This window comes from Gallinula chloropus (assembly GCF_964237585.1).
Source record: "Gallinula chloropus genome assembly, chromosome: 2".
In the NCBI taxonomy this organism is placed as follows: Eukaryota; Metazoa; Chordata; class Aves; order Gruiformes; family Rallidae; genus Gallinula; species Gallinula chloropus.
Window position 1 is genome coordinate 2,259,425 of NC_140086.1, and position 68,994 is coordinate 2,328,418.

A 68,994-nucleotide genomic window follows, 5' to 3' on the forward strand; every position below is an offset into this window, starting at 1 on the left:
AGAGAAAACCAAAGAAGGAGTCAAAAGAGAAGGGGAAGGAGTCAAAAGAGAAGGGGAAGAAGACTAAAGAGAAGAGTGAAGGAGAAGAGACATCAGGAAAAACCCAGAAAAGGAAATCAAAGGAAGGAGGAGAAGAAAAGAAAAACAAAAAGGCTAAAAAGGAGGAGAAAGAAGAAGGAAAGAAAGAAGAGGCAGGAAACAAGTGGAAATGGTAAGTGTCTGATGTGCCTCTGGCCTGTAGGCAGGCCTCACCATGATGCTGTTGGGATTTTAGGCTTATTTTCTTTGGATAAAACTGGAAATTCTTGATACTGCTGACTGTTTTACTGCTCTGCTGTGTTTTCTTAAACCTTGAGCTCAGCAGACCTTGAGGAGGAAGGGGATGAGAGAAGCACAGAATCGTAGGGGTTGGAAGGGATCTCCAGAGATCATTGGGTCCAACCTGCCAAAGGAGGTTCCTTAGCACATATAACACACATAGGCATCCAGATGGGTCTTGAATATCTCCAGAGATGGAGATATTCTCTGTGATATAGGTCCCAATGGCTTGGAAGCTTTTCTATTACAGGGGGTTATTTGGATCATCTCATTCCACCAGCCATGAGCATCTCCCTTCCCTGGGCAGCCTGTCCCAGGGCTCCCTCACCATCACTGGGAAGAAGTTATTCCACATATTGGTGTGGAACTTCCTATGCTCCAACTTGAGCCCATCACCCCTTGTCCTGTCCCCACAGACACTGAGAAGAGGCTGCCCATGTCCCCCTGTGTCCCACCCTTCAGCTATTGATCCCCAGTGATCAGATCCCCTCTCAGGCTTCTTCTCTCCAGGCTGAACAGCCCCAGCTCACTCAGCCTTTCCTCCCAGGGGAGATGCTCCAGGCCCTTCAGCATCTCCATGTCCCTCCTCTGGACTCTCTCCAGCAGATCCCTGGCTTTTCTATCCCAGGGAGCCCAGAACTGGACACAACCCTCCAGGTGGGGCCTGACCAGGGCAGAGCAGAGGGGGAGGATCCTTCCTGTGACCTGCTGCCCACACTCCTCCTGATGCCCCCCAGGATCCCATTGGCTTTACTGGTGTCCAGCCCAGGAAGGGCTCATGGCTGGTGGAAGGAGATAATCCAAATAATCCCCTGTAATAGCAAAGCTTCCAAGCCATTGGGAGCATCACGGAGTTGTAGAGGATGTAAAGGGGCTGCAATTCCCTCCCCCCATCACCTTTGTGGGAGTTGTTTGGTGATCCAGGCAAACTTTGGGAAAAGGTGTGTGAGCCAGGCTGATGGATGCTGTATTTTTGGTGAGGGGGAAGAGGCAGGGAGCAGTGGCTTTAGCCACTTGGTGTCACTCTCCTCCAGAGCACCCCAGTATCTGGGAGCAGAGAAACAGGAGGGGAATCAGCTTGTTCAAAGGGCAGAGAGTGGCAGGACAAGGGGGATGGAGTGAAGCTGGAGGAGGGAAGGGTGAGATGAGATATTAGGGGGAAGTTCTTTGCAGAGAGAGTGGTGAGGGGCTGGAACAGGCTGCCTAGAGAGGGGGTGGATGCCCCATCCCTGGAGGTGTTCAGGGCCAGGTTGGATGGGGCCCTGGGCAACCTTGTGTAGCTCCAGGCCTGGAGGTTGGTGTCCCTGCCTGTGGCAGGGGGGTTGGAACTGTGTGATCCTTGGGGTCCCTTCCAAACCAGACCATTCCATGATCTGGGGCAGGGAAGGAGCACTTAGGGGGCTGGATGCTTTGGAGCCTGTTGCAAACCCTGGCTGTGGGGAGCTGCTTGGTGTTATTCCAGATGATGCCTGTGGGTGCCTGGACCTTTGGGACAGCTCTTGTGGGGCACAGGGTGGTGTGAAAAGTGGGACTCAGAAGCTTTTATGTCTTGTTTGGGAAGGGGGGGGTCTCGTTTGGAGGAGGAGGAGGAAGAGGAAGGGGGGGGGCTCGTTTGGAGGAGGAGGAGGAAGAGGAAGGGGGGGTCTCGTTTGGAGGAGGAGGAGGAAGAGGAAGGGGGGGTCTCGTTTGGAGGAGGAGGAGGAAGAGGAAGGGGGGGGGTCTCGTTTGGAGGAGGAGGAGGAAGAGGAAGGGGGGGGTCTCGTTTGGAGGAGGAGGAGGAAGAGGAAGGGGGGGGTCTCGTTTGGAGGAGGAGGAGGAAGGAGGGGGGGTCTCCTCTGGAGGAGGAGGAGGAGGAAGGGGGGGGTCTCGTCTGGAGGAGGAGGAGGAGGAAGGGGGGGTCTCGTCTGGAGGAGGAGGAGGAGGAAGGGGGGGGTCTCGTCTGGAGGAGGAGGAGGAGGAAGGGGGGGGTCTCGTCTGGAGGAGGAGGAGGAGGAAGGGGGGGGTCTCGTCTGGAGGAGGAGGAGGAAGGGGGGGGTCTCGTCTGGAGGAGGAGGAGGAAGGGGGGGTCTCGTCTGGAGGAAGAGGAAGAGGAAGGGGGGGTCTCGTCTGGAGGAGGAGGAAGAGGAAGGGGGGGTCTCGTCTGGAGGAGGAGGAAGAGGAAGGGGGGGTCTCGTCTGGAGGAGGAGGAAGAGGAAGGGGGGGTCTCGTCTGGAGGAGGAGGAAGAGGAAGGGGGGGTCTCGTCTGGAGGAGGAGGAAGAGGAAGGGGGGGTCTCGTCTGGAGGAGGAGGAAGAGGAAGGGGGGTCTCGTTTGGAGGAGGAGGAAGAGGAAGGGGGGGTCTCGTTTGGAGGAGGAGGAAGAGGAAGGGGGGGTCTCGTTTGGAGGAGGAGGAAGAGGAAGGGGGGGTCTCGTTTGGAGGAGGAGGAAGAGGAAGGGGGGGTCTCGTTTGGAGGAGGAGGAGGAAGGAGGGGGGGGTCTCGTTTGGAGGAGGAGGAGGAAGGAGGGGGGGGTCTCGTTTGGAGGAGGAGGAGGAGGAGGAAGGAGGGGGGGGTCCCGTTTGGAGGAGGAAGAGGAGAAGGAGGAAGAGGAAGGGGGGTCCCGTTTGGAGGAGGAGGAGAAGGAGGAAGAGGAAGGGGGGTCCGGTTTGGATGCCTGGACTCCATTTCCCATAAGGCCGCGCTGCCGCGCTCCGCGCCCCAACCCCCAGCGGCTCGTCATGGCCGCGCCTCGTCATGGCCGCGCCTCAGGCAGCCGCCCCAGCGCGCCCTGCGAGCTCCTCGCAGCCTGCGGGGACGAAGATGCGTGGGCAACCCTGCCTATCCTCCAGCCCGGCTCTCTCCGCGGGTGGCTGGTGCCATGTACCGGCCTCTTGCCCCTTCCTTCCTGGGCCGTGGGGTCCGCCAGCCTCGGCTCAATCCCCTTCCCCTCTGCCCAGGCTCAGGGGGCTGCAGCAGGTGAGTGGCAGGCGATGAGCTGCTGAGGTGGGAGATGACTGAGCCCTTGCAGCCTCCCTTCTTCACTGCCTGCTCTCTTCAGGTGCTTTCAGCAGGGTTTTACGTCGTGGGATGAGTTTCCTTGATTTATTCCACCCCATTTCCTCTCAGGAGGAGGAGGAAGGGCAGAAGTGCCTCCATTGTGCTGCTCAGCAACAAACACACCCATTGCTTGATTTAATTTTGCCCTGGGGGTTATGTTTTCCCTCCCCCAGACTGAAATCTTGCTGTATTTCCCCAGCAGCCCTTGTTTTCCCCAGTGCTGAGCCAAGGGTGCAGATCCCTTCCCTTATCCCACATGCTGCCAGCAGCAAACTTGACCTGCCAGGCTTCTTGTGCCCCTGAATCAGATGATCTTCTTGATTCCTCTGCCCTTCAGGGTGGGTACATTCATTGTTTCTTTTTATTTTCATGATTTGTTTTGTTTTAAAGTGTTGGGGGAGGTCTTTTAATCATCTTTTCTCCTTGCAGGGAGGAGAGGTGCTTTAAGACTTCATTGGCATTAAGGTCATGGATCCAAGTTGTATGGGCTGGTGGTCTCCTTAGGTGCAAGTGTGGTGTGAGCTTCTCCTCTGGAATAAGCTTATTAGCCTGTTTTTTTTGGTGTGTGTTTGTGCTTTTTAATTAATAAGGTCTGGGAGGAGAAAGGGTTTAGCCTTTGAAGCCTCCTTGGTGTGGGCTGAGCAATGGTTGTGACTCGGTGGGGTCTCTGCTGGTCCCTGTGGGTTTGGCTGACCCATCGTCAGTGGAAATAAAGTAAAAGGAAGAGGAGAGTCTGGCACCTGGGAAGGAATAACTGCTGGAATCAGGACAGGCTGGGGGTGACCTGCTGGAGAGGAGCTCTGTGGAGAAGGACCTGGGGGTGCTGGTGGGTGACAGGGTGGCCATGAGCCAGCAGTGTGCCCTGGGGGCTGAGAGAGACAATGGGATCCTGGGGGGCATCAAAGGAGTGTGGGCAGCAGGTCACAGGAGGGGATCCTCCCCCTCTGCTCTGCCCTGCTCAGGCCCCACCTGGAGTGTTGTGTCCAGTCCTGGGCTCCCTGGGGTAGAAAAGCCAGGGATCTCCTGGAGAGAGTCCAGAGGAGGGACATGGAGATGCTGAAGGGCCTGGAGCATCTCCCCTGTGAGGAAAGGCTGAGGGAGCTGGGGCTGTTCAGCCTGGAGAGAAGAAGCCTGAGAGGGGATCTGATCAATGGGTATCAATAGCTGAAGGGTGGGACCCAGGGGGCCATGGGCAGCCTCTGCTCAGTGTCTGTGGGGACAGGACAAGGGGTGATGGGCTCAAGTTGGAGCACAGGGAGTTCCCCCCCAATCTGGGGAAGAACTTTTTCCCAGTGAGGGTGAGGGAGCCCTGGGACAGGCTGCCCAGGGGGCTGTGGAGTCTCCTTCTCTGGAGATATTCAAGACCCATCTGGATGCCTCTCTGTGCAATATGAGCTAGGGACCCTGCTTTGGCAGGGGGGTTGGACCTGATGATCTCTGGAGGTCCCTTCCAACCCCTATGATCATGATTCTATGTTCATCCTTTTGCCCTCTCACTGCACTGAGCATGTCCCCTTCCTTTCCCTGGGTTGCACTGCAGTTTTCCTTATCTGAAAGCACAGGGAAACTGAGGCAGCAGCTGAGAGAAGTGGTTCCACCCAGAACCTTGCTGTTCACAGAGCCCCTTCCTCATGTTGCAGCAGGAGAAGGTTGCAGACCAGAGGGTTTGGATGCTCTCATGAGTTTCTCTGCATCTATACCAGGTGGGAAGAGGAGAAGAAAGAAGATGGGGTGAAGTGGACACAACTGGAGCATCGAGGACCCTACTTTGCCCCCCTCTATGAACCCCTGCCTGATGATGTGCAGTTCTATTATGATGGTATGTCCATTTTGGGAGGGGATCCATGGCTGGCTGAAGAGCTGGTATCTTCTTTTGTATGGTGGTGGTGGGGGGAAGCATTGAAGGCTACAAATTATTCATAGCTTAAATATCCATTGGGTAAAGCTTGAACCACTGGTTAAAGCTGGAGGGTTCAGTACTGGTGGGAGTTATGGGGCTATTAAGGAGTTAACAAGCTCCTGGCAGTGTGCTTCATGCATCCCTTCCATGCAGACCACCCTGGGACAGGGTAAGTGGTCCCATGTGGCTGCCTGTAGCTGGTTTTAGGATGCTGTAGTGCACCCATGTGTGCATTTGGGATTTACATCTCTGCTCACAGTTTCTCCTGGCTGCAAGATATGCAGTGGTGGGGCTGGACCCTGAGCTTCCTGAGGGAAAGCAGTGCTTCTTCCCTGAAGTCCTTGTGTGTCTCTTGTGAAGATGGGCTAGGAGGAAAAAGAAAAGCAACCCTTTTTTCTCCCCCCCTCATTAAGGTGTTTTTTTGGGTTTGAGCTTTAAGTCAGTTTGTTCATGGTTTCCCTGCAAGCTGTGGGGAAAAAATGTGACTTGGATTTCTGAGAGCTGCCCCTTGCCTGTCCCATGGCCTCAGTGACTGACACATCATTTATCCTCCAAGACATTGCAGGGTTTGGCTGGGCTGCTCTGAGCTCCTGGTCATGGATCCCACTGCTATCCCAAGGGCTACCCTGCATTGCCTCACAGCAGCTCAGTGCATCAGTGAGGGGCTGAGATTGACAGGACAGATCCAGGTCTCTGCTGTCCTCCTTGGTTTCCTATCATGGTTGCTGAGCTGTCTGTTTTCAGCTTCATCCCTGGCCTGTTTTCTGACAGATCAGGTGAAGGGAGGCAAAAAGAACCTTGGGACTTGAGGAAGAGATGCTGGAGATGGGAGGAGGCTGCAGTCCTGTGGGATCTTGGTCTTCCTCAGCCTCCTCACCAGAGCTTCATACTCTGTGGGGTTTTTTTTACATGAGGGGGGGGGGGAAAAAGACCAATTTGTGGAAATAAGGGGTCTGTCACCAGAGGGCACTGCTGGGACATCGATGGGGCTCTCAGACTTGTGTGTGTCTCCATGAAGAGCCCTGTTTGTAGCCCTGGGTTTGAGCCTTCTCTGTGGCAATCTTGTGTGCATTTGGGCTGATGGCTTTTGCCTGGGATCTTGGGTGATGTGGGCTCACTGGCTCAAAGGTGTCATCACTCCTAGATGATGTTTGTGGCCAGTCAGTTGTCCTGAGTAGGGACAGACTATGCCTGAGCTGGCATATGCAGCTTGTGGGGCTGTTAAGATGCTGTGGATTCACCATCTCCTGCAGTTCAGGTGGAGATCAGGAACCCCAAGAACCAGGGTGTCTGTCACAGTTAAGATTGAACCACATCCCCTGGAGCTCTGCAGGGTTCTTTTCCAGAAGCTTGCCTAGAAAGGCTATTTTCAAATACTGCTTCCTTAGGAAGAATCAAGTTGGCTTCACTCTACTTGAGTGCTCTAGACCAAGAGCTTAGGAGGGGGTCACAGAATCACAAGGTTGGAAAAGACCTTTAAAGGTCATCAAGTCCAACCATTCCCATCCTAAGCTAAACCATATCCCTGAGCACCTCATCTACCCCTTTTTTGAACACATCCAGAGAAGGTGACTCAACCCCCTCCCTGGGCAGCCTGTGCCAGACCCTGACAACTCTCAGTAAAACATTTTTTTTCTAATATCCAATCTAAACCTGTCCTGGGGCAGCTTGAGCCCATTGCCCCTTGTCCCATCTCCTGTCCCTTGGCTGAAAAGACCACCACCCACCTCTATACAACCTCCCTTCAGGTAGTTGTAGGTGGGGAGCAGGTCTATCCTCAGCCTCCTCTTCTCCAGGCTCAACACCCCCAGCTCCCTCAGCTGCTCCTCACAGGATTTGCCCTCCAGCCCCTTCCCCAGCCTGGTTGCCCTTCTCTGCACTCGCTCCAGGACCTCAATGTCCTTCTGATGCTGAGGAGCCCACAACTGGACCCAGCACTCCAGCTGCAGCCTCCCCAGTGCCCAGTCCAGGGGCACAATCCCCTCCCCAGCCCTACTGGCCACACTGGGTCTGACACAAGCCAGGATGCCCTTGGCCTTCCTGGCCCCCTGGGCACACTGCTGGCTCATGCTCAGCCTGCAGTCACCCAACACCCCCAGGTCCTTCTCTGCCTGACAGCTCTCCAGCCAGTCTCCCCCAGCCTGGAGCGCTGCAGGGGGTTGTTCTGTCCCATGGGCAGCACTCTGCACTTGGCCTTGGTAAACCTCATCCCGTTGGGCTCAGCCCATTGGTCCAGCCTGTCCAGACCTCTCTGAAGAGCCTCCCTACCCTCAGGCAGACCAACACTTCCTCCCAGCTTAGTGTCATCTCCAAACTTCCTGAGGGAGCATTCAACCCTTTCATCCAGATCAGTGATAAAGATGTGTGGATGGTGCTAAAGTCCTGCCAGTGCCTGTTTCCACCACTCACTCCTCTTTTGGTCCTGTGGGCATAGAGACTGACCAAACAGCTCCCTGGGACTCTGGGGTTGGCCTGTCTACTTAAGTGATGCTGAACTTCCTCTCCTTTCCTAGGCAAACCCCTAAAGCTGAGCCTGGCCACAGAGGAGATCGCCACCTTCTATGCCAAGATGCTTGATCATGAGTATACGACCAAGGAGATCTTCCAGACCAATTTCTTCCATGACTGGAGGAAGGTACCTTCCCTGTGAGGGCTTCTTTGCTCTCTGTACTCTGCATTATACTCTCAAACCTGTCATCTCTAGGCTGCAGTGTGGGATGGAGGGTGTGAGCCTTTTTTTTTGTGACTTAGCTCTTTCTGAGAGTCAATTTTCTGACTTGTTTCCTTGCTTGTTGTGGGTTTTGGCTGGGACTTGCTGTCTGTAGCATCCTTAAGGGTTTCATGTTGGCATGAACCACAGAGAGAGCAGTGAGGGGCTGGAACAGGCTGCCCAGAGAGGTGGTGGATGCCCCATCCCTGGAGGTGTTCAAGGCCAGGTTGGATGGGGCCCTGGGTAACCTTGTGTAGATCCAGGCTGAAGGTTGGTGTCCCTGACTGTGGCAGGGGGTTGGAGCTGTGTGATCCTTGGGGTCCCTTCCAACCCAGGCCAGTCTATGATTCTGTGTTACCTAAGAAAGTAGGTACTGGGTCTTGCAAACAGCTTCTTAATTGGTTTGGGACATGTGTTCCTCTGAAGGATTCATCTCATGGTCCCACAGCACCACAGCTCAGTCACCAAATAAAAGTGAGATGCCTACTAGGGCAAGTTTACATGCCCCCAAATACCTTTAGGTGCTGCTTCTGCAGACCCTGAAAGCTTCTTGCAGTCATGCTTGGGGACCACTTGTTCCTGCAGCAGAAGTTAGAGGCTGTTCCACCCCAGAACTGGCTCTGTCTTTCTTCTCTCTGGTTGCAGGCTGAGGTGTCCGGAGGCAGCTTGGCCTCCTGACATGGCAGCTTTGTCAGCCCTTGAGTGGATGTAGCCAGGGTGGCTGCTTCCTTCTGTCTTTTCTGAAAACCTGGCATGTGGGTCTCTACTCTCCTTTCTGTGGAGGAGATGCATGGGCAATTTGAGTTTGTTTTGTCTCCTGGCTTTACCCAGTCCCTCTCCTCTCTTGCTCAGGAGATGACCTCAAAGGAGCAGAAGATAATCAAAGACTTGGACAAGTGTGACTTCAGGGAGATCCACAAGTATTTTGTGGACAAAAGTGAGGCAAGGAAAGCACTCTCCAAAGAGGAGAAGCAGGTGAAGACTGTTTCCTATGACATCTGGGGCTAGCTGATCTGTTTTGAGACCAGCTGGAGGAATTTCAGCTCCTGCTTGTCTCCTTTCCTGCTGTTATGCCCTGACCTGGGACCTTTGTAGCCTTTGGACCAGCTCCATCTCTCTGACCATGATTCAGGGTCCTCTTCTGTCTGGAGGAAGGTGGATATTGCTAAGGGGTTGGTGGCACACAAGTTTTGCTCCATCAGCATCTCCTGTTGGGATGTCATCACCATGGTGGTGGAGATGAGTCTTCCTCCACCCCTTTGAGCTCTGCCTTTCTCCAGGGAAAGGAGGGGGGTGTTAGACCAGCATGAGTCTTGGGTTTCATCTTGTGGGATGGTGCTTGTTTCAGAAACTGAAGGAGGAGGCTGATAAGATCCAGGAGGAATATGGGTACTGCATCCTTGATGGGCACAGGGAGAAGATTGGCAACTTCAAAACTGAGCCACCAGGGCTGTTCCGTGGACGTGGTGACCACCCCAAAATGGGCATGCTGAAGAAGAGGATCATGCCAGAAGATATTGTCATCAATTGCAGCAAGTGAGTTGCCATGGGAAGAGCTGAGCTGCTTTTGGGACTGGGATAAACAAGACCTTTCTGCTCTGAGTTGCTGTGGGGTTGTGTTACTCCTACAATCACTGCTTTGTAAACCCTTGGGCTGGAACTCACTGGAGCCTTTCTATCATCTCCAGATGTCTGCTTTGCAGTCAGGTCTGACTTCTAGTTTCTTTGTGGATGTACAGTGGCCAGGAAGCTGGTCAGCAGCTTCCATCTCTCACTGGTGCCCACCTGATAACTGGGAACAGTGTCCAAGGGGGTCCATTTGAAGAAGGAACTGCACTTCTCCTGTACTCCTCTCCCAAGCCAGCCATTCCTCCTCATTTTATGGATCACTTGTCTTGACTGGAAGTACCAAGATACTCACTTGGAGTGAGGAAAAGCAGTGATTGGGTTAGGAGTGTTGGCCTTCTAAGTTGCATGAGTTGTACTGACCTTGAACCACCCATACAAGACCTTGTGGCCTTGATTCAGAACACTTCCCTACCAGCCCAGCAAGTTCTCCAGTTGTTCCCAGTATCCAAATGATAAAGACACAATCAAGTTGTGGAGGAACTTGGGGTGGGCTGTATGTTTTCTGTAAGTCATCCAAGGATGTGTTGACCATCTTTTGTCTCACTGAAGAAGCAGTTGAGCTGACAACCAGTTTCTTCATGGTCTGAGGCCAGTAACCCTACTCTACCCACAGGGACTCCAAAATCCCTCAGCCCCCAGAAGGGCACAAGTGGAAGGAGGTGCGCTTTGACAACACAGTCACCTGGCTGGCTTCATGGACAGAAAACATCCAGAACACTTTGAAGTACATCATGCTGAACCCCAGCTCCAAGCTGAAGGTTGGGGTGATGCAGCTGGGGGGGGAGGGGGAAGCAGAGATGTGTCACATCAATTAAAATGGGGAAAATAAATCAAATCAGTGTGGTTTTGGTTAGTGAGGGGGGGGGGGGAAAGGAGAGAGATGATTGTGAAGCTGCTGGCAGAGCTTTCTCTGTGCTGCTCATGTGTGCCTGTGGAAGGCTGTTGAAAGCCAGGCAGGAGCTGAGAGGAGCCTACAGGGACCAGAGTCTATGGGGTTGAATTAATTCATGCCAGTAAATGAAGGCAGGGGGAGGTGGGATCACCATCTCTTAGTGCCATGGGAGAGAGGGACCAAACAGAGGGAAGGGGAAAAAATGATGTAAAGCTATTTTTAGTCCTCAAAACAAATCATGATGCTCTGCAAGTTGAGCATAACTGAGCAAGTGCATTGTGTCTATCTTGATAGGCTGCCCAGAGAAGTAGTGGATGCCCCATCCCTGGAGGTATTCAAGGCCAGGTTGGCTGGGGCCCTGGGCAACCTTGTGTAGCTCCAGGCCTGGAGGTTGGTGTCCCTGCCTGTGGCAGGGGGGTTGGAACTCTGTGATCCTTGGGGTCCCTTCCAACCCAGACCATTCTATGATTCTATGATTGATAGTGTCCAAGCAGCAGTGGCCATGGCTATGCAGTGCTTGACCACTTGGCTCCCTCACTTGCTGTGTGCTGGCTGCTAGCTGGTGGAGGACACCACGAGCAGCTCTGATTTGGCCAGGATCCCAGGTCCATCACAGCCAGCAGAGGCACAGAAACCCTTGATGAGCTGTTTCTTACTCTAATTTGTCCACTTGATGGAATTCTTTTAATCAAGAAAATGGGTTTTGGGTGGTATTTAGATGCTGGAGGTGTACCCAGAAGAGGGTTTTGACTGGTGGAAGTGTCTCAGCCTGTCTTTCTTTCTCTCTAGGGGGAGAAGGACTGGCAGAAGTATGAGGTAGCTCGACGCCTCAAGGATGTTGTCCACAAAATCCGTGCCCAGTACAGAGCTGACTGGAAGTCCAAGGAGATGAAGAAGAGACAGAGAGCAGTGGCTCTCTACTTCATTGATAAGGTATCTGCAGCCTCACCCAGGTCCCTCAGCCACGTGGAGGTTGGGGTTTAGCTTCCCTGATCCACCCCACCCTGTAGTTTTTTTGGTGCTGTTTTCTGGACTGTCCTTGCCAGGGTTGTTCAGCACAAAGAAGCTGGCAGTGCTTGAGAAGGATGATGACTCCTCCTATCTGCTGATGCTTGTGTGAGGGTATAGTTGTGTGGCAGTGGCTGTATTGTCCTTCCTGGGTTTCATCTACATGTATGATCATTAAAGGACCTGGAGCATCTCCCCTGTGAGGATAGGATGAAAGAACTGGGGCTGTTCAACCTGGAGAAAAGAAGCCTGAGAGGGGATCTGATCAATGGTTATCAATAGCTGAAGGTGGGACACAGGGGGACATAGGCAGCCTCTTCTCAGTGTCTGTGGGGACAGGACAAGGGGTGATGGGCTCAAGTTGGAGCACAGGGAGTTCCACACCAATCTGGGGAAGAACCTTTTCCCAGTGAGGGTGACGGAGCCCTGGGACAGGCTGCCCAGGGGGTGTGGAGTCTCCTTCTCTGGAGATATTCCAGCCCCATCTGGATGTCTCCCTGTGTAACCTGTCCTAGGGACCCTGCTTTGGCAGGGGGGTTGGACCTGATGATCTCTGGAGGTCCTTTCCAACCCCTGTGATTCTGTATCCCACTGTAGAGCTGGATGACTTTATCCTGGGGAGTGCATTTAGGATTTCTTAGAGCAGGGAAACAATCTCCTGCTGGATTCAGTTACTGTTTGGCTTCCATCAGTGTTCCAACAGCTATTTCATTGAAGCACTGTCCTTAAGCAAGCTTGCTTTTTCTTCGCTGTTTTTTTTTAATCCTTGGTGTCCACATCCACTTTAAGTTTGTAAAGGGAACTTTGGTGGGTTGATGTGGATGATTTGCTCTCTCCTTTTAGCTGGCCCTGCGAGCTGGCAATGAGAAGGAAGAAGGGGAGACTGCAGACACAGTTGGCTGCTGCTCCCTGCGTGTGGAGCACATCAAGCTGCACCCTGAGTTGGATGGGCAGGAGTATGTGGTGGAGTTTGACTTCCTGGGGAAAGACTCAATCCGTTATTACAACAAAGTCTCAGTGGAGAAGCTGGTGAGTGGAGCAGAAATGGAGACAGTGGTCAGAACAGCAGTCAGGTGCCACGTTACCTGGGTGGCTTGGTTCTCTCTGTGGTCATCACTCCCAAATCTGCATCTGAAAGCCATAACAAAGGTGGTTCCTGTGCTTTAACACTGTGGTGACAGCATGTGCATGATGTGCAGTGGTGCTGGGTGACAAGAGGACACATACTGACCCTGTCCTAGAGAAGGGGAGAAACTTAGGATGGGGCTTTCAAGGTTGTTTTAGCCTGTGAACCAGGAAAGAAGTCCTGGCTCTTGCTGGAGCACCATCAGTTGACCATTGGGCATGAGGACTTGCACTGTCTGAACTTATTATACTTGTGTCTTGATTTGCCCATGGGACAGAGAACTTTTAATGGTGTTTGCTACCTACAACAACCTGCCAGGAGGGTGCAGAGAGGTGGGCGATGGTCTCTTCACCCAGGGGACAGGAGGTGGGACAAGGGGCAATGGGCTCAAGCTGCCCCAGGGCAGGGTCAGCTCAGCTGGGAGGGAAAAGTTCTTCCCTGGCAGAGTTGTGGGGCTGTGGAACAGGGGCCTGGAGCAGGGTCAGGGCCTGGCATAGGCTGCCCAGGGAGGGGGCTGAGTCCCCACCCCTGGGTGTGTTTAACAGAGAGGTAGATGAGGTGCTCAGGGATCTGGTTCAGCACAGGACAGGAATGGTTGGACTTGATATCAAAGGTCTTTTCCAACCTTGTGATTCTGTGAAATGGAAACACCAGTGTTAGCAAAGATGGGGGGAACAGCCTGTGGCCTCAGTGTCTTTGAGGGTCCCAATACTAGCCCTTGGAATTCAGAAGGTTGATGGTATGGTAGTACATGTGCTACACAAGTCTGAACACAGTGCAGCTGGATGGTTGGTGGAGAGGAGAGAGAAACTTGGGATTTACTTTCTCCCTGTCACTGTCTGGGGTCATCCTTTAGGTATTCAAGAACCTGCAGCTGTTCATGAAGAACAAGGACCCAGGTGATGACCTCTTTGACCGGCTCAATGTGAGTTGTCACCTCCATGTTCCAAATGGTACTGATGGCCCAGAGGGAGTAGAAGCAAACATGTGACACCCTTGTCCATTCTACAAGCTCCCAGGCTGTGGTGCTACATCATGTCATCCCTTACCCTACTTGTCACTCACCTCCCTCCAAGAGACACCCCTGGAGCTGTTTGAATGCTCTGGGATGCTGTGATTGGGTTGGGTTTTCCCATCTTGTTTCTGTGCTCATAGCATCTCTGCTTCCCTGAATACAGGCTTGGCATTGGCTGCCTGCCACCCACAAGTAACCCATGTCTCTGCTAAGGAGGTGGCTTTTTGCACCTTCCCTCTAACTCATGTGCTTGAGGTTTGGGGTTGTTATTTTTAGCCTGGGAACCACTGCTAATACATATGTTGTATTAGCTGTTTGCTTTCACACCTTGGTCAGCAGAAGGGTGTGAAGCTGCTGGAGTACAGGGGTGCTAGAGAGATGTGCTACAGCCTTTGCTCCTGAGCTACTGCCCTGCAAAATCCTCCTCTTTGCCTAGAGAGGAAGTAGATGCCCCATCCCTGGAGGTGTTCAAGGCCAGGTTGGATGGGGCCCTGGGCAACCTTGTGTAGCTCTAGGCCTGGAGGTTGGTGTCCCTGCCTGTGGCAGGGGGGTTGGAGCTCTGTGATCCTTGGGGTCCCTTCAACCCAGACCAGTCTGTGATTCTATGATGATTCTATGATTCTTCAGCATGGGGTAGGGGGTGCTGTCACCCATGTTCCTCTTCTCCTATGAAGCCATTTTCACATCCCTCCCCTGAAGAGGCTGTTCCTCTCTGGTTATATAGGTTTTATGTGACAGACTTTGGTACAAACAAGGCTTCCTCCAAAACACAAAGAACTCTTCTTAGCATCTTCTGTTTCAAGTCCAACTGCAGCTTCATGTGGTCTGTAGAACAGGTATCAGATGTTGATGTATTGGGTGTGAGATGAGTCCTCTTGGACGTCAATGGGCAGAAATTGTTGTCTTAGAGATCAAATTCTTTCTGGGTTTAGGTGGAATTTGTGCCAGCTTTTGGTGGATGAGAGTCAGACCCAACAAAGTCAGTCTGCAAGCTATAGGAGACTCAATTGGGTTACTGAAGCAGAAGATAGTTTCCTGAGAAGCAAGTGCTTTATTGTCCTGGTGTCTGCTTGTTCTTTTTTTCCTTCCCCCCCAACTCCTCCTTTGTCCTGTCTGCCTTCCTCCAGACATCCATCTTGAATAGACACCTCCAGAGTCTGATGGATGGTTTGAGTGCTAAAGTGTTCAGGACCTACAATGCCTCCATCACCCTGCAGGAGCAGCTCAAGGCACTCACTAACTGTGAGTTACTAACGGTGTCTGAGGTATCACTGGCTGTGCTGTGAGAGGGCAGTGGGCTCAGCAATGGGCCTTGGTGCCCCTAGGACTGCATGCTCCTCTTTGGAAGGTCATGCACCATGTTCTAGGGTGGTTTGTAACTTAGAGGGGTGTGCAGCAGCCTGGGAACCAGGATGGGTTGGATGGCAACCTGGTCTGGTGGAGGGTGTCCCTGCCCATGTCAATGAGATTGGAACTAGATGATCTTTAAGGTCCTTTCCAAATCATTCTGTGATTTTTGGGCACCCTGGGATAAAAAAGCCAGGGATCTCCTGGAAAGAGTCCAAAGGAGGCTATGGAGATGATTAAGGGCCTGGAGCATCTCCCCTATGAGGAAAAGTTGAGTGAGCTGGGGCTGTTCAGCCTGGAGAAAAGAAGACTAAGGGGGGATTTTATTAATGTTTATAAAGATCTTAAGTATGGGATGCAGGGGGAACTGGCCAGCCCCTTTTCAGTGGGCTGTGGGGACAGGACAAGGGGTGACGGCTGCAAGCTGGAGCATAGGACGTTCTGCACCAATATGTGGAAGAACTTTATCCCAGGGAGGGTGAGGGAGCCCTGGGACAGGCTGCCCAGGGGGTGTGGAGTCTCCTTCTCTGGAGATATTCCAGCCCCATCTGGATGTCTCCCTGTGTGACCTGTCCTAGGGACCCTGCTTTGGCAGGGGGGTTGGACCTGATGATCTCTGGAGGTCCCTTCCAACCCCTCTGATTCTATGATTATTTTTTCTTAATGATTATTTTATCTGCCATGAATAAATGAGTGGTTTAGCATAGGATGGGAATGGTTGGACTTGATGATCTTCCAAGGTCTCTTCCAACCTTGTGATTCTGTGAGGGGTGAGACACAGTATCAGAATCAGTGATGACTGAGTATCCTTCACCAATTTCAACAACTAATACTGGTCTCCCCAAAAGGTTGGGAAAGGCAAACAAATTGCTGTGGTGGTAGAGAGGAGACTTAGTGATGCTTCAGTTTCTTTCTAGCTGAAGACAACGTTGCGGGGAAGCTGCTTTCCTACAACCGAGCTAACAGAGCTGTGGCCATCCTGTGCAATCACCAGAGGTCTACACCAAAAACCTTTGAGAAGTCCATGCAAATCCTCCAGAGTAAGGTGAGAAAGAGGAAACTGATGGTTCCCAGACCTCATTTCACCTCTCTTTTTGGAGTTAGGGTGAGTGTGGGGAGGAGGATGCCTGATGAGATCATGTTGCTCAAGCCTGGTAGGGAATGAACCAGGATGGATGCAGAAACATCAGAAAACCAGAGGTTAGGAAGGGTGGAGTAAGCTGAAATGTGCCTTGTGTGCTTCATCCAGCATTTTGGTGGTTATTCTTTATCATTTGGTGTCTTCAAATTAAGCTGGATGCCTCTTGTGATGGCACAGCTAGGACAGCTGGCTTGAGACCAAGGAAACCGTGTCCTGTCTGGCTGTTTGCAGCTGCATTTTGCTGGATCTCCTAAACTACTTACACCTTAAACTACTACTCCTAATTGTCTTCTGCTTTTGTTTACACTCTGCTGGTGAGTTTGGGGTGTTGCAGAGGTCAAGTCATGGTCAAGTCAGTCTTGGGCAGTTATGTAAGAGGACAGATAAGAGCTACAAATGTTTCCTGCACTGGTGCTGTTGAGCATCTTCTGCAAGATTCTAAGAAATGCCTGAGCTCTAGCAGATGCTGTGAGGCCAAGTTGCTGGTGCTGGAGTAGGGCTGGTGAGAAATTGAGAAGCAGAGTGGAAAAGGAAAGGGGAAGAGTGGGGCAGATGAAACCTCCAGTGAAGACAGTGGTATGGGCTGACTTGGTATTTATCTTCATAGATTGATGCCAAGAAGCAACAGGTGGAAGAAGCCCAGCAAGAGCTGAAAAAAGCTGAGGATGAGTTTGAAGACACAAAAGATGCCAAAGCAGAAGCGTGAGTTACTGTCTTGCAGAGGGATCTCAGTGCAGAGGGCCTGTGGATGGGGATGGTGTGGTCCAACACCCTGTGTGCAGCTCATCAGAACTGAAATGCCCACGTTGGGTACCAGGTGCCTTCTTCCCCGTGGCAGATAGGTCTTGTGAAAGGTTTCTTGCAACAGTAGGATCCCAAAAAGCTCCTTCAGGGGGGTTTCTTTGTGAGGAGGGCACATCTCTCTGCATGCTCAGATTTCAACCCAGGTTGCTGGCTTGGAGTTATCCATGGAGTATGCTATGGTGCAAAGGATGTCTGGCTTGGGGTTGAACCTGGGGGTGCACAGACCAGCCCTGATGGATGGTTGTCTCATGGGATGTTTGAGTAGTGGATTGAGGCCTGTCTGATCTCTGCAGCAGTCATTGCATGAGCCCAGAAGCAACTTGTTGCCCAGAGGCAGAAATCTGTAGGAGAGAAATGAGGCTTGTATTGTTTTACTATGGGATTTCTTGTTTTCTGCCCATGCCTTGTGTTGCTGAGATGCAGAGGAGGAGATTTAAAAACATAAAGCTACTTTTACTGTGGTTGAGGGCTTGGTTTTTTGGGTTTTTAGTTCAGAGAATGAATCACGCAAGTTGGAAGTTGTTTAAGAAGCCTTTGTGGGGTGCTGGCTTTTTGTTTGTCCCACTTCAGGGCAAGTAAGAATTCTAAGTGTCCTAAAAGGCCAATGTACTTAGGAAATGGGTTAGTCCTGAATGGCAGAGTGGAAGATGCCATTCTGGAGTATTTCTAAGCTCAAGCATTACAGGGCTTAAAGTGAGTGTAGAGGCTGCTCTGAGCTGAAGCCTGTTGGCTTCACAAAATCACATGGTTGGAAAAGACGTTTGAGATCATCAAGTCCAACCCTACTGGTCCTCTACTAAACCAGATCCCTAAGCACCTCCTCGCCCTGTCTTTTAAACACATCCAGGGCTGGTGACTCAACCATCTCCCTGGGCAGCCTGTTCCACAGCCCCACAACTCTGCCAGGGAAGAACTTTTCCCTCCCAGCTGAGCTGACCCTGCCCTGGGGCAGCTTCATGCCATTGCCCCTTGTCCCATCTCCTGTCCCCTGGCTGAAGAGACCATCGCCCACCTCTCTGCACCCTCCTGGCAGGGCAGGGGAGGTGGGGAGAAGGTCTCCCCTCAGCCTCCTCTTCTCCAGGCTCAACACCCCCAGCTCCCTCAGCTGTTCCTCACAGGATTTGCCCTCCAGCCCCTTCCCCAGCCTGGTTGCCCTTCTCTGCACTCGCTCCAGGACCTCAATGTCCTTCTGATGCTGAGGAGCCACTGGACCCAGCACTCCAGCTGCAGCCTCCCCAGTGCCCAGTCCAGGGGCACAATCCCCTCCCCACACCTACTGGCCACACTGGGTCTGACACAAGCCAGGATGCCCTTGGCCTTCCTGGCCCCCTGGGCACACTGCTGGCTCATGCTCAGCCTGCAGTCACCCAACACCCCCAGGTCCTTCTCTCCTGACAGCTCTCCAGCCAGTCTCCCCCAGCCTGGAGCGCTGCAGGGGGTTGTTCTGTCCCATGTGCAGCACTCTGCACTTGGCCTTGTTAAACCTCATCCCATTGGGCTCAGCTCATAAATCCAGCCTGTCCAGATCCCTCTGAAGAGCCTCCCTACACTCAAGCAGATCAACACTTCCAGCTTAATGTTATCTGCAAACTTCCTGAGGGAACCTTTGATCCCTTCATCCAGATCACAGATGAAGACATTGTACAGGACTGGACTCAGGACTGAGCCCTGGGGAGCGCCACTTGTGACCAGCCTGCAGCTGGATTTAGCACCATTTACCACAACACTTGGGGCCTGGCCATCCATGCCAGGCTTCCCACTGTTCTCCCAGGCAGCAATAGACCAGAACTGCTCTATTTTGTATCTGCTTCTTTCCCCCATTAACATGCTGTCTGGGTTGTTCTTCCTCTCTTCTCAGCAATGTGGAGAAGAAAAAGAAGCTGTTGAAGCGACTGGAGGAACAACTGGCCAAATTGAATGTCCAGGCCACAGATAAGGAGGAGAACAAGCAGATAGCTCTGGGAACATCCAAACTGAATTACTTGGACCCTAGGATTAGTATAGCTTGGTAAGTGTTGGGCATGCTATGGGGTAAATATGCCTGTAGAGAGATGCAGCTCACCTAGTCCTGCCTGGGGAGGGGGATAAACACATGCCTGAGCTTTTGGAGGAAAGGAATCCACTTTGTTTCTGCCCAGAGAAACCTGCCCATCCCCTGAGGGGCAGTGAAATCCAAAGCTAATCACAGAATCACAAGTTTGGATAAGACCTTTAAGATCCTCAAGTCCAACCATTTCCATCCTAAGCTAAACCAGATCCCAGAGCACCTCATCTCCCCTCTGTTAAACACACCCAGGGGTGGGGACTCAACCCCCTCCCTGGGTAGCCTGTGCCAGGCCCTGACCCTGCTCCAGGCCCCTGTGCCACAGCCCCACAACTCTGCCAGGGAAGAACTTTTCCCTCCCAGCTGAGCTGACCCTGCCCTGGGGCAGCTTGAGCCCATTGCCCCTTGTCCCATCTCCTGGCCCCTGGCTGAAGAGACCATCGCCCACCTCTCTGCACCCTCCTGGCAGGGCAGGGGAGGTGGGGAGAAGGTCTCCCCTCAGCCTCCTCTTCTCCAGGCTCAATACCCCCAGCTCCCTCAGCTGCTCCTCACAGGATTTGCCCTCCAGCCCCTTCCCCAGCCTGGTTGCCCTTCTCTGGACTCACTCCAGGACCTCAATGTCTTTCTTATGGTGAGGAGGGTTCCCTTGTTGCAAAGCAATAGCCTGTGGTATGTTACTTCGGGGTTTACGGTAAGGAAGGGGACGCTTTGTATGTCTTTATTGGCACTGGCACAATGTTAAGAAATTAAGGAGCTTGGGGCTAAGGAGATTTAATGGGTTAGAGATGTGGGGATGCCTAGCACATCCCCACTGCAATCTTGTGGTCCCTACAGGTGCAAGAAGTTTGGTGTGCCCATTGAGAAGATCTACAACAAGACCCAGAGGGAGAAGTTTGCCTGGGCGATTGATATGACTGATGAGGACTTTGAATTCTGACAACACACCTTTTTGTGTCCTGTCATGCTTGTTTGGTGCTGTTGGGAAGCTTTTTTACATGCCACTGCAGTTGTTGCAGGGCTGGGGCTGTGGGGTTGTCTAAAGAACAAGTTTGGTTATGGGTATTTTGTGCCTTTTTTTGTACCCAAAAGAAAACACTGGGTTTCTAGTTGAAACAGGTATTATGAACTTGTGATGCTGACCCCAAATGTAGTGACTTTGAACTCTGAATTCCTCTTCAGAGCTGCTGAATGCTTTGGATCTTTCCTTTCTTCCTCTGGAGTCTGGGAAGAAGATTGGATGGTAGCCTTAATTGTGCTGGTAAACAAGATGGGATTAGATCTAGTCTTGAGGTTGTGGAACTGTGTCTTCTTTCAGACTCTCCATTAGGAGACTCTCCATTAGGTGACAGCAGCATCAAAACAGGCAGCTGGAGAATGAAAACTGGTCTTGGGTTAGGGATGCACTGGGAGGAAGGGGAGGGGGAAGGGTTTTATATGTTGAGGTATCTTGTGCCCTTTCACCTCCAGGAGAGGAGAAAACTGCAGTTGCACTAAAATAACAGAAATGAAATCACAGCATCACAGGGGTTGGAAGGGACCTCCAGAGATCATCGGGTCCAACCACCCTGCCAAAGCATCTCCCCAGCTCATATTGCACAGGGAGGCAACCAGATGGGGCTGGAATATCTCCAGAGAAGGAGACTCCACACCGCCCTGGGCAGCCTGTCCCAGGGCTCCCTCACTGGGAAGAAGTTCTTCCCCAGATTGGTGTGGAACTCCCTGTGCTCCAACTTGAGCCCATCGCCCCTTGTCCTGTCCCCACAGACACTGAGCAGAGGCTGCCCATGTCCCCCTGTGTCCCACCCTTCAGATCTTTACACCCATTGATCAGATCCCCTCTCAGGCTTCTTCTCTCCAGGCTGAACAGCCCCAGGTCCCTCAGCCTTTCCTCACAGGGGAGATGCTCCAGGCCCTTCAGCATCTCCATGTCCCTCCTCTGGACTCTCTCCAGGAGATCCCTGGCTTTTCTATCCCAGGGAGCCCAGAACTGGACACAACACTCCAGGTGGGGCCTGGAGTAAAGTGTATATCAAATCACCTCCATGTGTTTAAAAAGTGGTCTGGGAGATGACATCTCATCTAGGGCCATACTTGCTTTCCTTTCTTTCCTTCAGTTGGCTCAGCTCACTGTAGCAGTGACTAAACTGTCCAGCCACAGATTTACAATGGGAAAGGATGATGCTGGGCTAGAGCAGGATCTGGTGGGGAGTGGTACTAATCTTGCTGGAGCTCTGTCTATGGTGGGATTCCAGCTTTTGCCACTGGGTTGCATCCACCTTGGTCTCCTCCTGCTACTTGGACCAGGCAGGGACTGATAACATAAACTACTTGTGCTTGATGCCTAACTGGGCTGTTCTTCAGAAGGGGAGGAAAAAAGTGCTATCAGCATGTACCTGGCAACAGTTAGCCTCCATGCCAGGGAATCTTAGGTGTAAGCAAGCTCTTGCACTGGCAGCAAAGCTTTCTGGCATTTCAGGGCTGATGTTCAGGTCACTGTAGTCCAAAGCTCTTGGTGCTTCCTATGTGTTCATTTCCAGCCACTTGTTCTTGTGTTTATTGGGGTTTTGGTTGGAAGTCAGGTACTTCAAACACATTTCATTAAAGCTGAAAGGGATTTTTTTCCTTCTTTTTTTGTTTTAAGTATCAGTGATGAGGGTTTCTTTACAACTCAACCACCCTGTGAGCTGATGGGCAGAGCTCTGAGCCAGAGCTCAGTCTCTATAATGGGGTCTGTATGTGCCCAGTTGTCTGCAGGGGATTAGGCTTGAGAATCCTTTTGCCTTCAAGCAGAGAGCCTGCCTTTAAGTTTCAAAACCCCATTTTTTGCTTGTTCCCTAAGTGTCTCTGTGTAAAACTGAACCACCAAAACTGAAGTGCCGCACGTTAGCAGAGCTGGGATAAACATGTGCCTGTGGCAGGGGGGTTGGAGCTCTCTGATCCTTGGGGTCTCTTCCAACCCAGACCAGTCTGTGATTCTGAGAGGGAGAAAAAATACTGGGGTGAAGCCAATGCTGGTTTATTTTGTATCTGCATTCCTCCTTGACTGAGATGTGCCAACTTATGAAACTCTTCACTGGTTGGTCTCTCCAAGCCCCAGGAGCTCATGTTGGTTTTAATGAAGCAACTGCCTCCTAAAACAGGCATCTAAATCAATCTGAACAGGGGTGAGACTTTTCTGTCAAAGGTATCCCCATTGTCAGCTGCACAAGCAGCAGACAGGAGCTGCCAAGCAAGTCTTGACACCTCTGTTCACAGAATCACAGACTGGTCTGGGTTGGAAGGGACCCCAAGGATCAGAGAGCTTCAACCCCACTGCCACAGGCAGGGACACCAACCTCCAGGCCTGGAGCTACACAAGGTTGCCCAGGGCCCCAGCCAATCTGGCCTTGAACACCTCCAGGGATGGGGCATCCACCACCTCTCTGGGCAGCCTGTTCCAGCCCCTCACCACTCTCTCTGTAAAAAAACTTCCCCCTAATATCTCATCTAATCCTTCCCTCCTCCAGCTTCACTCCATCCCCCTTGTCCTGCCAGTCTCTGCCCTTTGAACAAGCTGATTCCCCTCCTGTTCCTCTGCTCCCTTCAGGGACTGGAAGTGAGGTCCCCCTGTAGCCATTTCTTCTTAAGTGTATGGGAGGCATGAGGCAAAAGCAAGATGAAGAGTTGGTGTCTCACCAGGTATGAAAACCCATCCTGGGGTGAATAACACCACCTGTTAAAACTGTCTGAGCTTAAAGGAGAGGCCAAGTCTGGGTAGTGCTCTCCTGGCCCTCACCCACAAGCGAGATACAGGTTGGAGAAGCTGAGCTACTTCTCTTTGACAATGTGGTGCTACAAAGCAGCAGCCTGGCCAATCTGACAGGGATTTTTCACTGCTCAGGACCCTGTGGAGCAGGATTGGAGGTGCTCAGGGATCTGGTTCAGCACAGGACAGGAACAGTTGGGCTTGATGATCTTAAAGGTCTTTTCCAACCTTGTGACTCTGTGATCATAGCCTCTCATAGACCCCTATGACAGTAGGATCTTCCAGCCCAACAGTTTGGGGTACTTTGGTGACTCCAAACAATACTGACATGCTCAGATGAATCCTCCCTGCTCTGGCCCTTCCAGGGATGTTTTCAACTTGCTTCTCCAATGAACTGCCATCTCTGTAGGCACTTAAAAGTCTGTGATTTGATGTCTAAACACATGTATTAGCCTAAAGTTAAGGAACTAGGTATATTTAATTCCCAGTATTTGACTAGTGAAATTCAAAACCAAAAGCTTAGCACTTTTTCTTTTCAATTGCTTCCTTTTTGTTTTTAAGAAGGAAAAAAAAAATGCAAAGAGGGAAGATCTGGTTTCAGGCAAAACCAGAAGTGGCACCTTCCCCTGTAACTTGTTGGGTTACTAATGTGCTCTTCATAAAAGCCTGTCCTCTGAACCCTCTCCAACAGTTCCCCATCCTTCTTGCATTGGGGGCACAAACTCTGGACACAGGACTCCAGCTGGGGCCTCACAAGGGCAAGGCCAATGGGATCCTGGGCTCCATCTGCAGAGGGGTGGCAGCAGGGACAGGGAGGGGATTGTCCCTCTCTATTCTGCCCTCAGGAGGCCCCAGCTGGAGTCCTGTGTCCAGAGCTGGGGCCCCAATACAAGAAAGATGTGGGACTGTTGGAGAGGGGTCAGAGGAGCCACAAAGATGGTGAGAGGGCTGGAGCAGCTCCCCTATGGAGAGAGGCCGAGGGAACTGGGCTGGTTCAGCCTGGAGAAGAGAAGGCTGTGGGGGGACCTCATTGCAGCCTTCCAGTCCCTGAAGGGAGCTTATAGGCAGGAGGGGAATCAACTTTTTAAAAGAGCAGATAATGGCAGGACAAGGGGGAATGGACTAAAGCTAAAGGAGGGAAGGTTTAGATGAGATATTAGGGGGAAGTTTTTTACAGAAAGAGTGGTGAGGGGCTGGAACAGGCTGCCCAGAGAGGTGGTGGATGCCCCATTCCTGGAGGTGTTCAAGGCCAGGTTGGCTGGGGCCCTGGGCAGCCTTGTGTAGCTCCAGGCCTGGAGGTTGGTGTCCCTGCCTGTGGCAGGGGGATTGGAACTCTGTGATCCTTGGGGTCTCTTCCAACCCAGACCATTCTATGATTCTATGATTGTTTTGCATTTATTGGGAGGCAAATCTACCAGTTACAAAGCTTGGCAGCTCGTGCTGGGCTTAAGGCTGCTCTGAGTTACATCAGGATGCTTTTAAAAAAGCCCCAAAACCTTCTGGGCACTGCAGGTTTTCACTATCTCCTTGTCTGCAGGCTGGGGATGTCCTGCACTGTGTGATGGCGTAAGGACAACAGTGACACTGTGGCTGTTTGGTAAGAGATATCTCTGGGTGGTAGGAGGGAGTGAGAAGTTCCTCTTGTCTTGTTTTAAGCATCTGCTACCCGTGCCCAGCCTCTTGCCAGAAATTCTGACACTGGGGGAGGTCTCTGGAGGGTTCAAGTCCACCTTCTCACTCAACCTTGATTGGGTTGCCTTCTCCAGCCTGATTTCAGTATTTCAGGGAGGGAAATTCTTCCCCTGTATCTCAGGTCCCTGTTTTTAATCACTTCCTCAGAAAACTCTTATTTTCCTTATTTATATCTGCTTGGAAAGTCCCTTCCTGCACCTTGTAACCAGCTGCTTGTCCTCTTGCTGTGTCCCTCCAAGCCTCTACTATAGCCCCAAAAATAGCTGAAGCCAACAACTCCTCCCTCTTAGCCTGCTCCCCCCCAGTCCTGCTCTGTGTAGGGTTATTCAGCCCCACATCTGGGCCTTTTATGAACTTCAGGAGACTCTCAGAACTTCATCTTCAACTCAACACCAGCCTGCTGAGCCTCAGAGGGATGTGGTAGGAGCTTGTGGCTGAAGGAGGTGAAGGACCATCTCAAGCTGTAGCTTGAGGGTGTGTATGAGCAATAATCTCTGTACCTGAAAAGGAAGCTCCTTGAGTAGCTGGAGCCTCTGCTGGCTCTTCATCCATGCCTGTTCCATCTCCTGGAGTGATGGAAATGTTGGCACCTTCTGCAGACACTAAAACCCTTGGATCAAGCCAAGCTCATCAGGAAACCTTCCCACGTCCTGCTTTCTCCTGAGGATGAGCTGAGCTCTTGATAAGCAGCCAACAGATTATTGATCCTCCTTGATGGAAAAAGAGTCCATCAACCTCCTCATTCCCAGAGTCACTTTCCATCCTGGTTGGGGCTAGCAGTACCGTTCTCCTGCCCATCAGGGCTGCACTGGGAGGAGAAGAGGTACTGGAGGGTGATCAGAGGAAGGGCAGCCATCAAAGCAGCTTAGCTGGCCTTTCATCTGCTTAATGAGAGGGCCTTTGCTTGCCCCTAGGTGGTTTAGAGAGATGGGCTGTTGGCTGATCTTAATTGGTACAGAGAGAGGAAGTGGGTGAGAGGAACTCCTCAGCAAGGAGGATTTGCTGTTGAACTGCTACTTCTACTCTGTATCTGCTCCCTGGTGAGTGATCAGATTAAGGGGAAAACAAACCAGTTGTAGGCTGGTTGACATGTGAGAGGTGGGAAATCCCCCTGGGGGGATGATGTGGAGAAGAGAAATTCTAAGGCTTTCCAGAGGGTTTTTCCTCCCCTCCTTTCTTCCCTGGAGACCTGAGGTTGCAAAAATGAAAGGGAAAAATAAATATATATGGGAAAAATAGAACAGAAACTTTAAGAGCAAAAGCTTTTCTCAGTGTGAGAGGAACAGGTTCCAAAAACACTTCAGTTTTGAGTCAGTGCTTCGGACCCTCTGTCCCTGAACACAAGGAATGGAGGCAGGTTTAGCAGGAGAGAAGATCACAGCAGTGGTTTGGCATGAATAAAATGTGTGCTTAAGGAGCTCCCTGGGTTTACACAGCTGTACTGTGTCCATCAACAGTCAGCCACATGCAGGCTGCTGTACAACAAGCTCAAATTGGACAGAGGTTAGTCCTTGTCATGTGTTTGTAAGTGCAGTGCTGCTGCTGCCAAGGAGAGTGTCTGCAAAGGGAAGCAAACAATTAACCTCTGAGAAACTGGATTCACAGAATCACAAGGTTGGAAAAGACCTTTGAAGATCATCCAGTCCAACCATTCCCATCCTAAGCTGAACCAGATGCCTGAGCACCTCATCTACCCTTTTTTTGAACACATCCAGGGAAGGTGACTCAACCCCCTCCCTGGGCAGCCTGTGCCAGGCCCTGACAACTCTTTCAGTAAAACATTTTTTTCCAATGTCCAATATAACCCTGCCCTGGCACAGCTTCATGCCATTGCCCCTTGTCCCATCTCCTGTCCCCTGGCTGAAGAGACCATCGCCCACCTCTCTGCACCCTCCTGGCAGGGCAGGGGAGGTGGGGACAAGGTCTCCCCTCAGCCTCCTCTTCTCCAGGCTCAACACCCCCAGCTCCCTCAGCTGCTCCTCACAGCATTTGCCCTCCAGCCCCTTCCCCAGCCTGGTTGCCCTTCTCTGCACTCGCTCCAGGACCTCAATGTCCTTCTGATGCTGAGGAGCCCAGAACTGGACCCAGCACTCCAGCTGCAGCCTCCCCAGTGCCCAGTCCAGGGGCACAATCCCCTCCCCACACCTACTGGCCACACTGGGTCTGACACAAGCCAGGATGCCCTTGGCCTTCCTGGCCCCCTGGGCACACTGCTGGCTCATGCTCAGCCTGCAGCCACCCAACACCCCCAGGTCCTTCTCTGTCTGACAGCTCTCCAGCCAGTCTCCCCCAGCCTGGAGCGCTGCAGGGGGTTGTTCTGTCCCATGTGCAGCACTCTGCACTTGGCCTTGTTAAACCTCATCCCATTGGGCTCAGCCCATCAGTCCAGCCTGTCCAGATCCCTCTGAAGAGCCTCCCTCCCTACCCTCAGGCAGACCAACACTTCCTCCCAGCTTAGTGTCATCTCCAAACTTCCTGAGGGAGCATTCAATCCCTTCATCCAGGTCATTGATAAAGATGTTGATTCCTATGATTAAAATGAAGGGCACTTTGATGTGGAGCAGAGGAAGGACTCCCAAGGCAAGGAGAAAACTCCAGGATAGTAGATTTGTGCCCTGTGAAGCAGAACTCCTGCCACTTGCTCCACGCAGCTGGGGAAGGGGGATGACTGTCCATCATGGGTGTTGCATAGGGAATGAGTGGATGACACAGGCTGATTCTTCCTAGTGATATTTTTGGCCAGCTGAGCATGTGCATTATTCAAAAGGAAATAAAGAACTGGGAAGAACTCAGCTTGGGAAGCTTGTTCTGATCTCTGAGAATGGCTTCTTGAGACTTTAATCCTGAGCCTCTGCGAGATGGTGCATCAGGAATTCCAATAAATTACTTAATAGTCTTAATCCCAGTCTGGATTAAACTGCAATTAGGAGTGATTGTCTTGGCTCAGAAAATTCCAGCCTTTGAGTAACAGCTTTCACAGCTACAGGAGAGCTCATAAATTCATTCTTCTGCTACTGAGCCTGAGAAGGGCAGGATGTGAAGTCTCTGCAAAAGGAGGTAGCTTCCACTGGTTCCATTGTTGTGTTGGAGGGATGGTGAGGCAGACAGCTGATGCATTAAAAAAAACCCAGAAGTAAAAATGCTGTGTTTCTAGTTTGGTAGATTGCATACAAACTGCTCCTCTTGCAAACAGAGATTATTTATCCACCAAGATTATCAGGCAAGGAATGAGCTAATCCCTTCTCAGAGGTCACCTATACATGTTTGGGTTTTGTATTTTGTTGTATTTTGGTTTCTTTTTTCACCTGCTCTGTGTTAATCTCTTCCTTCTATCTCTTAAACTGTAGCTGAACTCTTCAACTCCTGCAGGCTCAGCTTGCTTAAAGTGGAGGAGAATGGGGTGGCAATTATTGTAACCACTTTTAATTAGGGTTCCTATTTCATTTTTGGCAGTGTCTTGGGCAGAAACAGTTCCTTTTTGGTGGTGCTGAACCCCTTTTTAGATGGACATGGGATGGAAGGGTTAAATCTCCCCCATCCTTTCTCCTGTGTATTCCTGGACCCAGCACTGTCCCCACTTCTGCACGTAGGAAGGTTCCCTACAAGAACATGGACAGGTTGACCTTGAGTACCTGCAGAAGCAAATTCTGCTGGCTGGGGTTGGAAGGGACCTCCAGAGATCATCAGGGTCCCTAGGACAGGTCACAGAGGTCGGTATCCAGATGGGTCTTGAATATCTCTAGAGAAGGAGACTCCACACCCCCTGGGCAGCCTGTACCAGGGCTCCCTCACCCTCACTGGGAAGAAGTTCTTCCCCATATTGGTGTGGAACTTCCTGTGCTCCAACTTGAGCCCATCACCCCTTGTCCTGTCCCCACAGATCACTGAGAAGAGGCTGCCCATGTCCCCCTGTGTCCCACTCTTCAGCTATTGACACCCAGTGATCAGATCCCCTCTCAGGCTTCTTCTCTCCAGGCTGAACAGCCCCAGCTCCCTCAGCCTTTCCTCCCAGGGGAGATGCTCCAGGCCCTTCAGCATCTCCATGTCCCTCCTCTGGACTCTCTCCAGGAGATCCCTGGCTTTTCTATCCCAGGGAGCCCAGAACTGGACACAACACTCCAGGTGGGGCCTGACCAGGGCAGAGCAGAGGGGGAGGATCCCCTCCTTTGATCTGCTGGCCACACTCCTCTTAATGCCCCACAGGATCCCACTGGCTTTCTTAGCCACCATGGCATATATAGATGGCGGTAACAAGCTGTGTAGAGTGAGATATTTATGACTCTGACCTGGCCTTGGACATCTCCAGGGATGGGGCATCCACCCCCTCTCTGGGCAGCCTGTTCCAGCCCCTCACCACTCTCTCTGTAAAAAACTTCCCTCTAATGTCTCATCTAACCCTTCCCTCCTTCAGCTTTAATCCGTTCCCCTTCATCTTGCCATTGTCAATGCTCTATGCTTGGGCTTGACCCTGAAGGAAGATGGAGGGGAGGCATCTCCTGGGTTCACTGCAGCATTTGTCCTGGTCCTCAGAGTGGTTCCTTCATGGTGGCCTCAACATGCACATTCCCTTTTCTCTAGGACCAATGCACAGTATGCAAGTCCAAGAGTCCCCATCCCTCCTCCTGGGCTCCCTCCTAGGCTCCCTCCTAGTCTCCCTCTTAGGCTTCCTCTTAGGCTTCCTCTTAGGCTTCCTCTTAAGCTTCCTCCTAGGCTGGTCCCCACTTCCTGTCCACTCTATCAAAGAGGAACAGCTGCTTTCAGCAGCAACTGCTTTCCCCTTGCCTTAACTCTCAGGGTATTGTGTAACATGTGCTCAGGCAAACGCGACGCACACCAGCTTGGGCAGCAGATGTGAGCTCTGGGTTCCTCTGAGGCTCTGCAAGGAGGTGTCAGCTCCCAGGTCTGGGCTGCTCACACTGTGTGGAGCGTGGGTTGAGCTCTGGGTCAGCTCAGGACCAGCTTTTGCATCTCCACAGGCTTGAGAGCTGCTTTCCTGGAAGACTCTGCGGGTGGAGAAGAGGAAAGAGAGATGAGGGCTCTCCTGATGGTGTGTCTGGCTGCTGTCCTCTGCGTGGGAGTTGGTGAGTTGTTCAGGATCATTAGGCTGGAAAAGAAAGGGCTGGCATTATTTTTTTGGTATTGTTGGGGAGAAACTCCATCAGTAACTTCTAAGTCCAGTGGTCTTGAAGAAGTCAGCAGATCAGCTGATTAGCTTTTCTTCTCCTTTGTGCTATTGTAGCTGCCAAAGGACTTATGCTGCAGGTGTCCTCCAGCCTTGGGCTACCCACAGAGCAAGACAAAATCTGTTGCTTTTCACTATTCTTATGTCACACTGCCAAAACCAATCTTTTGGGGGCTTTTCTTCTGCAAGCCACATCATTTTTTGACATCTACAGCTGATGTTAGACTTCTTGGATGGGGGTGTGTTTAAGCTTAGAGCTAAAAATTGAGTGTCACCTTTGCTGCACCTCTGGTTCTGTAACCATTTGCTCAATGCTGTCATGGTGTAGTTGAATATCAGTGTCTGCAGAAAGCCTCTGCTGGCCACTGACCTGGAAAGAGGGGTTTTCCACAGTGATTTTGGGTTGTGGGACAGCAGAAGGGGTGTAACTGGCTCAGAGAAATCCTCTATGGCTTATACTATGTTCTGTGGCCTGCACTGGGATGGGAATAGGTCCAGCTGAGAAGGGGTTTCTGGGGTTTAACCTCATGCAAATCATTTATGTTCCTCTCCTGTAGTCAACACACTGAAGTGCTACACCTGCTCTAACAGGACTAGGAATGAGCAGTGCCTGACATCTGCCACTTGTGCCAAAAACGACACAGCCTGCCTGACTACAGTTGAGAGGAGAGGTGCTGGTGAGTCCCACTGCTCTGAAGTGCTATCAAGTTGCCTGGGTTGTCACCTCCTGTCGCTCTTGTGTGTTCCAACCCTGCTTTCAGTGGGTCTGTGTCCTGTCCCCCTTTCTGGGGTCTTTGGGAAAATGTTGATAGTGCTGGGTTCCAGCCCAGTTGTTTCTTTGCTTGAATAGCAAAGGCAGAGGGTAGTTAATCATAGAGTCACTAGGCTGGAAAAGACCTTTGAGATCGAGTCCCAACCTTACCTGTCCTCTAGTGGTGTTCCCCAGGGCTCAGTGTTGGGTCCAGTTCTGTTTAATATCTTCACTGACGACCTCAATGAGGGAACAGCATCCACCCTCAGCAAGTACCCGATGGTCCAAAGCTGGGAGGAGTGGGTGACACACAGGACACTGAGCTGCCATCCAGAGAGACCTGGCCAGGCTGGAGAGCTGGGCAGGGAGAAACCAGATGAGGTTCAACAAAAGCAAGTGGAGAGTCTGGCACCTGGGAAGGAATAACTGCTGGGATCAGGACAGGCTGGGGGTGACCTGCTGGAGAGGAGCTCTGTGGAGAAGGAGCTGGGGGTCCTGGTGGGTGACAGGGTGGCCATGAGCCAGCAGTGTGCCCTGGGGGCTGAGAGAGACAATGGGATCCTGGGGGGCATCAGGAGGAGTGTGGCCAGCAGGTCACAGGAGGGGATCCTCCCCCTCTGCTCTGCCCTGGTCAGGCCCCACCTGGAGTGTTGTGTCCAGGTCTGGGCTCCCTGGGATAGAAAAGCCAGGGATCTCCTGGAGAGAGTCCAGAGGAGGGACATGGAGATGCTGAAGGGCCTGGAGCATCTCCCCTGTGAGGAAAGGCTGAGTGATTGGGGGCTGTTCAGCCTGGAGAAAAGAAGACTGAGGGGGGATCTAATTAATGTTTATAAATATCTTAAGTATGGGATGCAGGGGGAAATGGGCAGCCCCTTTTCAGTGGGCTGTGGAGACAGGACAAGGGGCAATGTAGAGTATAGGAAGAGTATAGGATGTTCTGCACCAACATGTGGAAGAACTTTTTCCCAGTGAGGGTGAGGGAGCCCTGGGACAGGCTGCCCAGAGGGGTGTGGAGTCTCCATCTGTGGAGATACTCCAGCCCCATCTGGACACCTATCTGTGCACTATGAGCTGGGGAGCTGCTTTGGCAGGCGGGTTGGACCCGATGATCTCTGGAGGTCCCTTCCAACCCCTGTGATTGTGTGACTCTGTTCCAGTGCCTGTTATGCACACCATAACCCATGTAGACTTGTGTGGTCTCATGCTGCTTGCACAGAAAACTAAGGATTTGCCCTTGGAAGATTCATGGATGGGTTTTCTTGGCCTTTTTTTCTGCAGGCAGTCAGCAGTCGGTGCTGATCAACAAGAGATGCGTTACAGCGTGTGGGACGTTCCAACACGTCTTTGAATGCTGCAATCAGGACAACTGCAATGCCAATGAGGCTTCTGGAATGAGACCTTCTCTAGCACTGCTTGGAACTGCCCTTGTGATTGGTGCTACCAGGACCCTTCTCTTGGACTGAGCTGTGATGATGTTCCTGTTCAATAACCCATGCCAGCTTCTTTAACCCATCCTGGTCTCCCCAGCACCTGCAGTCATTTTGCCCATCTGTCCCCACAGCATCTTCTGAACATCTGATGTTCAGGCACAGCAAGGCCAGTCTGAAGCTAGATTGGGCTTGATGGAGAAGAGATCTCTTCAGTTTGGTTTGGTGGGGGTTTTCTTTTTCAATAGCTTCTCATGCAACAGGGCTCTACCATTAAAAAACCAATAAATTTTCAAGGTGTTTGTTACTTATTCTTCTCTTCTGTTGAGTGCTGACTCACAGTCAGGCTGGGGTTTTGCAAGCAGTGTGGTCAGGTACGTTGTTCATGCAATTACAGCCTGCTAAAGAAATGGAGGTGAGTGGGAGGAGGCTACATCCTGATCAGCACAGCCCCAGATTAGAGTGTGTGTCTCTTACTGTTTCAGCCAAGCAGAAATGTCTTCAGGCTTATAGAAAGGAATTTGCATCACCAGTGGTGGTGTTATAGTGTGCTGTCACCACTCTGGTCCTGACAAGCTCTGGGACAGTATGGGGAAGTTATTTTAGCAAGTGAAATGCCAAGTGTCAGTTCTTGGCCCTGGGATCAGTTGGTGCCCACCTATATAACTGAGCTCTCATCCTCCAAAATAAGGTGGCTGACTCCAAAATAGCAAAGGAAAAGGAGATCTGGAATTGTCAGGGCTGGTCACAGAATCACAGAATCACCAGGCTGGAAAAGACCTTTGAAGTCCAACCATTCCCATCCTAAGCTAAACCATCTCCCTGAGCACCTCATCTACCCTTTTTTTGAACACATCCAGGGAAGGTGACTCAGCCCCTCCCTGGGCAGCCTGTTCCAGGCCCTGACAACTCTTGCAGTAAAACATTTTTTTCTAATATCCAATCTAAACCTGCCCTGGGGCAGCTTGAGCCCATTGCCCCTTGTCCCATCTCCTGGCCCCTGGCTGAAGAGACCATCGCCCACCTCTCTGCACCCTCCTGGCAGGGCAGGGGAGGTGGGGAGAAGGTCTCCCCTCAGCCTCCTCTTCTCCAGGCTCAACACCCCCCGCTCCCTCAGCTGCTCCTCAGAGGATTTGCCCTCCAGCCCCTTCCCCAGCCTGGTTGCCCTTCTCTGCACTCGCTCCAGGACCTCAATGTCCTTCTGATGCTGAGGAGCCCAGAACTGGACCCAGCACTCCAGCTGCAGCCTCCCCAGTGCCCAGTCCAGGGGCACAATCCCCTCCCCAGCCCTACTGGCCACACTGGGTCTGACACAAGCCAGGATGCCCTTGGCCTTCCTGGCCCCCTGGGCACACTGCTGGCTCATGCTCAGCCTGCAGTCACCCAACACCCCCAGGTCCTTCTCTGCCTGACAGCTCTCCAGCCAGTCTCCCCCAGCCTGGAGCGCTGCAGGGGGTTGTTCTGTCCCATGTGCAGCACTCTGCACTTGGCCTTGTTAAACCTCATCCCCTTGGGCTCAGCCCATGGGTCCAGCCTGTCCAGATCTCTGTCATCTACCTTGACTTCAGCAAGGTCCTAGTTTGTCAGGCCATAACTGTTCTAAGGTGCACGCTGACAATTAAACAGTGTGGACAACTGTGGGACAGCCCTTGAAACCATTGCCTCTATTATTGGTATAGGCATAGCTGACTCTATGCCAGCTCTTTTGCAGTGTGGTTCTAGCCCCAGGGCAGCTGGAAGGGTGGTGACCTCCTCTGGGGCTTTTTGACTCCTGGATATGACTCCCAAATACCCCTATTAATGCTCCCCAAGTACAGGTTTGGCCCTTATATAACTTAATTCAGATCCAGCTGGGGTTTGGGCAACACAGGAGCCCCAGAAACACCATAAAATCAGATAATACTGGTAACCAGAGACTTGAGCTGCCCCTGGGGCACTGTTTCCCTGCCCTGCTTGAGAGGAAGCCAAAGGGTAGGTTCTCAGAAGGATTTCAACACCCTTGTGTAACTTGCCCTCAAGCTGCTCATGCTGTGTTCTTGAATCCAAATATCCCTGCCACGTGGTGGGACTTCCATGGCCAGTACCTGGCTACCTTTACAGCACGTGGGAATGGGGAGTGCATTGGAGGTTGGGTAGGAGCAGGTTTAAGCCCTCCTGTGATTTGGCATGCAAAAGGGTTTAAGCCCATGTTAGTTTGCAGTAAATGCATGGGTGGGATTAGCTTTGAGCTGCCTTTGGCTTCCCTGGGAGTTACTGAAACATCCGTGGAGGTCTGAGGTGGGAACGGGTCTGTGTGAGGGGGGTGGTGATGATGGCCTTGATGTCCTGATTTAAGAGGTGTTACAACTAGCAAGGAGACAGGGAACGAGCCTTGCAGGACCAAACACAAGTAAATCCAAAGGGAGAAGGAGAATGGTGGAGGTAAAGAGGCAGAAGAGAAAAAAATCACTGTGACTGGACCCAAGGAGGGTCACTCAGGAGGTTCTCAACACACACAGAGCTGCCTTTTCTTCCTAAGCACGTGGCACTGTGTTTCCTTTCATCCTCCTCCCCTGCACTCCCACCCAAAATGAAGGATGGGGAACAAGACAGGGATAGATTCTGCCTTTGCTTCAATGGGTTTTGTTTAGGGCTGAAAAGTCCCTGCTGGCACAATCATACCTGGTGCTGAGAACCTCTTCTGTCCTGGAGCCCCTGGTGTACTCACAGGTGGGTGGGAGATGGCAATGGGTACAGACTGGGATGATGCTGGAAATATTTGGGAATCTTCTGAGCTGTGACCTAAGAATGGACAAGTCACATGTCATGCTCTGACCTCAAGGAAGCTGAGTAGCTAAAATCTTCAGGGCAAATAAAAGGAATAGATCCCACAAGACCAAGCCACAATGGTTTTGACCCTTTGCTGTGGTTCCTTGTGTGGACACTTGTCCTAAAGCCCAGTATGAGGCTCCCAGGAGATGAGCAGCTCCCTGGCTGCCTTGTGTTCATGGACTTCTGGTTTCTGTTCTGCATCCAGGAAGACTCACAACATTGCAGAAGGCAGCCAAACAAAGCTCTGTTTACTACCTGTCTCCAACACACTTGTGTCATGCAGTGTGGCCCAGCCAAGAGTAAAAACCAGGGACCAAAGCTGTCTTCCTGAAGGATGTGATTCACATGCCTGCCAAGTGTCTGACTTCCAAGGCTGAAGCTAAGCTAGGGAAATAAACAGTTCCTAGGAACACCCCTGGTCTGGAACAGCAGCACCCACAACATATTAATTAATCATTTTAATTGTTAGCACATACCCTGGCAAGGTTCTAACGTGGCCCAACCACTATTGCCCCTTGTAATGTCTGGAAAAGACCAGAGGAGACAGAATCACAAGGTTGGAAGAGACCTTTAAGATCAGGGAGTCCAACTGTTCCTGTCCTGTGCTGAACCAGATCCCTGAGCACCTCATCTCCCCTCTGTTAAACACACCCAGGGGTGGGGACTCAACCCCCTCCCTGGGCAGCCTGTGCCAGGCCCTGACCCTGCTCCAGGCCCCTGTTCCACAGCCCCACAGCTCTTCCAGAGAAGAACTTTTCCCTCCCAGCTGAGCTGACCCTGCCCTGGGGCAGCTTGAGCCCATTGCCCCTTGTCCCATCTCCTGTCCCCTGGCTGAAGAGACCATCGCCCACCTCTCTGCACCCTCCTGGCAGGGCAGGGCAGGTGGGGAGAAGGTCTCCCCTCAGCCTCCTCTTCTCCAGGCTCAACACCCCCAGCTCCCTCAGCTGCTCCTCACAGGATTTGCCCTCCAGCCCCTTCCCCAGCCTGGTTGCCCTTCTCTGCACTCACTCCAGGACCTCCATGTCCTTCTGATGCTGAGGAGCCCAGAACTGGACCCAGCACTCCAGCTGCAGCCTCCCCAGTGCCCAGTCCAGGGGCACAATCCCCTCCCCAGCCCTACTGGCCACACTGGGTCTGACACAAGCCAGGATGTCCTTGGCCTTCCTGGCCCCCTGGGCACACTGCTGGCTCATGCTCAGCCTGCAGTCACCCAACACCCCCAGGTCCTTCTCTGCCTGACAGCTCTCCAGCCAGTCTCCCCCAGCCTGGAGCGCTGCAGGGGGTTGTTGAGGACAGCACAAAGGACTGTTCACAAGAAGTCCCGTTGATGTCCAGATCTTGGCCTCTGTCCTGTCCTGGGCACATCTACTGCTGTGTTCTCATCTCTGCTCTGCAATGCTGGACACTGGGGCACCTTTTCTTGCAGCTCTCTGCCCTGACCCAGCCAAATACACCTCCCGTGGCAGTCACACAGCTTCCATGTGCTGGCCACCTAGGGTGACACCACCATCCTCAGTCTCTCATGTGCCTCTGAGGAAATGCCAGCCATGGCAGTCCCACACCTCACACCTATGCATCAGACATACCTGAGGCCAGGATGATAACTTCCCAACTATCTGCCTCAATGGGCCCCTGCAAACCCTCAAAGTGCCAAGCGGCCCATTGTGCACCCTTGTCCATCATCACCCTTGTCTGTCAAACCCCTCCTGGAGTGGACCAGTGGTGGACCACTTCCTATGTCCATGCAGATATCTTTTTTGCTGTCAGTGAGGAGCAGATTTCAGTACTTGAAGCAAATGACTCCTCTCCAGCTCTGTGTGAGGATGCCATTGGTCCTTGGAAGTGAGGGAATAAACTGAGCCAGACATATTTCTTTTTTTAAAAAAAATTAAAATATCATGAATTCACCTTGGTTTTGGTGCTGAAAAGTAGCACAACTCATTTTTTTTTGCCCTTCTTCCTCAAAAGAACAGTCAAATCTGGTTAAAACCAACTGCTTTGTCAGTGCAGAGCTTTACCAAGGTGCTCCAGCTACTACAGGACACTGAGCCTTGGCTTCCCAGGCTGATTTCCAGACACCACCACCTCCCACTCCTTCCAAAGAGTCATCATCCATGCAGGAGGACACCGTGCACTCAATCACACCGAGCAACCCTTCTTCTCTGGAAGCCCTTCAGTTGCTGCCTTGTGCTACCTGGGAGGACTGACACACCTCCTCTGGCATCCAGGGTGGCATGCAGTCCCTGAGTCGGGCAGAACTTCATCTCTTTGGCAAGCGATGTGGTTTATCCTCTCCACACCCAGAAGGTGGATGATGTCCACTGGGGAGGAATGGTTAGAGCTCCTGGAGCTATCAGGGTTGACTTCACCATCCTGTTGATCCTGCTTTGCGTCAGCTCTATTGGCAGATCCAGAGGTTTAATGCTGGTGTCAGGAACCTCAAAGGTATCTCCAAATCAATAAAAAAACCCCACTCGCCCTTATAATCTCTCCCCTCCCTTTTTTTTTTCTTGAAAAGGAAGAAATTATGGGTTTTGATGACCCTTTGAACTTCCTCTGGCCATGGCCTCACTGCGATGAGCAATGTTTAGTCCCATCAGATGCTTGATGTGTCCCTGAAGAGCATGACCCAGGGTGTCAGGCTTTGTGGACACTTGCTCATCTGACTGATCTCTTGCCCAGAAACCAATCTTGGCCTCCAGTCATTTTAGCCTTCCCCTCATCCATCCAATCTCTTTCTCCCACATGTTTCCTGAGCCTCTGCTTCTTCTCCTTCTGCATCTCAGAACAGAACAGAACCACAAGGTTGGAAGAGACCTTTGAAGATCATTGAGTCCAACCATTCCCATCCTATGCTAAACCATCTCCCTAAGTCCATCATCAACCCTTTTTTTTCCATCTACCCTTTTCTCCATCTTCTAAACCCCAGAATGTGTCATTCTCTTTTCTGGACACTGAGTCTTGCAGGGTGAATAAGAAAGGACCAAGCAGGTGATTGATCTCCCAAGCAGCTTTATTCAAAGGGGTTGCTCCTCCTTCATCCTCTCTGCTCTTTGGTGGCCGACCTTGTGGTGACTCACAGACATGTCTGCTGATATCCAGCACCAAACTTCCTGATAACTCTTTCCTTTGAAGCAAAAGTGGGACAGGCAGTCAAATAGAGGCCCCAGAAGGGCTGAAATTATCAGCTTCAGCTCCACCCAAATTGCAAACATGCAGAGAAATTGTAAAGGCTAAGGACATTATTATATCTGACTGGTACCTAGCAGGACTTTGGATTGGATTTCCCCTTTGTTCAGATGTGGCAAAGCTGGAAATCAACCTCTAGTGTCCCCCTTCCTGCATCTGGAACCCCAGAGGCATTGTTCTCTGGTTGCAGGTGCTCTCAAAACAATGAGGCAGAGCAGTTAGGACTTTGTAGATAAGCAGTGGCTTTTAGAGGCAAACAGGGAATTATAAGATATTTCCTGTTTATAGTGACAAGCATGAATATAAATCTAGATCTACCCCTGACTGGAGATACAGGGAGTTCTCCAGGTCTAACCCTGGAGACTCAGTTGGTAATAATCCACCCAGATGAAGCCATCTGCTCTGAGCACATGCCTTCACTGCCTTCATCTGCCCACAGATGTGATGATCAGCTTGGCCCTGCACGGTACAAAAACCCCCACTCAGACATCAGCAGCACTGCTAGCCTGACCATAGCTAAATTAAAGTATTCAAAGCAATAAATGGAATGAATTGTCTTAGTGCTTTCACTCCTCTCTGGACCCATCAGACCAGCCTGAAGGCAATGCCGAGGTAAGAAAACAACCCACATGCATTCCTAGCCCATCAAATAATGCCTGATCCCTGCCCACTCTTTCAAAATTGCCATCCTCATCATCACTCAGTCCAAAGGCAGGGAAGATATATATCCTGTCCACAGGTGTGGGTGCTTTTTCCTGGGCTGTGGAGAACGACTGAGAGAAGATGAAAGCCTCCCTCCTTGCTGTGGTGGTTTTGATCCTATGCCTAGATCAAGGTGAGGTGTTATGGGGTCTCTGCTAGACAAAGAATGGTTGTGTGCTTTAAAGTCAGGGAAGCATCACAGCCTGGGAAGGAAGTCACAGGAGAGGGTGCCTTAGCTCTTGCAGGGGTTCAGTTGAAGGACACGGTGGGTTTCTTACCTGTAGTCTTGGCTTGGGTGTGTGAAATGTTTATTTTCCACAGGGAAATTTCCCTCTAGGCTCATGAACTATGGGATTTTTATGGAAGCAAGAAAAAAAAGGAAGCAGTTGCCACTGTTCTGCCTTTGTTAAGAGACTTTCCAGTGAGTTTGTCAGTTGAGATGGTGCAAGGCTGTGGCTATTTCTAAATCTTGATGTGGAAGTGCTTCAAGCTACGATAGCACAATATCCTCACCCACACTGTGTACCTGGTTCCTGCTGCTGACAACGAAATTTCTAACAGCAGCAACGGGACACTGATGGACCTACAACATCTACTCTGCCTTGGTCAGGCCCCACCTGGAGTGTTGTGTCCAGTTCTGGGCTCCCTGGGATAGAAAAGCCAGGGATCTCCTGGAGAGAGTCCAGAGGAGGGACATGGAGATGCTGAAGGGCCTGGAGCATCTCCCCTGGGAGGAAAGGCTGAGGGAGCTGGGGCTGTTCAGTCTGCAGAAAAGAAGACTAAGGGGGGACCTTATTAATGTTTGTCAATATCTTAAGTGTGGGATGCAGGGGGACATGGCCAGCCCCTTTTCAGTGGTCTGTGGAGAAAGGACAAGGGGTAATGTAGAGTATAGGAAGAGTATAGGTTGTTCTGCACCAACATATAGAATAACTTTTTCCCAGTGAGGGTGAGGGAGCCCTGGGACAGGCTGCCCAGGGGGGTGTGGAGTCTCCTTCTCTGGAGATATTCCAGCCCCATCTGGATGTCTCCCTGTGTGACCTGTCCTAGGGACCCTGCTTTGGCAGGGGGGTTGGACCCCATGATCTCTGGAGGTCCCTTCCAACCCCTCTGATTCTATGATTCTGTGATATGTCTTTGTGCAGCCAGCTGCTGAACCCCCCTGATCTCTGCTCATCTTGGAGACTTGAGAAGCCTGTTGATTTCAGAGATTATTTTTTGGACAAAGTTGGGGAATTAGGGAGAAGTTGGGTTGTGGACCAGATGAGTTCAGCAGCCTTATGTTTGGATATTGGATGAAGATGTATTTTTGTGTGTTGATTGCATTTTAGAAGTATTTTATGTCATAGAGAGATTGCAAATTAAATCAGAGACCTCTTAAAGCCTGTGATCTTATAGGCTCTAAGGACAAGACAGCTAAGCAGACAGAGAGAATAAATGTTATCCTCATTTTGTAACCAGGAACAGGGTTTGCCAGCGCTTGGAAATTTGCCACATTGTCTGGTGCAGAGAAATAATGTTTTGGAATAGTTATTTCTGTCTCATTGTGGCCCAAGAATACCTTTCTGCTATTTAGCTATGGTCACTTAGCAGAATAGTGATTCTGACAAGTTTCCAAGTGTTTTAACAAGGCCTGGGGGACAGGGAGCTTGTCTTCAGTGCCAAAATGAAGACTGCCCTAATCTGCATTAGATAACCTAGGCAGTAAAAATGAGGTGTTAGACTGCATGTGTCTAAGGGCTGAGGAGTTAAAAGCCTTTCTCCTCACCTTTTTTTTAAATCAAGGTAATGGATATACCTTCAAAGGCACTGAAGTCCCACCCAAAGATACAAGTGTGGGAGACTGACTTCTTTAGACTATGGAAGTCCCATATTAGTTGAATAAGCTGCCAGTGTTTACTGCTCAGTTAGGCTATCAGCTATGTTGCTGTGTCTCCAGCAACTAGAAAGGGTGACCCCAAACCTTGGGACATGACTGGAGGCTCTTAGAGAGGTCCCTGTCCTTCCTGCTCCCTGCATCCCATCAAGCTCAGTACCTTTGTTCCATCGTGCTATCACTGGGAGCGCAGGGCAGGAAAGGCAGAGTTGCACCATTGGCATGTGTACACACAGGGGTGTGTGTGCCTCAGCACACGTGGGTGGAAAAGTGCAAGCGTGGCAGGATGGGCTGGATCTGGATTTTGCAGCCCTATCACTTTCAGCAACCCTGTGCCTTGTGCATTCAGGGAATTGTCTAAGCAGGGGCTGGGACTGGGAGCGTTTTATCTCCATCTGGTTTTTGGTTTGGGAGAAACCAGATGAGGTTCAATACAAGCAAGTGGAGAGTCTGGCACCTGGGCAGGAAGAACTGCTGGAATAAGCAGGCTGGGGGGTGACCTGCTGGAGAGGAGCTCTGTGGAGAAGGACCTGGGGGTCCTGGTGGGTGACAGGGTGGCCATGAGCCAGCAGTGTGCCCTGGGGGCTGAGAGAGACGATGGGATCCTGGGGGGCATCAGGAGGAGTGTGGCCAGCAGGTCACAGGAGGGGATCCTCCCCCTCTGCTCTGCCCAGATCAGGCCCCACCTGGAGTGTTGTGTCCAGTGCTGGGCTCCCTGGGATAGAAAAGCCAGGGATCTCCTGGAGAGAGTCCAGAGGAGGGACATGGAGATGCTGAAGGGCCTGGAGCATCTCCCCTGTGAGGAAAGGCTGAGGGACCTGGGGCTGTTCAGCCTGGAGAGAAGAAGCCTGAGAGGGGATCTGATCACTGGGGATCAATAGCTGAAGGGTGGGACACAGGGGGACATGGGCAGCCCCTTCTCAGTGTCTGTGGGGACAGGACAAGGGGTGATGGGCTCAAGTTGGAGCACAGGGAGTTCCACACCAATCTGGGGAAGAACTTCCCAGTGAGAGTGACAGAGCCCTGGGACAGGCTGCCCAGGGGGATGTGGAGTCTCCTTCTCTGGAGATATTCCAGCCCCATCTGGATGTCTCCCTGTGTGACCTGTCCTAGGGAGCTGCTTTGGCAGGGGGGTTGGACCTGATGATCTCTGGAGGTCTCCTCCAACCCCTATGATTCTATGGTTCTATGATCTTCCATATCCTCTGTGTCCTCCTGCAGCAAATGCCTTATATTGCTACACCTGTGACTGGGAACAAAGCAACTGGAGCTGTCTGAAGGCCAAGAAGTGCTCGGACAAGGATGAGTACTGTGTGACCAATGTTGCCTCTGTAGGAATCGGTATGTCCTGGCTGTGTGTTCTTCAGTGGGGAGCCAGGAATGGGATGTGGGGTTTTGTTAGGGTTGTGCTTTGTTGATGGATGGGATGAGGTGGCATGGGGAAGCATATGTGGGAGGTGGAGCCCTTGCTAGTCTGGCCTGGCAGTCCTGAAGCTTGCATGGTTTGAAATCCTCCTCCCCATCACACATGGAGAAGTGTTTTCTTCAGCCTTTGTTTTATACCTGCTTGGAATAGGCAGGGGACACTGAGAGAAGATGAAGGACAAAGAGAAGTTCCTTCAGAGGAAGGACAAATAAATTTGAACCTTGATTAGACTTAGATTAGGACGATCTAGATTAGGAGATGAAAAGAAGCAGGTCACCAGGGAGGATGAGAAAGTCTAGAGAGATGTAGGGTGGGATAAAAATGATTTCCTTCAAGCAGAAAAGTCTGGAAATGTGCTTTCAACCCAGGCATGGTAACATTTCAGGTCTCAACCAACCTAAACCATTCTATGATGCCACTGTACACCTAAGAGACCCTTGACATGAGGGTCTGTCCTGATGCCCAGAAGGAATATTGAATCTCTTGTGTAGTTGGTCACCAGGAAGATGTTTGGCTGTGGTGGGACTGGGGTGGGTTTAAATGGCTGTACTGGTCCTCAGGGCTGTGTAGGACAGTGGGATATCTCATCTCCCTCCTGTACAAGGTTGAGGACCAGTCAACAAACTCTCATTTCTAATGCTGCTCTCTCTCTTCTCTGGTCAAGGCTTTTTGTCTTTGTGGAAGAGGATCACCAAGAAGTGCTCTGAGACCTGCCCACACCACAACTTCAGCCTGGGCTTGGCTTCCTACACCTCATATTGCTGTCAAACTTTCTTGTGCAACCTGAGTGCTTGCCCAGGACCCAGGCTAGCTCGGAAATGAGATGGCAGAGGGGTCCTCTACCAGTATCCTTCTTCACCTGCTCAGCGGTGGTGGGAGAAAGATGCTCCTGAAGGCCTGAAGAACCATGGCCAGATTTCCCCAGGAGGGTATGGACACCGAGTATTCTGCAGAGTAGATAAAGTATTATGGCCACCACCTCCTGCCTTGTGTTGCCTCCCAACCTGTAACTTCTCACTTGATTCTCATGCCTGAGCTCTGTCGCCCTGGCAGCTTGATGGAGAAACAGCCACGCTGTGATGTCTCCTGCAGCTTGGTAGAGGGAGAGATGCTGCTTCTGCATGTCTTGATAATGCAGAGAGGGGTTTCTCCTGCAGTCTTACCTTGTCTTGGGTGCAGCCTGGAGTCACATGGTGGCAGCTTCCAGATTCAGCAGGGATGGGGGTGGGCAAAAATAACAACCCTCCGTGGTTGCTTAGAAGGGAAACCATGCAAACTCACAGGGTTGATGCTGGGGAAGGAAAAAAAGGCAGTCCTGTGTCTAAAATCCTGAGCCTGCAGTGGGTCTTAACCACAACTCTCCTCCCTTGCACCCCTTGCACCCTTGTGCACACGCCTGTGCACATCTGCTTATCCGCAGTCTTTGTCCCCACCTCCATTTCCAGCTCCTGCCTTTGATCACCCCTTTCTTGGAGTTGCCTTGCTTGTTTGTGGCTGCTGTTTGAGCCAAGTGACCTTTTCCCAGGGCTAGCACTGCCCTGGACCTACTACTGCTTGGCAATGCATCTTCCAGCAAGCCATTCATCTACCCATCCCTCAGCCATCCCCCAAAGCAACCGCAGGGCAATGAAAAGGATTTGCAGCATTTGGGTTGAGCTGGTGGAGGACAGGGGAGGGGTTTCTAAGAGAAGAATACAGGTTTTAGAGAGGCTGAATATTTCATGTAGATGTTTCCAGAGGCTGCAGAGAAATGAGGGTAAAAGGAAGCTGAAAAAAAATGAGCAAGGATGAGAGCTTGGGGATTTTTTCATTGCCAGAGGTGCTGCTGAATGCCTCTCCCTCCTCCTAAGCAGCACTTTTTGGAGGAGTTTTGTTCTGGCAAGAGCATGGGAATGCTTAATGCTTAAGCACTGGTCAGCTTGAGCTTGTAAATCTGCAAAACATCGCTCAGCCAAGGGATGATGCTCTACACTGTGCTTCAGACCCAGTCCTGGTAAACAAGGGTGACAAAAGGGGCTTTGAGCCGTGCCAAGAGCGCCTGCTTTGACCTGCTGCCCATGGCTGCTCTGGATGAAAGCCTTCTTCTGAAGGATAACAGGAGCCTTGGGAGATGTGTGCTCTCCTTTTTATTAATCAACTTCTCCTTTCCCTTTACCCCTTCCTTCTCACAGTTGCACCACGCTGCGAGGGCAGATCTCCGGGCTGAAGGAGCCACACTGGTTGATGCACCTCCCTTTACCTCTTCATTAGATCCCAAATCTCTTTCATACCCCTATTTAGTCATGTGCACTTTTCACCTGGAAGTAATCCAAGCCCTCCCCACCCCATCCCTGTCCCTCAGCCTGAATGCTCAAAAGCTCTAATTTACTCTTCACATGATATTTCCTCATTAAAAAAAAAAGAAGAAAGGGGGAAAAAAAGGGGATACTTGTGTGATGAGGGGTTTTTTTTTTTTTTGTCCTCTGTGCCAGAATTATTCAGCTCTCTGGAAGCACAGAGGAATCCCAGTTGGACAGACTCCAATAATTAATATTTCATTGTGCTGGATTTACACGTCCTGCAGTAGTGGAGGCAGAGTCTCCCCCCCCACACACACACAGCCTGCAGGAAAACACAGTTGGGTAGATTTTTTTGCTGCTTTGAAGCAAAACTGGCTGGTTTTTATCCTTCAGTTTGGTCTGCCTTTGCTGTAGGAAAGCATTCTTCTACCCCATGGTTAATGAAAGGGGAAATAAATCATCCTGAGTGTAGTTGAAGAGCAAAACGTTACTTCCCTCGCCCAAAGGACACTGAAAACTACCCCAGTGGCAATTGCTCCTCTCTGATGCACTCAAGATGCGTGGGGAGGAAGAAGAGGTGGGTGTGATTCCTGACCACTAATTTTGACCAGGAATTAGGGCCAATTGGGACCACAGAGAGATGGGAGTCATTAGTGCACGGATGAGGCTGGCCAGGAAATCACCCCTGATGTTGTGCAAAGCAGCACTGAACCCCTGGGTTTGAAAGGTGCTTGGAGGACCCTCACAGAAAGGGCTTGTGCACTGGGTGGAAAGGAACTAGATGTTATGTTGGGGACCTTATTGCAGCCTGCCAGTCCCTGAAGGGAGCAGAGAAAACAGGAGGGGAATCAGCTTGTTCAAAGGGCAGAGACTGGCAGGACAAGGGGGATGGAGTGAAGCTGGAGGAGGGAAGGGTGAGATAAGATATTAGAGGGAAGTTCTTTGCAGAGAGAGTGGTGAGGGGCTGGAACAGGCTGCCCAGAGAGGTGGTGGATGCCCCATCCCTGGGGGTGTTCAAGGCCAGGTTGGATGGGGCCCTGGGCAACCTTGTGTAGCTCCAGGCCTGGAGGTTGGTGTCCCTGCCTGTGTCAGGGGGGTTGGAGCTCTCTGATCCTTGGGGTCCCTTCCAACCCAGACCGGTCTATGATTCTATGATCCTATGTTATCACCACAGACTATACTGAGCTTCTCCCACCCCATTCAAAGATGTGATGCTGATGGGAGAGGTGGGAGTGAGCTGAAGGAGCCCTTTTGATCTCTCCAGCACAAAGCAGGGCTGAGCAGTCTGGGGCACTGCACAGTGCCAAACAGATGAGTCAGCTGGAAGTGGTCCAGGGTATGGGAGAAAGATGCTACAGAGACTTGGCCCAGCATTATTTTAGGCATTTGGGGAGGGGATACCCAACCAGAGAAAGGAGAAAGGGCTGTTGTCCTCCAAAGGGACTAACAGATGCTGGTGTATGGCATAGAGAAAGGTCCCTGGAGAAAGAAATGCCCAAGAATGGCACTTAGAAGAAGCAGCACAAAGCGAACACAGAGTCCTTTCAGTGGCTGGAGCTGGCAGGCACACACAGCATTGAGATAAAGCAACAATTACAAATGGGTTAATAAATGCCTGCTTGCAGATAATAACCAGCAGTTTAAATACCTGAAGGACTCATCAGCTGGACGTCAAGGGGAGCTGTGACGTGACTCCCTCAGGTCCAGGCAGTAGGACAGTCAGACTCACCGTGTGTGGTTGTCACCTTTCTCCTCTGCTGTCAGAACTACCAGCTAACAGCCTTGAACAGCAAAGCCCAGGGGATAAATTTAGCCCTGCACCAAGCTGTGTATGTGGGCAAGGCTGAGGAGTGCTGGGAGGGGAGGATGGAAGCAGGATGGAGACATCAAACCTGACAAAAAAGGGGAGCTGCAGTGCCCTGGGCAGGGAGTTCCATGGGTGGGGAGGGCTGATGGAGGCAGCCAAGCTTCCCCTGAGACCAGCATCCACCCCATCCATCATCCCACAGCCACCCACGCCACTGAGATGAGTCACACAGCAGGCAGGAAAACACCAAACCACCTTTGTGACGTGCATCACACCCTGGTGTGTTGTCAAACCCTCCCCAGAGCTTGGGGCAGGGGGTGAGGTCTGTGTTTTGTTTGGTGGGGTGGCCAAGCATCTTTGGGATGCTGGTGAGACCAGCTGGGTCACACAGCCTGGGGAGGAGGGAGAAGGGGACAGCAACCTGTATGTCCCCAGCAGGTATAGGGGTGTGGACAGTCACCTCTCTGGGCTCATAACACCTCCCTGCTGAGGACTTGGGTGGAAATGATGAGGGAAAATTGAGCTTAAGGAAGAAATTGAAGCTCTCTGGGGAAACCAGGAGTTTTCCAAACCTAGCCCAGAAGCTGAAGCATTTCCCAGACCATGTTTGGGAGTCAAGGCACGTTTTTGTTTGTGGTACAAATCAAGAGGGGGTTTTTATAACATTTATTCTTTCCTTTCTTGACTTTTGACTTCATAAAACATCCCTGGCTTCAAGCATTGCTAACTGAAGGGATTTTTTGGGGGCTCACACTGTGGCCTTCCTTGATGTATCTAAATGCTGGCTGCTTCAGCACCCCACGTTTGCAGAGAGCTAAACACTTCTGGGGTGACTCCCCCTCCCCATGAGCATTAAAGATGAGGCTTGAAGGGCTCAGTGGAGCACCCCAAAATCTTTCCAGAGGCTGAAAGCAAATGAATCAGAGAGATCTACCCATTTGCATCTCTAAATTAGTTGCTTTGAATCTCAGCCTCAGTGAGAAAAATAAAAATAAATTCAAAAAAAAAAGGTGGCAAAACTCTCCAAAAATCCCTGCCTGGGAAAGGAAACTTGATGGAATTTGGCACTTTTCCATTAAAACTTTTGTGTCTGGTGCACTAATGAACATTCTGTACAAGATAAAAAAACATTTTCCTGGGGAATCCTGGATGGTTTCCAGCACTGAGAACCAGACTAAGCCCACGAGAGGGAGCTGGTTGCCTCTGTGCAGTGCTGGACAGGCCAGACAATGCTGTCTGCCCACAGAAAGCTGATCTTCCTGGAGTGATATCCAGGGGAGGGTAAAACAGCAGCTGTGGAAGGGATTGAGATGGCTTTGGCTGGAAACAGCCCAGGGAAGGATGGCTGCAGGACTGAGCTGCTGATGCCAGCCATGCTTGGTGATGGGGAGCCCTGGCCACCCTCCAGTGTCTGCTCACTCCCACGCTGGTGGCAGCTGGGGACATGCCTTTGTTTGGCTGTGCAGGAGGATTCTGGAGCATCTCCTATCAGCTCCTGGGGTGCCTGTGCTAGAAGAGGAGGTATTTGCATCTCAACCCCAAAGCCTTATAAGGTTTCAATCCAAAGCCTGTGGCCATGGGTTGCTTGGAAGTGGGATGTGACCCTCTGACTCCTACAGCTGTGGTGCTCCTGGGTGTCCTCCAAATTGGGCTTGGTGTGGGCAGCATGCAGGGAACCTGATTCTCTTGGCACCTATAATGTCCTGGGGAGTAAAGAGGGGATAAAATTGGACAGGGCTGCACCTTTCTGTCCCATTACCACGACTCTGCAAGAAAATAATGGGAATTCCACCTTTTTCATCCCCATATGTGAGTTTTAATGTTGTCTTCAACCACTGCCTGATGCCTTCAACCATGGGAAAGCAGAAAAGGGAAGAAGTCCATGAAGGTATTTGGGAAAAAGGTGGTCTAGGTAAGACTTCAGGACAAGTTCTACCACCACTTCCCCATGTCTGGCCTCAAGAGAGTCATTCATTGTCTCTGATTCATGGAGATAAGATGGAGATAACAACACAGGGCTTCTTGCTCTGACGTGGAGGGCTCTTTGCATCAGCATCTTGGTGATGGTTTTCACCCAGCTGGTCCAGGGATGCCCTTACAGCAGGATCAGGAAGAGTCATCTGCCCAACCACTGCAGATGCCTGTGCACTCAGAGCTTGTCTCTACCAGGTCCCTGCAGAGCTCTGCTGCTGTAGCTGGTGCAGACACTCATCCTCTCCATAAAGTGATGCAGAAACCTGTCAGGGGAAAGCCAGGGCTGCTCCCACGTCACTCACTCCTCCAGAAATGCTGTTCTTTGACTCACTGTGGTGCTGAGGAGCTTTTGTTAGGAGCTCTGTTAGGAGCTGGGCATGCAACCAGCACAGAAAGACATCTCTCCTCCGCTTCCTCATCACCTAGGAGCTTTTACAGTGGATGGGTGTAGACACAGAGGTGAAGGCAAGGGTGTGGGCACTGCACAGTGCATCAGCTGCTTGGCTACTGCCTCCTTTGTCATCAGCAGTGTGACAGGTCTCTTGTGAGGAGATGAGGCTGCTGAACAGGTCCCATGGGGTCCAGGACACCTTGTTCAATTCCAAAAGCTTCTGACAGTGCAGAGAAGAGCTCTCAGGGCCAGGACTTGGTCCCTGGAATGAGCCCAATGCCAAAATGGGATGCTCTGAAAGCCTTGAAAAACAGCTGGAGGTCTACATTGAGCTGCCTCTTCCTTCAGCAGGCAGGCTGCCCTTGTCCCCAGCACCAGCGTGGGTAAGAAGGAGGACTGAGCACAGCACATCCCATGCTAGAGCAGATAGGAGAGCAAGGGGCAGGCTTGGAGATGTGCCTCACCATGGCTGGAAAACTGGCTTGTCTGATCAAAGCTGAAGGAGGGAAGGGTGAGATGAGCTATTAGGGGGAAGTTCTTTGCAGAGAGAGTGGTGAGAGGCTGGAACAGGCTGCCCAGAGAGGTGGTGGATGCCCCATCCCTAGAGGTCAGGGATGGATGGGGCCCTGGGCAACCTTGTGTAGCTCCAGGCCTGGAGGTTGGTGTCCCTGCCTGTGGCAGGGGGGGTTGGAGCTCTCTGATCCCTGAGGTCCCTTCCAACCCAGACCAGTCTATGATTCTATGATCACCCAATTCCCAGCTGGATGTCAGTGGAGGAGAGGTGGGAGGGTGATGCTTTAACCTCTTCTCACAGAAGAAAACAACCTCCCCAGGCTTGTGGACCTTGCTGCTAGGGTGGGTTTGTCTGGAGATGGCTTCTCTCCCTAAGGTTTGCTGCCTGTTGTGGAGCTGAAGGATTCAGGGCAAGCAGAACTCGATGAATTTCAAGGTCTGACCATATTTCACTTCCAAAAATACCCACCACTGCTGAGACGTGGTGGCAAAAACCCAGCGCTGCCCGAGATGCTGTCCTGCTTCCAAGGAAACCAGCAGGAGTGGTTCTCAGCCATCTCCCAGGCATTACAGGAATGGTACTGCCTGTATGGCCCCTTCCTCTTTCTTGGAGGAAAAAGGAGCTGGGTGGGAGGTTCTCCCAGCAGATAATCCTGTAGATAATCCTCTCACCTCCCACTCCAGCCCCTCCACGCTAAGTGCTGCGCTGGAGGCGTTGGCAGGAGGTGAAAGCAAGCTCCTGAGGCTAAATGCTTCCAGGGAGAAGCTCCATCCAGACTTGTAAACAGCACAGGGCAAGGTCCACACTCAGCCCTGAGGCTAAACAATATAGCATCCTTGTGGCACCCTCTCCATCCCGGGGGAACCTAATGAGGTTCAACACTGCCAAGTGTCAGGTGTTGCACTTGGGCTGGAGGAATCCCAGACACAGATACAGACTGGGAGAAGAGCTCCTGGAGAGCAGCCCTGCTGAGAAGGACTTGGGGATTGTGGTGGATGAGAAGCTTGACATGAGCCAGCAGTGGCTCTTGCAGCTCGTAGGGCCAATGGTATCCTGGGCTCCATCAGCAGAGGGGTGGCAGCAGGGACAGGGAGGGGATTGTCCCTCTCTGCTCTGCCCTCAGGAGGCCCCAGCTGGAGTCCTGTGTCCAGATCTGGGGCCCCAGTACAAGAAAGATGGGGAACTGTTGGAGAGGGGTCAGAGGAGCCACGGAGATGATCAGAGGGCTGGAGCAGCTCCCCTATGGAGAGAGGCTGAGGGAGCTGGGCTGGTTCAGCCTGGAGAAGAGAAGGCTGTGGGGGGACCTCATTGCAGCCTCCCAGTCCCTGAAGGGAGCAGAGGAACAGGAGGGGAATCAGCTTGTTCAAAGGGCAGAGACTGGCAGGACAAGGGGGAATGGACTAAAGCTAAAGGAGGGAAGGTTTAGATTAGATATTAGGGGGAAGTTTTTTCCAGAGAGAGTGGTGAGGGGCTGGAACAGGCTGCCCAGAGAGGTGGTGGATGTCCTGTCCCTGGAGGTGTTGAAGGCCAGGTTGGCTGGGGCCCTGGGCAACCTTGTGTAGCTCCAGGCTTGGAGGTTGGTGTCCCTGCCTGTGTCAGGGGGGTTGGAACTCTCTGATCCTTGGGGTCCCTTCCAACCCAGACCAGTCTATGATTCTATGATTCTATGAAAACAGCACCTTGGCTTTGGGCTGTTGCTTCATCAGGGTCTAGAAGGTGTATCTTGGCATGGCTAAGTGTTGGTAAGGAGCAATAGTGTGAGCCCATGTCTTTGATTTATTTACTGGTGTAGAAGTGGCTCCATGGCAGTTTTTTTTGTTACTGTGGCTCTTTGTGGGTCTGCCCAGGACCCCACCACACAGTACAATTAGCATGAGAAGCCCAAAGGAAGCAATGCTTGGCTCAAATGCTTGACCTAATACAAGGAGAAACTTTTTCACTGTGAGGGTGATGGAGCCCTGGGACAGGCTGCCCAGAGAGGTTGTGGAGTCTCCTTCTCTGGAGACATCCAAACCCTGCTTGGATGCATTCCTGTGTGATTTAGTCTGGCTGATCCTGCTCTGGCAGGGGGGTTGGACTAGATGATCTGTTGAGGCCCTTTCCAACTCCTAACATTCTGTGATTTTGTGATTCCAGCACTTTCCAAGGATTGCTTGCTCAGAATGGCGTGTCCACCCTTCTCTGGGGAAGGACCCTTCCTGTCTACCCTTCCCTGGGGAAATGAGATGGGATTGAAGTGGGTGGGCAGAACCCATCCTGCCATGAGGATCAAGTGGCAATTAGGTCACTAGAGATGCCACAGCTGGACTTTAGCTGTGGAAGTGACACCAGAAGCGTTGCTTGGTTGTGTGGAAATCCCACAATAGTAGGGGTTGAAAGGGACTTCCAGACATCATTGGGTCCAACCCCCCTGCCAAAGCAGGGTCCCTAGGACAGGTCACACAGGGAGACATCCAGATGAGGCTGGAATATCTCCGGAGAAGGAGACTCCACACCCCCTGGGCAGCCTGTCCCAGGGCTCTGGCACCCTCACTGGGAAGAAGTTCTTCTGCATGTTGGTGTGGAACTCCCTGTACTCCAACTTGAGCCCATCACCCCTTGTCCTGTCCCCACACACACTGAGAAAAGACTGGCCATTTCCCCCTGCATCCCATACTTACGATATTTATAAACATTAATTAGGTCCCCCTTAGTCTTCTTCTCTCCAGGCTGAACAGCCCCAGCTCACTCAGACTTTCCTCACAGGGGAGATGCTCCAGGCCCTTCAGCATCTCCATGTCCCTCCTCTGGACTCTCTCCAGGAGATCCCTGGCTTTTCTATCCCAGGGAGCCCAGAACTGGACACAACACTCCAGCTGGGGCCTGACCAGGGCAGAGCAGAGGGGGAGGATCCCCTCCTGTGACCTGCTGCCCACACTCCTCCTGATGCCCCCCAGGATCCCATTGTCTCTCTCAGCCCCCAGGGCACACTGCTGGCTCATGGCCACCCTGTCACCCACCAGGACCCCCAGGTAGGGTAGACACATACATCCTGCTCAGGAAAGCAAGGAAACAGTCATTGTTTTCAAAACTGCTATTTTGGAGGGTTTTTTTTAACCTGTTTTGGCTTCTTGACTCCTCTTCTGCATGATGGGTATTTCAGGCCTGGAAGCATTCCTCTGTGCTGAAACACAACAGCTGAAATGTCCAAGGGAAGGTGAAAGCTGAGAGTGAACTGAGGAAAGCAAATTTCTCTCTGTCTATGGAAAAGCTGTGGTGAGCTCCACAGACAACCTCTTGTGATGGCTTTACCCTGGCTGGAGGCCAAATGCCCACCAGAGCTGCTCTATCACTCCCCTCTTCAACTGAAAAGGGGAGAAAACATATATTGGGAGTCTTAGGATTCAAGATAAGGACAGAGGGATCACCTGTGCTTGTTGCCTGGGGAGGTTAACACTGGCTTAGCCAGAACCAGGACACCTCTCTACCCTAATTTTGGCCTCTGGGTCTGATTGGGGTTTTTCCAAGTGGATGCCAACAGAGAGTGGAAAACTCTGGAGTGGAAGAAGCTCAGCAGATGCGTGGGAAGATCAGGACACTCCAGTTTCTCTCCTGACCCACTCCTGCTGACCCAGCCAGGCACAGCACCCAAACCCCAGTTGCTTGGTGAGAACAAGAGATTGGGGCTGTCCCTCCTGACGTCTAGAAACTTGTCACACCTCAAAGTAATAGCCATGCTGAAACCTCTGCAACTGCAGCCAAGGAGAGCAGGGTTGTTCCTGGGGGAGGAGAGACCACAACAGGCAGAGGATCTGTAGATCAAGGAACCATCCTGGCTGCAAGAATCCCAACCTGATGGGTGTGTTCAGCAAGGCAGAGAAACAAACACCACGATATCTGGGAGTCCAATCGTGTTCCTCACTGGGCAAACAGAAGGGTATTTTCCCAGGAGTCTTAGCCAAAAATGCCAGTCTGTGTTTTGCTTGTCAGTTTGGGGGTTTTCTTTTAAAAAATACATGATTTTGGAAATGTTTTGCTGGGGTGTTTGCACTGGTGGTTGGGCAGAGGGAGGGAAGAGCGTTGGTTCACCTCAAGAGCATCTCTGCACAGTGCCAGCTAGGTTTTGGCTCCTCTTGCCTCATCCCCACTACTCATGGCAGTAGGGTGAGAGCAGCTCACATGCCACCATCCACCCCCATCTGACTCCAGCTCACCAACCACCCAGTGCAAACAAGGGCTTGTAAACCTCATATGAAAGCCTGGGAGGGGCACGGAAACCAAAAGCCACCCACAGTGAGCCAGGGAGCATTTACCAGGCTGGAAAAGCCACCCTGGGCTTGCAGACACCCTTGTGCTTGCTAAGGAAAGGGCACAGGAGGAACAACTTGCCCCATCTTGATTGCACACACTGTGTACCAGGCTTTCACCCACTCCTGACTTGTTAAAATGTCTGGGAAAAGACAACCAGGCCTTGGAGGGACTTCACAATGTTTCAGCAAAGGCTCCCAGATCCTACAAATTGACTCTGAGTAAGGAGAGTAAGTATTAGTACAGGCTGGAGGATGGCCTGTTGGAGAGGAGCTCTGTGGAGAAGCACCTGGGGGTCCTGGTGGGTGTCAGGGTGGCCATGAGCCAGCAGTGTGCCCTGGGGGCTGAGAGAGACAATGGGATCCTGGGGGGCATCAGGAGGAGTGTGGGCAGCAGGTCAAAGGAGGGGATCCTCCCCCTCTGCTCTGCCCTGGTCAGGCCCCACATGGAGTGTTGTGTCCAGTTCTGGGCTCCCTGGGATAGAAAAGCCAGGGATCTCCTGGAGAGAGTCCAGAGGAGGGACATGGAGATGCTGAAGGGCCTGGAGCATCTCCCCTGTGAGGAAAGGCTGAGGGAGCTGGGCCTGTTCAGCCTGGAGAGAAGAAGCCTGAGAGGGGATCTGATCACTGGTTATCAATAGCTGAAGGGTGGGACACAGGGGGACATGGGCAGCCTCTTCTCAGTGTCTGTGGGGACAGGACAAGGGGTGATGGGCTCAAGTTGGAGCACAGGGAGTTCTGCACCAATATGTGGAAGAACTTTTTCCCAGTGAGGGTGCCAGAGCCCTGGGACAGGCTGCCCAGGGGGTGTGGAGTCTCCTTCTCTGGAGATATTCCAGCCCCATCTGGATGTCTCCCTGTGTGACCTGTCCTAGGGACCCTGCTTTGGCAAAGGGGTTGGATCTGATGATCTCTGGAGGTCCCTTCCAACCCCTGTGATTCTATGATAATGGGTAGACATGAAAAATAATATCTTACACACGTAAAAGAGCTGTCTAGACTAAATCTTTCTTACTGTCCCTGTGGATGAATTTGGAGGCTCTGACAAGGCCAGGTCCTACCCTATTTGTGTTGCAGATTAATGTTTTGCACATATCACTGGCCTGGACAGGTTCAAATGCCTGCTCTCTACACCACCATGTAACTCCAGGATGTTGAAATTGAACTTAAAGTCCCCCCCAAAACAAACAACAACAAAAAAATCCCCACAGTGATGAGGAAAACACTTGTGTAGACAGGCATGAGAGCTGCCACATTCTTTTCTTCCTGTAGATGTTGGCCCAAAGTCTTCTGTGGCAAAGCTTTTGATCGGCCTTTTATAAGTGTTTGTGCTTGCACAGCTCAAATGTCAGTCACAGCACTTGAACTTTCCAAAGAAAGACCAGAGCATTGTGTGTCAGGACCAATACAAGAAACATGTGGGACTGTTGGAGAGGGTTCAGAGGAGCCATGGAGATGATGAGAGGGCTGGAGCAGCTCCCCTATGAAGAGAGGCTGAGGGAGCTGGGCTGGTTCAGCCTGGAGAAGAGAAGGCTGTGGGGGGACCTCATTGCAGCCTTCCAGTGCCTGAAGGGAGCAGAGGAACAGGAGGGGAATCAGCTTGTTCAAAGGGTAGATAATGGCAGGAGAAGGAGGAATGGATTAAAGCTAAAGGAAGGAAGGGTTAAGTTAGATATTAGGGGGAATTTTTTTACAGAAAGAGTGGTGAGGCGCTGGAACAGGCTGCCCAGAGAGGTGGTGGATGCCCCATCCCTGGAGGTGTTCAAGGCCAGGTTGGATGGGGCCCTGGGCAACCTTGTGTAGCTCCAGGCCTGGAGGTTGGTGGCCCTGCCTGTGTCAGGGGGGTTGGAGCTCTGTGATTCTCGGGGTCCCTTCCAACCCAGACCAGTCTATGATTCTATGACCAGTGTAACCAGGGAACGGTTCAGTTTTAGTCCCTGCACGTTGGCTGCTCATGTCATGAAAGAAGAATAGGTGGGCTGGCCCTTTGACAATGGGAAATTCCCACTTCCAGTGAAAAAGCAATGACAGTTTTGGGAATTATCAACTGATCTGTGTTACAAGAGCAAACTAAAATCACAGAATCACAGAATCATAGGGGTTGGAAGGGACCTCCAGAGATCATCGAGTCCAACCCCCCTGCCAAAGCAGGGTCCCTAGCATAGGTCACACAGGTCGACATCCAAATGGGGCTGGAATATCTCCAAAGAAGGAGACTCCACACCCCCTGGGCAGCCTGTCCCAGGGCTCCCTCACCCTCACTGGGAAGAAGTTCTTCCACATATTGGTGCAGAACTTCCTATACTCCAACTTGAAGCCATCACCCTTTGTCCTTTCTCCAAAACAGGAGAATAAACCTGTGAGGATCATTTCTCCCCAAGCACAGCTGTGGCCAGCAGTGTCCTCCTTGGTGAGGACTGGCATTAACTCTTTGGGGAAGAATCTCAAAGAAGGTAATGGGTTTTTCTCTTTCACCTCTTCTTTCTCCTCCCAACCATCCTCCACTGCCTTTTTACCTTTAGACCCTGTAAGTCTCCACTATGTTCCCTCCTGGCTGAACAAACACCCCTGCAGAATAATAAACCTCCGCCTTGGATCCAAGAGGGGTGATTCACATCCATAACTCTAAACTATTTTCTCTACAAAGTGGTTACAGACAAATTGCTTGCAAGGAGCAGCCCCATGTCAGGGCACTGTTTGAGACAATGCTGGTTGGGGTGTGCCCAAGCCATGTTGATGATCCAGTGACATGGATGGCGTTGGGGCTGGGCTGATGCCCTGTTTGGTGAGCTAGTCTGGATTTGGCCCTTCAGGCAGGGCATTGGTCGGGTTGTCAATCATGGTGGTATTTCTCCATGAGTCTTCAAGCTGATGGGACTGAATTATCCATTATTATTATTAGGAGATGTAACAAAATGGCTTTGGTTTCCTGTTGGCTTGTAGCTGCAGCCCCAAAGGGTTCAGGTTCCTCACCCTTTGTGACCAATAGCAAGGTGTCTGGTAACCTGAAGGATAGCCTAGTTAAATGGGCTTAAAGGTTAAAATCTATCTATATATATTTATAGATTCAAAACCTGGTGAAAAATGCTGTCATGCTGAGATGCAAGTCTACCCAGACCACCTTGTATTTCAGCTAGACACAGTGGATCTGGGTCCTTCCTAGAGGCAGAGGTTTGGTAGCCTCTGTCATCTGCCATGAGGCTGACCTGAGGAGCTTTGTCCTGTTGTTTGAAGCCTACCAGGTAAACTACAGACCCAGAGGTGCTTTGGGAAAGGGTAGAATAGAGCAGGCTGCCTGCAGCAGGTGGAAAAGTCATAGAATCATAGAATCATAGAATGGTCTGGGTTGGAAGGGACCCCAAGGATCATAGAGCTCCAACCCCCCTGCCACAGGCAGGGACACCAACCTCCAGGTCTGGAGCTACACAAGGCTGCCCAGGGCCCCATCCAACCTGGCCTTGAACACCTCCAGGGACGGGGAATCCACCCCCTCTCTGGGCAGCCTGAAGTCAAAATATCACATTCAAGTCTTCCTTTTCTCCTGGGGTTCTGGATCCTGTGATCTCCCTGCTTCAAATCCTTCACCTAAACCTGCTGCCATTGCACAGCCAGATGAAGCAACCCAGCCTTCCTTGACCTGTCAAGGAAGGAGGAGATGACACGACCAGATCACTCTGATACTGTCCAGGGCTGGGCTGGACTGCTTGCAGATGTACCATCTGCATGACTCATGGACACTGGGAGCACTACCCATGGCTGCTGCCTTCTCACCTCGTCTCATGTTCTCTCCTTTCCCTCTTGAAGCCTTCAGTTTACAACCCTGAGCTGAAACAGAGAGCTTCCTCCCCAAAGCAGAGAGGAAGAGCTGCAATTAGAACCACCTCCCAGAGAGGAAAAAAGGGAGAAAGTGGGGATGGCTGACATGGAAACAACCCCAGACCTGGCAGTTTGCTCCACCTCACGGCTCCATCACGGGTTGAAAACACGCTTTGTCTGACTCCTGTTACACAAAAAAAAAAGGGACTGGCCTTGCACAACACACTCCCAAGGTCTGGCACAAACACACACTGTCGGCTGCCAAGCTTGAAGTGGGTTAAGGTTTCTTCCTTTCAAACTCCCAGGCTCTGTTAACTGTTTAACATCCTTTGTTAACATCCACTGTCTGCAGCAAGGTTCACCCTGCTACCCTCCCCTCTCTCCTTCTTTTTTTAGTGTCCCTGGGAAAGTGGTTTTAACACCTCCATGCTGTGTTCCCTGAAGTCTCCTGTCACCACCTGCACTTCCTACTACCTCAGTTGTCTTTGCCCTGGCTTTACTTCCAGCTCTCTTCTCCCTTTGCTTGAAAGGAGTAGGCTGCTCGCTGCTTCAAAGGAGCCCTGTCCCCCCCAACTCCACCTCTGTGGTGCTGGTTGGAGCCCAGAGCCCTTGAGTTGGCCCTGAGCGTGATTGCAATATCAACAGCACAGGAGAATAGCGTGGGTTTGGGACCTGGCCAGATCCCAGTCTGGGTCCCAAAGCTTTTCCAGTCATCTCTTTCAGGGACATGGGAATAGGGGTGAGGTGATGCCCCAAATACCTTCCCCATCCAGGCTCCACAAGACACCCCACAGCCTTAACTCTGGTAGTTGGTTAAATTGGGATCTGTGGAGCTGTAGAACACACTCCTCACACCTTTAAGGGTTGTGGGTAAGAGCTGAACAGTGTCTGCACATAACAACATGCACCTTTTGCACAGCGCTAAGTAATGCCACCGTAGCAGGAACTGTGAAGCATCGATACTTCCCTCCCACCCTCTCTTATTTCTTACCCTCACTTGGCCTGTCTTTAATTATTTCACCCCAAGCTTTGTGTGCTTGTTTGATTTATTTTACTTCGTGCCAAGATTTCTCAACTCCCACCCCCCCACCCCCCCCACCCCCCTACTTTCCTCTTTCCACTTCTGGGTGAAATATTAATCTTGTTTCTTATCATTAACCTTCCCTCTCTCTAATCTATTTAAATGCTTTCTCACACTTCCACTTCCAACAGCTCATTTCTCACTTGTAGATTTCCTATTCAGCTGCGCTTATGCTTTAACAGTGTCATTTATTTACTGTTCATTTACTTGGTTTAATTCCAAAGCCTTTCTTCTTTCTCTTTGGGTTGATGGGTTCCTGCATTGCTCCCCTCTTCCTGCTGAGGAGCTGCATTTTTCTGCTCAGTTGGTTCCAAGATGAGGTGAACTCGGGAGTGATAATTCAGTTTCGTTTCTGGATTTTTGATGTGGATGGGAGGAAATGAAGTTTTGAGTTCCCTTTCTCCAGCTGGCTGAGAGAATTCTGGCTGTTACACGTAAAATAAACATGGACTAGTACCAAGTATTTCCTCCCGTGCTTCAGCAGATCCATGTTTCCTGCCTGATGTCACCCATGCATGAGTTTATACACAGTCTTGTTCAGAGAGCATGATTTTTCAGAGATTACTTCCAAAGTAGAGCTGCTACATGATCTGTCATGTGGGTCTCCCACATAGAATCATAGAATGGCATGGATTGGAAGGGACCCCAAGGATCATAGAGCTCCAACCCCCCTGACACAGGCAGGGACACCAACCTCCAGGTCTGCATCTACACAATGTTGCCCAGGGCCCCATCCAACCTGGCCCTGAACACCTCCAGGGATGGGGCATCCACCCCCTCTCTGGGCAGCCTGTTCCAGCCCCTCAACACTCTCTCTGGAAAGAACTTCTCCCTAATATCTAATTTAAACCTTCCTTTCTTTAGCTTTAATCCACATCCTTGCTAAAAGAGGAGATAATTAAAGATTCATGCTCAAGGTCAGGGTGAATCCAGGGAAGAGTGGAAAACATTGATAACTGGATGCTCATCCTGTCCACCCAGCTCTGGACACAAGCAGAGACACCAAAATTGTTGGGGGCCAAAGCTGCTGTAGAAAAGGAGGAACTGTCCAGAGGAAGAATGAAGCCAAAGACCCACCACAGGGGTTGGAGATGGGGACATTTGCTTAGGATCTTGCAGACAAGCCATCAGAGGAAGACCCTCTGAACCAACTCCTTGGTGATTAATTTGATGAGAAGAAAGAGCAAATGGAAGGTCTTTATTCTGTTTCCACATAATTTGTGACCTTACACACCTTTGACTCTCAACTTCCCTTGGTCATTTCTGTCTTTAAAGACAATGGGTCCTGGTTTGCTGAGATGTCTTCTTGTTCTATTTCTCAGCAATTTTCACTCTCATTCATAGTTTAACTCCTGCAGTCATTTTTGGGTGCTTTCTGTCTCTGCTGTCTTCTCCACCATTTGGCAGGAGGTGATGAAGTGGTTTTGGAAACAGATAGAGGGAGCCCAGAAAGACTGGAAAGGTCATGAGGGACTGGAAAAACCTGACTGAGTCTAGAGTTGGTCTACAGGTATCAACAAACATTGTTGCTTGGAAACCCTGGATGCTTCTGGAGGACAGAGAAGCAGAGCAAAACGAAAGCACTAGATCACATCCCTACATGGTCCATAGGAGCCTCTAAGTGATTTCCAGGCATAATTAGTGTCCTTGCAAAAACAATAGAACTTGTTTTTCTGCATAAGTACTTTTCTTAGTACAAGTGAGGTAACTTAGAATGACTTCCCACAGACATGAAGCTTTCATATGGTGGCAGAGAGGATCATAGAATCATAGAATCATAGAATGGTCTGGGTTGGAAGGGATCCCAAGGATCAGAGAGCTCCAACCCCCCTGCCACAGGCAGAGACACCAACCTCCAGGCCTGGATCTACACAAGGCTGCCCAGGGCCTCATCCAACATGGCCTTGAACATCTCCAGGGACGGGGCAAAGGATGGAGGATGCCAGGTGATAGCTACTGTCTTGCAAGTGATGAGCCACGCTGGCCCAAGGCAGCTGTATCTGCTTTGCTCCAGGTTTCTCAGTTCAGCCCAACGGAGTAAGAAGGGACTCCCATGTTAAACTGTTGCCCAAATTAGCAATGCAGAGATGGTCAGCAGGGGTAGGACTTGGGGGAAAAAAAAAAAAATAGAAAGAGATTGGATCTGAATGAGATGTAAAAGAAATTGCCACCTGGAGCCTCGTAATAAGTTCCTACGCACAAACACGCCCATCTTATGTGCTGTCACTCCCAAACCCTCAAATTACTGCAATCAAAGGAAGTCAAAGTAAACGCAGTCCCTGTATAAAACCTTCCTGTGGTGCACCTTCCCACATTCTTCAAGCTCTGAGGGCACGACGACCATGAGGGCTTTTCTGATTGCCCTGCTGGCGGCAGTCCTGTGTGCCGAGCAAGGTAAGGAGATACGGAGGCTGGGAGAGGATGGAATTATTAGAAGGGAAACTAGGAACAATGCAAGGACAAGAAGGTCTGACAGCTTTTGTTGCAATTGGTTGTGGCCTTGGTATTGCAGTTTTTCTTTGGCATCAGCTGCATCAAGCAGTATTTACGTGTGGTCGCCTCTTAACTTTGGGGCAAGTTCCGCCGAGGTGCCAATAACCCAAAGCAGATGAGCTGACTGCTCTGGTTTCTCACACCTCAAGATCAAGCTCTGACAAGCTCACATCGGAAGACAGACTTGTGAACTGAGAAATGCTAATAGGAGTTAAGCTGGGCTCACAGTTTTGCCTTCTGGTTTTATTTTTGCTCCCGAATCGAACTGCAGGAGGGGTTGATAAAAGTAACAGAGCTGGTGTTGCAGTCAACAGCATTTCACTTTATTTCCCAGAATGACATTACAATTAAGAAACTAGGTTGCTGGCAGATATTTGAAAGCCTAAGAGCTCTTTGCTTGGAGGCTTGAAGAGCTTTCTTTTTTAAGTGTCTGTGAGTGGTGTGTTTATAATGGCATCTGCAACGCTCTGTGCTTGTCCTCGTCCAAAAAAAAAAGGCTCTGCAGATCTAACTAGATCATTGTGAGGAAATACTCAGTTGGAAACATTGGCTCTGTGCATCTCTTGGCAATCCTGAGGAGTACAGGAAGACTTTTTGCACTGTTAAGTCTATTTCTGCCTGCATTTGCAAAACTAGGAGCTGATGGCGGGCGGAGGCCGGACGCAGGCAAGGCTTTGTAAGAGCTGTAATGGTTTAAGCTGTTGCTGTTTCCTGACTGGGAGGGATTTCCCTTGCATCAGTGGGAGAACAGGAGTGCATTTCAGTCTGCTGGGGTCTCGTCTCCATCCCCAGCACGAAGTGGTTTGAGAACCTTCGTGCGATCTGGCAGCAAGGCAGAGCAGAGCAAGCTACCAGGACTCTAAAATGCAATAGCATCTGCTAAGCTTACCCTGCATAGGATTGCTCTGGCATGGTTTGCAAAAGGATGGTCACTCGTGGCTTGTGTTGGGGGAATCTCCAGAGGAGAGGTGAGAGGTGTCACTTGTCCAAGTGGATGGAGGAACAGCGAGTGCTGAATAGTCCGTTAAAGAGAAGTTACAACCAGGATGCAACAAGGATGATTTTGTCTGCTGGGATGGAGAACAGATGTGCTTGTAGCACCTGGCACTAAGAAAGAGCATCTGGGTACATTTCAGTGCAAGATGGACAGTTATATAGTGAGACACTCAGAGCTGGCTCTGGAGCTATACCCAAGGCACCTGAGCTCCCCACATCTCAGAGTGGAGGCCTTTTCTTCTCCCACCTAGAGTAGTTAATGCCCCAAATGGCTTTTCATTCTCTTTTTAAATTGCTTCTGTAATTGTCTAACCCAGCATCATGGGCAGGTTCAACTTCAGAGATGAATTTGGATCAACTCGGCAGCTGGGCTTTAGAGTCCCTGGGAGGACTTGCCTTGCTAAAAACACGTTAAAATTCAGTTTATAGGGGCTATTCTGAGCAGAAATAATTCTCTTACTGGATTGCAAAAGCCATGAGGAACAGGACTAGGGACATTTCAGCCTAACAGAGGACACCCCTTCTCCCCCTTCACCTACCACCCCTGGGTTTGCCATTTGGTCACCTTCAACCAGGAGCACTCCACCACTGCTAGCAATGGAGAAAACAGTCCCAAGAGCAGCTCAGTGGCCTCTGTCACCCCTGCTCAGAAATGAGGAGCATTTTGTGGAACTCTGTACAGGATAGAAACAATTTCCACTAATTGTAAACCCATTTCCAGGGAAGGAGGTGGCACGTGCCTGTTTGTAGCACAGCCAGCACGGACCTTTGACTCAATTTACTTCAGATTTATTCAGAAATACATACCCAACCTCCTTCTAGCTTTGTAATAGACCTGGCTCAACCCTGCTAATAATATCACTGAGAACATGTTGTTCCAGGCACTGGTAGATATAATTTCTCCATTGTCCAGAGCAACCTCTCCCAGGGAACTCCCTTTAATGTGGCTCTGTGCTCAGTAATTTAGCTCACAGGAGTGTCATAGGCTTTAATTAATTCATGTCTGTTTAGTGTTTTGCAGATGCAATCTGAAAAATGCTATCACCTAAGTGCTCACCTGAGAACAGTGACAGCTCCTTTCCTCCTTGCCAGAGCTAGACTAGACCCACCTTAGGTAAATCACAAGCTCTACTTTTGCAGGTTGGCTGTCAACCAGACCAATGTGGACCCTGGGGAGAAATACAGGTCACCTAAGAGGGCTGCTCAGGCTGAAAAAAAAAAAAAAAAGGTTTTCCAGGTTTAATCACCAAAAATCTCAAGTAAAGAAAAAATAAACTTGTTTTGTTCTGGGTTTGTTCTTTTTTTTTTGCCTTTTCAGCTTCATTAATCAAAACCAACTTCTTATTTCACATGTCATGAAAATATGCCTGTGGCTTACTTTTTACTGTGTATTTTCCAAGAAGGGACATGACTTTTGACACCTTCTTCCCAGGAAGGCATGGCTGGAGACCACTAATGTTTGCCATATGTCCTCTTTCCAGCTTCCTCACTGTTCTGTTACACGTGTGACAATGAGCACTCCAACTGGAACTGCCTGAAAACCTACAAGTGCGAAGACCACGAGAAATACTGTATAACCACATACAGCTCTGCAGGGTTTGGTGAGTATCAGCAACGTGTCAAGGAGCTTTTTTTGGTTTTTCCCTTTCTTTTTATTCCAGAGACACTCATGGGCAATATTTTTATGAGGTCAGTAGTTGTGGATCACTAAGATTTAAGGATCACAACATATAACATATGTGAATCCCTCTGTGGTGCCTGGTGATCCACCACCTAGGTTATGTTCCTCACTACGTTGTGGCAGGGATGTCTGGAGCACACAGACTTTCATGAAAAGACCCCATGGCTTGATCTGAGAGGTCTGGCATATGTTTTGTGAGGGAGTATCACAGAATCACAGGGGTTGGAAGGGACCTCGAGAGATCATCGGGTCCAACCCCCCTGCCAAAGCAGGGTCCCTAGTTCATATTACACAGATTGGTGTCCAGACAGGTCTTGAATATCTTCAGAGATGGAGACTCCAGAACCTCCCTGGGCAGCCTGTCCCAGGGCTCTCTCACCCTCCCTGTGTAAAAGTTCTTCCCCATATTGGTATGGAACTCCCTGTGCTCCAACTTGCAGCCATTGCCTCTTGTCCTGTCCCCACAGACCACTGAGAAGAGGCTGCCCATGTGCCCCTTCATCCCATACTTAAGATATTAATAAACATTAATAAGGTCCCCCCTTAGTCTTCTTCTCTCCAGGCTGAACAGCCCCAGCTCACTCAGCCTTTCCTCACTGGGGAGATGCTCCAGGCCCTTCAGCATCTCTGTAGCCTCCTCTGGACTCTTTCCAGGACATCCCTGTCTTTTTTACCCCAGGGAGCCCACAACTGGACCCAATATTCCAGGTGGGAAAGGGGTTGGATATAAGTAATGTTTTAGTACCTAAAGATGCATTGGCAGTGATTTTTTGCTGTCCTACAGGAAGCATGGTGTGAATTTCTTTCAAGGACCTCCTAGTGCCAGGCATTTTATCCATTTAGTGTGTCTACTCACCCAGCAGTCATCAGATCTGTTGATAGCTGTTACTGCTGCCTTGCAAATTAAGCAGAGAGCAATATCCCTCATAGAATCATAGACTCATAGAATGGTCTGGGTTGGAAGGGACCCCAAGGATCATAGAGCTCCAACCCCCCTGCCACAGGCAGGGACACCAACCTCCAGGCCTGGAGCTACACAAGGTTGCCCAGGGCCCTATCCAACCTGGCCTTGAACACCCCCAGGGATGGGGCATCCACCACCTCTCTGGGCAGCCTGTTCCAGCCCCTCACCACTCTTTCTGTAAAAAACTTCCCCCTAATATCTAATCTCAACCTTCCCTCCTTTAGCTTTAGTCCATTCCCCCTTGTCCTGCCATTATCTGCTCTTTTAAAAAGTCGAATCCCCTCCTGCCTATAAGCTCCCTTCAGGTACTCTCCCCTTTTTTTGGCCAGCTCTTGGAGAAGAATCTTGTATCACAGCTCTCCCCTCTTGTCTCTCCTCCACCCAGGAAACGACGTGGGACACCGCATCACCAAGAAATGTTCTGTAGACTGTCCTGAGACCAACGTGAACTTCGGGGTGGCGGCTTATTCCACCAAATGCTGCACCACCTCCCTGTGCAATTTCAGCGGTGCCAACAGCATCAAGATCAGCTACGCCGCGATGTTCCTGGGAATCGCAGCCAGCTTGGTCTGTGTCGTCAGGGCAGGATTGTGATCAGGGTTGGGTGAAGATATGACAAGCCCAAGAAACGACAAGGTACTCCCCCAACTGAGAAACCAACGTGCTCTGTCTGGTGTCTCTGACAGGGTCTATGCTACCCTGCTTCTTCTAAGATGTTGCTTCAGATCCCACCCACCAAATGGCATGGCAGTGTAGATCCTATTTCCCCCCACCCTCTCCCCCCTTGTTTCATTTGCTGTTTTGTACTAATTTTCCCTGGGAAAGCTCTTTTGATAACATGCATGTGACAAAAATAAAGATTCACATTATTCTGGAGTGTCTTTGCTCTACCCAGCCTGAGGAAAGGCTGGAGCCTGAATCTCTACTTCGCATTGAGCTCTTCTTGTAGCACCTGGGAAGTCTCCTCCTTCCTGGCTACCGTTCTCAATTAACTCAGTTGCATCCACCAGCTCAAGGCACACACTCCATACAGCCAGATGATCAGCCCAATCACTCAGTGCTAACGAATGAAGGTCTCAATATGGAAAGGTCAAAGTTGTTTGTGTTGTTTCCCATTGTGAGCAACAGGGAGAACTGTTTCCTAACTGCTAAGACCCAGGACTGGGGGGTTGGCAGCTTATTGTTTGTGCTTCTGGCCATGCTGCAAAGTTGTTGTGTGTGATCCCTGCAGGTTTGCTGGTTTCAGCTTTTATAATAAATAAAGGTGCCACACCAAGATGCTGGCGATGTCCAAGATGACAATGGTGCTCCTGGAACTTGTCCTTATATCATGAGGACCTCTGTGACTCCTTGGAGAACGTGCTGTTGTCCAAGTGATGGCTCCTGACATCTCTGCAAGGACAGGGAAAATGGGAAGAAAGAACAGAGGCCATGGGTGTCTCATATGGTGGGGAGGTCCTTGTTCTTTCCCTTTCCTCTGCTGCAGTTCCAGGCTTGGGGATGGAGGAAATGGGTTGGTGGTCTCCTGCAGCTCTTGTAGGAACAAAGTTATAGCTGGGATGGGCAAAATGCATGCATTCCTGGAGCTGGATGGTGCAGAATTCCCAGCTGAGCAGCTCACAAATGCAGTGGTGCATTTTAGGAGGGCTGGTATAGAAGCAGTACATGGAAAAATAACGCCCTGGTGTTTGCATCCCAGGCAGATCTGAAGGGAGTCCTGCTCCAGGAGTGCTCCAGACAAGCAGCAAAGTGTCTGTGTTTCCGTGCAACGGGGAGAAGCCACAGCATGTGCCCAAGGCTCTGAACATGGGGTTAGGTTTAGTCATTCTGTTAGTCTTTTCTGGGCAAGGAGGGTGTTCTGGTGCATATTTAAATACAGGGTGGGCTGACTGAAAAATGGTAGTGTAGCATTTCTGGGCTGAGGGACCAACAGAAACTTGGGGGGGAGGGGGGATGTTTCACTTCTTTTTAACCACTTTTCCCATCACTTTTCCTATATGTTAATCACAATAATTTCTGAAATTTAACCTGGAGAAGAGGAGGCTGAGGGGAGACCTTCTCCCCACCTCCCCTGCCCTGCCAGGAGGGTGCAGAGAGGTGGGCGATGGTCTCTTCAGCCAGGGGCCAGGAGATGGGACAAGGGGCAATGGGCTCAAGCTGCCCCAGGGCAGGGTCAGCTCAGCTGGGAGGGAAAAATTCTTCCCTAGCAGAGTTGTGGGGCTGTGGAACAGGGGCCTGGAGCAGGGTCAGGGCCTGGAACAGGCTGCCCAGGGAGGGGGTTGAGTCCCCATCCCTGGATGTGTTTAAAAAATGGGTAAATAAGGTACTTGGGGATATGGTTTAGCTTAGGACAGGAAGGGTTGGACTTGATGTTCTTCAAGGTCTTCCCAACTTTGTGGATCCGTGAGTCTGTGAAATTAGTATCAAAGCCTTTGGCCCATTTAAAAATCCATATTTAGTAAAAACATCCCAATGTCACAGTTACTTTGAAGTCTCAGCTTTTGTTTCATCAAATTCACACGTTTTTCACCAAAATAATTATTAAAAAAAAAAAAGGAAGTTTTCCCTTCTCACATGACAGTTTCAACCAGGTTTAGAACAGGACAAAGAAAACACTCTCCTTCCCTTCTCCACTCAGCAACTGTGTCAAAGGAAAGAAGTCATTCCACTCCATCCTCCACCCCCTAGTTAAATCCCCTGCTACTCTTTCCAAAGTCTTCTTGAAATTCATAGCTCCATATCACTTGTAAAATGTGATATTATCTTCTCTTTTGCCTTGGTCCCTCTGGGGTCCTAAGCATCTCTGTCCTTCTCTACCCTCGTGGGTTCTTTTCAACCTGTCTCACCTGGCGCTGGTGAGGGATGAGCATTAATATCAGGGGGACATATGGGACCAGTTGGGAGGAGAGCAGGACTAGGGAACATCTCAACTGTCAGAAACCCTGCAATAACTCCTTTAAGACATACAGCCTTGCCATCTCAAAAAATCTCAGCAGCTTGCTGGAGACAAGAGATATTTTAGTTTGTGCTTGGGTGAGACTACAAGGGAGGAAGGGGGAGGTGGAAAAAAAAAAAGCTCCTTGCTGAGCTGCTATTTCTGTACCTGTTACTGGATGCTGTTGGCTGAACTACATCTGAGTGTGGGCTGCCTGTGCAGCCCAACGTACAGGCTGCAGAGCAGCATCATCTTGTGCCTAGAGACCCCTTTTCTGCTATTACTTCAAACAGTCAGCAGTAAAAGTTTATTTCCCAATAAAGACTCCTGAAATCCCTCCTGGATTGGGGAAATATATTTCAGAGGGAAGGGAGGGTTGCACTGCCTGGCATGGAAGGTGCCAGCTTCTGTTTTCCACCTGCCTGGTGCCTTACAAAGGCATTGGCCTTGTGAAGCCAAACAACACCCCTCCTTTGAGCTTTCTTGGTTAATTACCACCTCTGTTCCAATTGAGTTTCATGCTCTACCTATTGAGAAAGCAAAGATTTCCTTGCCTTAGTCACCCAGGTCTCCATACTAACAATATTTATACATCCAATTTAGAGGTGTTGGAAAGAGTTACATCACCTCCAGAACTGGGCACGTCTTTCTGATGAGATAATGAGTGTAGGTGGGTCCTATTGGAAGCTCAAATATTTAATGGGAGATGGAAATCTGAGTAACTTTGAGGCTAAGAAAAAAAGGGGAGTGAAACAGATGGAGAGCAGCAAGGGGCAGAGTCACTGGCAGGGGCTTGGGGCGTGCAGGTTGCTCCTGCAGCTCTGAATGTCACGTGAAATGGATCCAGCTGGACCATTTCTGGGAGCGTGCCTCCCTCCCCATGACTAGATGGCAGAAAGGCAATGATGGGAGGAAAAGACAGCAGCAACCAGAAGAAGATGGGAAAGATTCTGATTTTATATGGTGAGACATGATAAAAAAGGAGGAACATGGAGCACCATATGGAAACCCAATGGAGTTGCTCCTATTTGGCATTTTCACATGATTTTGGCTGGCTTATTTATTTTTTCTCCCAACTTTAATGAGTTGATATCCTTAATCAGGCAATTCCTCATTCTCTAGAACTGATTTTTTGGGTTTTTTGGTTTTTTTTTTCCTTCCTGACATTTATTTTTCTGCAATTTGCAAAAAAAAATAATTCACAGCTTGTTCAACGTGATGGGGGTGGGTGTTATTTCTATTTTTTAATTTAAGGGGCCATTTTCCTTGCCCAGTGGAATTCGTTCTGTAAGAAGGTAACGTTTTCCCCTCATATAAAATATGCAATTTTTGAACAGCAACATTGATGGTTTTGAACTGCAGGCTTAAAAAAGGCCCACAAGAAAGTGATGCCTGGTCCCTTATGAAATGCAGTGGAAGGGGAGTGCTCTTGTGATCTAGCTGCACTCACAATCCTGAGAGACGTTTTGCAGAGGTTTCAATCCCAATTTCAATTTCAAATTCAACCCATTTCCATAGGCACTAAAACAGTGTGTGAGGACAGGATCTTATAGCCTGAGACCCAAGCTGTCCTGGAAAAAGAAGCAAAACCAAAACCCCCATTCCTCTCCTCACGTGGGCACTGCTTTGTTTTTGTGTTTTGCTTCTCCTACACTTACCCAGAATTAGAAACTGTTGCATACTTCATACCAGATGAACAAGCTGCATTGTGAAACATCTAGGAAAAGAAGTGTGTGTGTGTGTGGGGGGAGAACATACACCTCTTTAGGCTTCTAATGTAACATACTTTCCCATACAGACGCTGACATGTTATCCTACATTACCCACATCTGACACAGCAACCCTGTAATTATTAGCCTAGCAGCAAAGCAAACATTGCAGAGGTATAAAACCTGCCCTGGGTGACTCCTGCTTGTTTTGGAAGCTGCAAGATCTATAAAGGATGAAGTCGGCTCTTCTTGTCCTGCTCGGCGTAGCCCTGTGCATGGAGAGTGGTGAGTCTCCAAGG

The 68,994-nt window shown here is 50.8% G+C and overlaps 4 protein-coding genes across 4 annotated transcripts in view; all 4 read left to right on the top strand.

Annotated features, from left to right (window-relative positions):
- Positions 1–3,642: 3,642 nt before the first annotated feature.
- Positions 3,643–19,991, top strand: TOP1MT (DNA topoisomerase I mitochondrial). The gene is made up of 14 exons (XM_084260415.1): positions 3,643–3,690; positions 5,056–5,171; positions 7,766–7,887; positions 8,815–8,937; positions 9,311–9,498; positions 10,205–10,349; positions 11,273–11,416; positions 12,335–12,520; positions 13,474–13,542; positions 14,760–14,874; positions 15,897–16,024; positions 16,728–16,822; positions 18,783–18,932; positions 19,803–19,991. Exons 3-14 carry the CDS (start codon positions 7,822–7,824, stop codon positions 19,903–19,905), a joined length of 1,512 nt encoding a protein of 503 aa, XP_084116541.1. The 5' UTR covers positions 3,643–3,690; positions 5,056–5,171; positions 7,766–7,821; the 3' UTR covers positions 19,906–19,991.
- A 4,271-nt stretch (positions 19,992–24,262) lies between these two features.
- Positions 24,263–32,073, top strand: LOC311188566 (lymphocyte antigen 6E-like). Its single transcript, XM_084260016.1, has 4 exons — positions 24,263–24,310; positions 29,382–29,486; positions 30,145–30,264; positions 31,617–32,073. Exons 2-4 carry the CDS (start codon positions 29,435–29,437, stop codon positions 31,799–31,801), a joined length of 357 nt encoding a protein of 118 aa, XP_084116142.1. The 5' UTR covers positions 24,263–24,310; positions 29,382–29,434; the 3' UTR covers positions 31,802–32,073.
- A 28,186-nt stretch (positions 32,074–60,259) lies between these two features.
- LOC311205458 (lymphocyte antigen 6E-like) lies at positions 60,260–64,645 on the top strand (the record flags this gene model as incomplete). Its single annotated transcript, XM_084279889.1, has 3 exons — positions 60,260–60,311; positions 62,888–63,007; positions 64,437–64,645. 3 exons carry the CDS (start codon positions 60,260–60,262, stop codon positions 64,643–64,645), a joined length of 381 nt encoding a protein of 126 aa, XP_084136015.1.
- Positions 64,646–68,928: 4,283 nt separating this feature from the next.
- The window catches only part of LOC311205457 (lymphocyte antigen 6E-like), a gene marked incomplete at both ends in the record, with an annotated part of 6,094 nt that continues 6,028 nt past the window's right edge, over positions 68,929–68,994 (top strand). The window contains one exon of the mRNA XM_084279888.1: positions 68,929–68,980. Coding sequence (XP_084136014.1) covers positions 68,929–68,980 — 52 coding nt within the window. The remainder of the gene's footprint in view (positions 68,981–68,994) is intronic.

Excerpts from the sequence above, each read along its gene's own strand:
- LOC311188566 (XM_084260016.1), top strand. The coding sequence starts at position 29,435 with ATGAGGGCTCTCCTGATGGTGTGTCTGGCTGCTGTCCTCTGCGTGGGA. Across the intron at positions 29,487-30,144 it reads TGTCCTCTGCGTGGGAGTTG|TCAACACACTGAAGTGCTAC; the intron begins GTGAGTTGTTCA and ends CCTCTCCTGTAG. Across the intron at positions 30,265-31,616 it reads AGTTGAGAGGAGAGGTGCTG|GCAGTCAGCAGTCGGTGCTG; the intron begins GTGAGTCCCACT and ends TTTTTTCTGCAG.
- TOP1MT (XM_084260415.1), top strand. The coding sequence starts at position 7,822 with ATGCTTGATCATGAGTATACGACCAAGGAGATCTTCCAGACCAATTTC. Across the intron at positions 7,888-8,814 it reads TCTTCCATGACTGGAGGAAG|GAGATGACCTCAAAGGAGCA; the intron begins GTACCTTCCCTG and ends TCTCTTGCTCAG. Across the intron at positions 12,521-13,473 it reads AAGTCTCAGTGGAGAAGCTG|GTATTCAAGAACCTGCAGCT; the intron begins GTGAGTGGAGCA and ends GTCATCCTTTAG.